This window comes from Microcebus murinus, chromosome 23 (assembly GCF_040939455.1).
Source record: "Microcebus murinus isolate Inina chromosome 23, M.murinus_Inina_mat1.0, whole genome shotgun sequence".
NCBI classification, from domain to species: Eukaryota; Metazoa; Chordata; class Mammalia; order Primates; family Cheirogaleidae; genus Microcebus; species Microcebus murinus.
This window is the reverse complement of record NC_134126.1, coordinates 8,845,452-8,917,540: the sequence shown is the minus strand read 5'-3', so window position 1 is coordinate 8,917,540 and position 72,089 is coordinate 8,845,452.

Genomic DNA, 72,089 nt, shown 5'->3' with positions numbered 1-72,089 from the left:
AGAGACCAGTCTCTACTAAAAATAGAAAAAATTAGCCGGGCATGGTGGCACATGTCTGTAGTCCCAGCTACTCAGGAGGCTGAGGCAGGAGGATCGCTTGAGCCCAGGAGTTTGAAGTTGCTGTGAGCCAGGCTGACACCACGGCACTCTAGCCAGGGCAACAGAGTGAGACTCTGTCTCAAAAAAAATTTTGAGAATTAAAAAATCTATTGATAGCACACTTTTTGTCACAGAAGTTTGCATATCATTGATACTTTGTTTATTTTTAATTATATTTCTTAAGAAAAATGAAAAGACATTATTTACTAAAACTGTATAGTAACTTCTAAATGTAATAACATGATATGAGCTCATTAATGATTAATGATATTTCAGTAAAACGATATAATATCATTTCATTTGTTTTTGTAGTATTCTTATTTAAAATGTTAATTTAAATATTTTCCATTTTACCAAGACTCTTGAATTAAAATGTTTGGATTGAATATCAGTGAAATATCTGCATTAACATTGTTAAATTGTTAAATTTGAAAAACATGAAAAATATAACACTGACCTCTTTGGAATTGTAAATTGCATACAGCAGATTCAATCTTTAACATTTAGTGTTTACTTTATTATATATTATGCAATTCTGTAACATGGATATATGCCATTTTAACATTAATCTTTATTTGCATAATTTAAATGCAATAGTGGTAAGAAATAACTTTTATGATTTTTGCCTTCTTCAGTCACTGGTTATCATGATTTTTTAATTTCTATTAACTTAAATCTCTTCTGTTCAAAATAAGTTAGTAAATAGAAATAATTTTATTAATGCTAGTTTGTTTTTCTACTGTAATATTTATTTTTCTATTCTGCCACATTTATGTTATAGCAAAAATAGTGAGAAAGAAATGAGTTTGACTATTACAAGGCTATTAATTTTATATTTGCTCTTTCCTTGCACTCTTCTACTCCACTTCCTTACCATGCATGACTCTTTTGAATTGCTTGCTTAAGTATTGAAATTACTTGTTTCTTAAAAATTAATTTATCATATTTAAGCTGATTTAATTCTATAAAGACATTGTTTGCAACTTTTTATCATTCATTTGGTAATATTTAAGTTTCTACCAAGAAAGTACAATGTAGTTAATACAATTATTTTATTAGCTACAAATATGAAATTCTCTCATATATCTGTTAAGTTCAAAAATACTTCAATAAAATTAGCTGGGCATGTGGCCATTTATGAACTGATCGATTTCTTCCTAACTTGCACTAAGGGAAGGTACAAAACCCAAGCTGTGATGTGTTCTTCAAATCTGGATAGCAGGGCATGAAAATTATTCTATGCCTTAAACTCTTTTATTTTTTCTACCTATTTTTAATAGTTCATTGAGAATGGTTTTTCTTTTACTAAAGAAGTGATAATTTTCACAAAAAATAAAAATACATAAGAGTTTGATAAATATATAAATAAATAAAAGTTTAAAAAAATAAAAATACTGGCACAAGAACAGGGACATTGGCCAGTGGAACAGAACAGAGAACCCAGATATAAAAACATCCTCGTATAGCCATCTAATCTTTGACAAAGCAGACAAAAACATACACTGGGGGAAAGAATCCTTATTCAATGAATGGTGCTGGGAAAACTGGATAGCCACATGTAGAAGACTAAAATAGGACCCACGCCTTTCACCTCACAAAAATCAACTCACGCTGGGTAACACACTTGAACATTTGGTGTGAAACTATTAGAATTTTAGAAGAAAACATTGGAAATACTCTTCTAGACATTGGCCTAGGCAAAGAATTTATGAAGAAAACCCTAAAGGCAATCACAGCAGCAACAAAAATAAACAAATGGGACCTGATCAAATTAAAAAGCTTCTGCACAGCCAAAGAGACTGTCAAGAGAGTGAATAGACAACCCACAGAATGGGAGAAAATTTTCACAAGCTACACATCCGATACAGGGCTGATAACTAGAATCGATTTAGAACTCGGGAAAATCAGGAAGAAAAAAAAAATAACTCTTTAAAAAAGTGGGCAAAGGGCATGAACAGAAACTTTCCAAAAGAAGACAGAATAATGGCCAACAAACATATAAAAAAATGCTCAACATCTGTAATCATCAGGGAAATGCAAATCAAAACCACAATGGGATATCACTTATCTCAAGTGAGAATGGCCCGTATTAACAAGTCCCAAAACAAAAACAATAAATGCTGGCGTGGATGTGGAGAGACAGGAACATTCCTACATTGCTGGTGGTACTGCAAACTAGTTCAGCCTCTGTGGAAAGCAATATGGAGATACCTTAAAGCAATACAAATTGATCTATCATTTGATCCAGCAATCCCATTACTGGGCATCTACCCAAAAGAACAAAAGTCACTCTATGAAAAAGACACCTACACTCAAATGTTTATAGCACCACAATTCACAATTGCAAAGATGTGGAAACAACGGAAGTGCCCATCAATACATGAGTGGATTAATAAAATGTGGTACATGTACACCATGGAGTACTATTCGGCTATAAGAAACAATGGTGATCTAGCACCTCTTGTATTTTCCTGGATAGAGCTGGAACCCATTCTACTAAGTGAAGTATCCCAAGAATGGAAAAACAAGCACCACATGTACTCACCAGCAAATTGGTATTAACTGATCAACACCTAAGTGAACATACGGGAATAACATTTATCAGGTGTCGGGCAGGTGGGAGGGGAGGGGAGGGGTATATACATAAATAATGAGTGTGATGTGCACAAACTGGGAGATGGACACGCTTGAAGCTTTGACTTGAGGGGGTGGGGGGCGAGGGCAATATACGTAATCTTAACATTTGTAACCCCACAATATGCTGGAAAATATTTTTTTAAAAATGTATTACTAATATTTTGACTCTCACCTATTTGAAGCATTTAAAAAGCTAAAAATGATATTTCTCAAACTCCCTTGAAGCTATAGTTTGGGATACAAATGGATACACAAGAGCAGGGGTGACAAATTAGATTTATGATCCAAAGCTGGCTCACCACTTAGTTTTAAAAACAAAGTGTCACTGGAATCTAGGCAAGCCCACTCATTTATGTATGGCTATGACAGATTTTCTACCACGCCAACTGTTGACAACTACACTAGTAGTTGTGACAAAGATCCTATGAAACTTAAACTAGTTACCATTTGTTTATTTACATATATATGCCTCTGCACAAGGACAAATTTTAAAAAACATAAATTAGGGGAATACCTTCTTTCTGGTTCTCCCATGGCAGGTGAGCAAGTTCAGACAGATTTCAGTAGCTGCACTGGCTAGAGATCACTCCATACTCCAATAGCTAGTCACCACTTTGATGCCTGCTTAGCTGTCGTGGAAGAAACAACAACATCATCCACATCTTTGAATTACAGGGAAGCTTGATATTAAGTTTTGTGGCTTCCATTAATTTTTACCCCTCCAATCCTGCCAAAATTGTGTAAACATCTATTTTCCTATGTAGAACCTATTTCTATTTGAAATACCTAGAGTGGTTTCTGTTTCCTACCCTAAACACTATCTGGTGCAAGGACCATCTTTTTGTTGTCCTTAGATGGTTATTTAAGACATGAAATAATGCAAATCTAATTTTGAACCATAGTTAAGTTTGGACACAAAGAGACTATACACTGAAAATTTATGTGTTGTTACAAGTATTACTCCACAGTAAAGTGTTTGATACTAAAATTTTGAGAGTTCTTCCTTTTATTTAATCATGTTATTAAAAATCTTTGACTGATAAATTGATACATCCAAGATGAATTTTTTCAATATACTTAATGGCTACTTATAAAAAATATCTTCAGTAATGTTTTTACTTCCAAATCAATTTAGCTCACAAATAAAGAGCTCTTGAAAATTTTTTTGTTTCTCAGTACAATTTAGTATTTCGGTAGAAAAATGATAAATTTCAAGGGTAAGCTTTCCGATTTTCATATCACATTCAGCTGTTTCACTCAGCAATGCAACTATTTTGCATAATACCAGGGGCCCTGCAGTATGTACATAGCACACTCTGTTTAGTAAAAGGACTATTTACAATGATTCAAGCAGGGTATAGGGAAAGCACCTGAGGAATAATGCAGTACATCGCATGTTCACGACAGGGATATTGCTGTACTCTTAAACCTGAAGGGACAAAGCGAGGATAGTAACAATACCCCAAAAGGTATGAAGAATGGGCAACTTGGGAAGCGCTGTCACCTTGGGTGGAGTGATACAGCCTGCGCATAATGGCCCGACAGGAGGGAGTTTATGGAATAACCACTTCAACCTCCCTCCCCTCTCGGTGTCAGAAGCTGCAGCTGGTGCTCTCCCAGTTCCTGAGCCTAAGGGAAGTTGAAGGGAGCCTGAGACGTTGATTGCTGGACAGAGCCTGGCAGGGCAAGAATGACACTGGTGAAGAGACAAGAGTTTATTGAATGTGAATGTGGACCATATTCGGCAAACCCTATGTATTTGCTTTCTATTCCTGCTGTAACAAATTACCACAAACTTAAGACTTAAGACAACACAAATTTATTGTCGGGCAGTTCTAAAAGTCAGAAGCCTAAAATGGTTTTCACTTTGCTCAAATCGAGATCTCGGCAGGATTGCATTTTTTTCTAAAGTCTCCAGAGAAAAATATGTTTCCTTGCCTTTTCCAGCTGCTAGGAGATGACTCTGTTCACTGGCTTGTGGTCTCATCCTCCAGCTTCATGCCAGCAGCACACATCTTCAAATCCCTCCCAGCCATTTGACACCTGCGCCCTCCTCGTATCTCCTGCTCTGAGTCCGATTCTCCTGCTCTCCTCGGTTCCTCACAAGGACCCTTATGACTTTGTTGGGTCCACCAGGATACAATTGCCGTCTCAGGAACCTCACTTATTTTAAGCACACCTGAAAAGTACCTTTTAATGTATAAAGTAACCTATTTACACGTTCTAGGAATTAGGACTCAGATATCTTTGGGAGGAGTTAAGATTCTGCCTAATGCACTGCACAGGCTTCTATAATAAGCAACACGTTTTAGGAGAAAAATAGGATGCTCTGCAGTCAAACATATCTTAATTCTCATCTGAAATAGATTTGCTTTGTAATTTGGGAATAAGTTACTTTACTTTTTAAATCTCTCTCTCTATATATATATATATATACATATTTGTATTTATGTTATATATACACACATTATAACATATACATATATTTATGTAAATATATGTGTGTATATATTGGTATACTGATAAATTTAGGTATAAACCAAGAAAGTAGTAATGATAATAATAATAGTTATAATGATAATTATCAAAGGAAAATTTGTGATATATGACATAAAATATATATATATTTGGGCTACATAAAATACATATGTATGTATACAAACACATATAGCTTTAACAATGCATTTTTTTGAGACAGGGTCTCACTCTGTTGGCATGGTCAGGGTTCAGTGGCATGATCATTGCTCACTACAGCCTCAATCACCTGGGCTCAAGTGATCCTCCTGACTCAGCCTCCCAAGTAGCTAGGATAACAGGTATGTGCCACCACACCTAGCCATAGTCTCACTATGTTGCCCAGGATGGTTTCAAATTCCTGGACCCAAGCGATCCTTCTACTTCAGCCTCCCAAAGTGCAAGGATTACCAGGGTTAGCCATCATGCGCGGCCTGCATGCTTTCTTTATCTTTCCATATATATGACTTTTCCATAGAATTTGGCATAAACTATGTGCTTATTATGAAATATAATTATTTAGTCTGCTTATATACTATAATAATTTATGAATGTAGACATATATTAGCTTTTATCATTCAATTTAGATTGTATATTTTAGACTATTACATTATTACTGTGTACTAAGTACGTATGTGGTAGATCAAAGACTGCTGATATTAAGAGGAAATAATTTTCTTACTGACAAGACATGCATACTGCAACTTCATTTTAAAAACTTTTGGCACCTGCCTTCTTGAGTGCCACAAATTTCATGGAAGGGATTAATATGTGTGTGTGTGTGGTATTCGTTCTGCTGGAAAAAAATTAAAAATGAAATTTCTACCAACCCAGAACACCTCTCCATAAATGTAGAGAAAGAGAGAAACCAGTATTATTTTTGAATAATCTCTTAACCAGACTGTTATGTTCATCACAGGCAATCTGCTAATGACATTACAAAGAAAGAATGAAACCCTACTCCTTATGTAACCAGAATATACCATTTATTACATGTATGTTCTTAAAGATAAATGATATCTATCCTCATGTGAAAGAACTTGACAGCACCATTTGCTATAGAAAGTTCATCTAAATTTCACCTGGTAATTAGGATGACCATCTGTGTTAGTTAATTGCCTTTAGACAAAGGAACATAAAACATCTCCCATCTTTATGACAAGCAGGTAGTTACTACATAGGGGTCCTATTTTTCTTGATGTTTGCATTTTTTTTACATTATAAAAAATTACCTAAATATCAAAGAAATGTACAAGTGATTTGCAATTATAAGTTGTTTCAAGCATATACTTGAAGAAAATAAAAGGAAAAAAGACCTCTTTCCCTTTAGAGATCATCAAGATTATTTTTTTTAATTTACTCTTACAATTTCAATACTAATATCATTGAATTAACTCTTCTTAAAACACCTTGCTAGCCTAACATACATTACAAGTTATACTCTATAATATAGTGAGTTCATGGTAGGCATTACCAATGTTCATGCTAATACTTACCACCATTTTTCTTCCAGAAGCACAGGGAGATTGCATCACTCCTCCCTGTTTAAATTAGGCACAGTCATGTCACTTGTTTTAGCCAATGTCCTATGACCAGAGACTGTATGTCCTGTTTCTTGATTTACAAGATTTTCTTCCCCTGCTTTATCAATAGCTGGTGTCCAGATGGTGGGGGCTTCTCTGAGATTTCATGAGTGGATAAAAGGGTCATTCTGATGACTGCAGAGGTCACAGCCCCCAGCAGACACAACATGGTCACAGAATATGGGAAGAAAATGACCTTCTGTTGTTGTAAGCCATTAATATATTAAGATGATTTGTTGGTATAATCTGTTATTCTGACTGATACAGGATCATTCAAGTTTATTTTCACATAAAATCACTTATCAAAACACCTTGGCAGCTTCTGCCAGTTGCTCTGACTGTGTATCAGTTTCGGTATTCTAATTAGCTGCAGGGCCATTATGAGGTAATAATGTAGAAAAATTTATCTTTATTTTGCACAGGCTACATCTCTGTGTGTATAATTTTCATCTATATTCTTTCTTAAAGTACTTCTTGGATAGCACTTTTGGCTTTGGGGAAAAAGATATATATATATATATATATGTGTGTGTGTGTACATATATATACACACGAATGTATACATAGAGGAGATGTCATAGCTCTCTTGACAGAGTACTGAGGGAAGAAACAAAGAGAGTCGATCCTCTTAGATTGTTTTTTTCTCTGTAATAACAGGAAAACTACAGGCTGTCTCTGATCCCCAGGAAGCCACTCCACTAATGCTATAAAACGTGATGGGTCGTGCTCTAGCATTGTTGAGAAGATTACTGTGGGCTGTCCTGTTTTTGGTCATTGGTTGACAATAAGAATTCTACTATGACTGGACTTTGACTAGGATGATGAAATTATAGGAAAGATGAATGTATTTATCATAATGGGCCACCAGGCCAGAATGGCAATCTAGTGTTGTTATAACCTATATATTGACCTATGTAACCAAAACAATCAAAATTTTGTGAACAGAAAGTCAGCACTAGCTTGCAAATCCTGCCATTTGAAACAACATGGCTGGAACTGGAGAAATAAGTGAAATAAACCAAGAATAGAAAGACAAATGTCATATATTCTCACTCATATGTGGGAGCTAAATGTTAAAAACAATTGATCTCAAGGAAATAGAGAATAGAATGACAGTTGCCAGAGGCTGGGTAGAGTAGCAGGAAGGTGGGAATAAAGTAGAAATGTTCAATGGGTACAAAATATAGTTATATAGTTAGAATGAACAATATTTGACAGCACAACAAAGTGACTGTAGTCAAGTTAAGTTAGGGTATACTTTAAAATAAAGAGTGGAATTAGCTTATTCCTAACACAAAGAAATGTTAAATGCCTAAGGTGATAGATAACAGAATTACCCTGATTTGATTAATTAACGTTGTATGCCTGCATCAAAGCATCACACGTGCTCTATAAATATATATAACTGATATGTACCCATAATAATTAAAAGGTTTTTAGAAAGTCAGCACTGGCTTAAAATATCACAATTCTTTGGCCAGTTTTTAGAATTAACCTTATTCTCCTACCCAGATCTCATCCATTGAAAAGGAAGTCAAATCCCCATAATTAAAGATTGCAATTGCGCCATATACAATAAATCTCCCTTCACTCCTACTGTAAAAAGATATATGGACATTTATCTGAGTATTAGATAAAATATTGCTTCAAGAGATATATAGTCTGAAGTGACATTTACTGCAAAACTATCAAATGGGGGAATGATAGTGTCTCCCTTCTTGTTGGATATCCTCTTGTTGGATATCTGATTGATATCCAAAAATCAGTTGGATATGTACAGATATCCTGTCAGAAGTCCATCTCATGAAAGTACATATACAACAATATTCATAGGAACTTTGTTTCTGGAAGAAAAAGCTTGTAATCAATCAAAAGTGCATTGACTGTACGATCATTTCATAAATTGTGGTGTTTTCATTCAATAGATCATTTTGTAGCTAATACAAAGAAAAACAATATGTATATTTAAGAAATATATTAATAACATTATTTTTGAGAAGCAAAATGAAAATTTATGCATGTGTATAAGCATTGGGAAATTATCAAGTGATACTTTAGGTTGTATAACTCAAAGTACTGTAGGGATTTTTTGGTGATTATTATTTTTTTAAAAGCTTGTTTATAATTTTATTTTTGAAATGAAAATTTAAAAATACATGTGTGAACTTAAAAACTGAAAGCTACCAAACAATATTTTAGTATACCAGCAAATTTTATCTTTTAAAAGCATAGGTGTGCACAAAAATGCTATTTGTCGTGAAATTTCAAAAGAGAGAATAATGACCATAAAAATAGTCATCCATACATTGAATTATCAAATTTCATCAAATAATTCGAAATTTCTTTTTAAAAATTTTCTAAATTCTAAAGATTTTATTTAAAAACTGTAAAAACTAATAAGTTCAGTAAAGTTGCAATTTATGAAGTCAACACAAAAAAAATCAGTTGTGTTTTCATACGCTAACAATGAACAATCAAAAAGGATAATAAGAAAATGATTAAAGTTTGATAGCATCAAAAAAATAAACACTTAACCAAGGAGGTAAACCACTTACACAATAAAATCTACAAACTGTTGCTGTAAGAAATTAGAGAAGACACAAATGAATGGAAAGACAACTCTTGCTCAAGGATTGGAAGAGTTAAGATTGTCAAAATGTCAATACCCAAAGTTGATTTACAGATTCAATACAAATTTAATTCCTATCAAAATCCAAATGGCATTTTTGACAAAAGCAGAAAAATATATCTTAAAATTCATATAGGTTCTCAAGGGACCCCAAATAGCCAAAACCATCGTTAAAATAAACAAAAAAGGAGGTTTCACATTTCTTCATTTTAAAACTTAATATAAAGCCACAGTAATAAAAACAGCATGGCACTAGCATAAAGGCAGACATATCAGTGGGATAGAATAAAGACCCCAGAAATAAAGTCTTGTATGTAAGGTCAAGTGATTTTTCAATAAGGTGGCCAAAGCCACTTAATGGGAAAAGGACAGTCATTTGGCGTTGGATTTGTCAATGATTTCTTGTAAATATCACCAAAAACATAGGCAAAACTAACTAAATAAATAATTAATACATACATTAAACTATATCATTACTTTTATTAAAAAGTCCACATCAAAGGACATAATAACAGACTGGAAATGCAACTTATGGATTGAGAGAAATATTTAGAAGTGATATATGTGATAAAGGGTTAATAACTATAATATAAAGAAGTCCTACAACTCAACAATAGAAAACAAATAGCCTAATTAAAAAATGGCTAACAGACTTGAAACTACCTGCACAGAAGATATTCAAATGGCTAACAAGCACAGGAAAAGATACTCAACATTACTAATCTTCAAAAAAAAATGTGAACCACAATGAGAACTACCCCACATCCATTGCTACTATCAATTAACAGAAAATATGTGTTGGTGAAGACGTGAAGAAATTAGAACCCTTGTGTACTGTAGGTGGGAATATAAAATGGTACAGCCACTGTGGAAAACATTATGGTGGTTCCTCAAAAAATTATATATGGAATTACCCTAAGATCCAACAACTTCACTTCTAGGTGTATATCCATACGAGTTGAAAGCAGTCTCAGAGATATTTGTACACCCATGCTAACAGCAACAGTAATCACAATGGCCAAAAGTTAGAAGAAACCACGTCTGTGTCCACCAATAAATGAATAGATAAACAAAATGTAGTATATACATACAATGGACCATTATTAAGCCTTAGAATGGGATGAAAATTCTGACATATGCTGCAATATGGAAGACAGTATATGAAGTGAAATGCACTATTCACAAAAAGGCACATATTGAATGATTTTACTTATAGGAGGTACCTAGAGTAGTCAAATCCATAGAGACCAAGGTTAGAAGGGTGGTTGCCAAGAGCTGAGGATAGGAGGGGAATGGACAGCTGTATAATGAGCTAAGAGTTCTAATTTTGCAAGATGAAGAGTTTTGGAGACTGGTACAAAACCATGTGAACAGACTTAACACTACTGAACTGTACACCTTAAAATGGTTAGAATGGTAAATTTGATTTTATGCATATTTTAAAATAGTTATACTAATAACTTAAAAAATACTTTTAAAAATCTCCCCAATGACTCTTATAAAAATTCTTTTAAGACGTCCTATGACCTGGATAGATTTCTTCCTTTAAATTAGATTTGTTGTAGCAAGATAAGTTTGAAAGTATAGGCCATATTTAAGGTATAAGGCAATATTTTGACTAGTAAATATGTATTTTAAAATACATTTAATATTACTTTATAATTGTTGTTCTATTTAATTTAAGTGCTTTGTATAATTTTTCCCCATGATTATTTTTAATTTGTATGATAAACAGAAAATAATTCTAATTCATTATTTAAATAAAGCATTGAAAAACTAGACAGATATGCAAAATTTTGTTTGTAATTTGAAATATCATTTCCTCCAAAAATATATTTTCTGTAGAGATATATTGAGTTCTTTTGCTTCTCACATAACAACATATTCTGTTTCTTTCACCCAGGCAAGAAGTGTCAGATTTGTGTGTCAGTCACAGGCTCTAAATTATCAGTTCATCCCATAAGACTTTATATAAAAGGATAATGTAGACGCATGCTAGAAAATGCATCTAGCACTTAGATTGAAGTGATAAGTAATACACTGCTAGAATGAATCTTCAATACTGGCAATACAGAAGAGTCTGCAAAGCTTTGCTAGATTCACGGATCTTGAAATATATTTAGCTAAGATATGTGTAGTGTAGCTGACAGCGGCTTTATTAAGTTGTGTCCACAGGAAAAAATGCAGTGGTACTTATGCTACCTTATGGTTTCATTTTTCTGGACATAGTGTCTCATCTGTGTCAACATGTAAGATCACTTAATGACACTATACCTGCTGGTCCAATAAAATTGCACATCATTGTCTTTCTTGCCATGAAAGTAAAATACTGTTGAATGTGGCCCAGAAATGTTAGCATCCCTTCTCCCCCAGCAGACTCTTGTTATGTACAAAGAAAATAAGAATACATAAAATCTTTTAATTTTCCTCTAATTTGGGGGGAATTAAAATTTGAAGGATAAATTTTAAACTGGATAATCCCTTAGCATCATATTGTTAAGTAAAGAGACATGGAGCTGGCTGGCAGTTTGCTTTATTTAGATAGTTTCTTGTTTTTCTTTATTAATTAGCTTTCATCATGAATAATTTCCATCCAAAGACATGTTCATGTGTTGTCTTTTAATTTTTAGGGTAAAAGTAAACACTGGAATTTTTATTATTGTAACTGGCAACATAAACAGGAAAATGTTTTTTGTTCAAACATTATTGAGAAATGAGTTTTCAGTGTTCACATACTGGCCTCCTACTTCAAATGAGTTTTCAGTGTTCACATTCTGGCTAGAACTGGCCTTGAATTGGCAGGACCATGACAGTGGGAGTTATTTCAGCACTGGTAGCTTGGCAGCTGTAGTCTCAGAGTAGGCAGAAAATAGAGAGTTCTCAGAATTGATGATCAGGTTGTTTCAAAACATACTCGATCACCAATTTTCTTTTAGTGCTGAGTAGTGCTCCATGGTATACATATACCACCACATGTACTCAGTACTAAATTGGAACTAATCAATCAACACTTATGTGAACATATAGAAGTAAAACTCAAGGGAAATCAAGTAGGTGGGAAGGGGAAGGTAGGGATGGGTAAATCCACACCTAACAGGTACAATGCACACTAACTGGCTGAAAAGCCCATTTATAGCTTTGACTCAAACTGTACAAAAGCACATTATGTACCCAAAACATGTGTACCCCCATATAATTCTGATATTAAAAAATCAAATTAAAAAGTTAAAAAAAATTAAATTTTAAAAAAGGTCGATGACCCAAACTTTGTAACTTTGTTGTACTAATGCATTACTTTGAGTTTTTCTCTGAGAAACAGCAGAACCTCCTTGCAGCCACAAAATGACTACAGAGTTTTACACCATCTGTTTGTTCAAAGAAGATAAGGCAAGCAACACTGCACCACAGAAAGTGCCCAAGGACCCACTGAGCCTCCACACAAGGCTGCAAGAATGACGAATGTTAACCCCTAGCTCATTATAATACTAAAATCTCCACCCTGGGAGGGACTTATCTGCCATTTTTTATTCATGGGATGTATGTACTAGCATGATTTCGCACTGGGTTTGTGTGCCCTGAACTCCACCCCAAACACATAATAATGTTCACTCCCCTCATGCACTATTCATTTCACCTCTAGAAAAACCCCTGACCCTATCTGTCAGGGAGGCAGATTTGAGGCAGTCCCTACCTCCCCCTCCCAGCTGATTCGTCTCCTGCAATAAATCCTTTCTTCCTTGACAATACTTGTTGTCTCAGGAATTGGCTATCTGTGCAGCTAGCAGCAGTGAACTGCCCTTGTGGGTTTGTTAACATTGTCCTCATTTGAAATGTTGAGCAAATTATTAATACATTTGAATTTTGTCCTTTCCCAGTCATACCTAGCCACAAAACAGAAACATATGTCATCTAAGTTATACCCTTTGGTGCCTTGATGTTGGGACACACATCCATTGGGAAATTATCCAATGCTAATGGGCTATAGTTACTCACAATGACTCTAAGAGTCTTCATGAAGATGGATATTTAATATAAATGTTTTTTAATAGAAAGTAAAACTCTATTCTAGGACCTCCATCTGTGGTCTCCTAAATGACTCCACTGTTGCTTATTATGTAATGTGAGTTTTTATGATAACCAGAGAGCCATAACTAGAAGGACTTTACAAAACATTTTTAGCATCAACAAGAGAAAGAAAAGAAATACATTAAAAGTTTGTCAAAATTTGCTCTACACATGGCTTGAAATTTTGTGTTTCATGATAACAGCAAACTTGGGGCTGCAGAATACTGGATTTTGTTGGTTTGTCTGTTTGTTCTTAAGTTTCTATAGTGCAGAATGACTTCTGTTCTTGTTTCATTAACCTCAGATTCTATGGAAGTAACAGCTAAATCAGGAGTCAGAGAGAAGGGAAAGAAGAAGGGAGGAGATCTTGGAAACAGTAACTCAGCTTATTTCTCAGATTAACTTGATTCTGCTCCTAACTGCAAACATGGCTGTCAGTACAAACAAAGAAAATTTCTGTAAGTTTGTTTTCGAGAAACAGCATAAAAGAAACAAAGACATATGTCTGAGTGCTAAAAATCTAATTCCTAGTTTAGCACAAATATCATTTCTCCCTATCATCTTTTTTCTCTCATATGAGTAAAATATTAATTTCATCTGTAGCAAAGGAGATACACTGCCAAACTTCCACAATAACTACTAGGTCATTTATTTTTATTAATATTTAGTTATTATCTCTTTGATACCTGAATAAAACTTTGCCTAAAGTTATAGTGTGTTGAGTCACTTAGGAATTACTCAAAGATCTTTCTGAACAAATACTGATGTTGCCAGATTGCCTATGCTCAAGGTTACCGGTTTTCCATTTGAAAGGCTCCACTGGTCACTAAAAATTGCCTTGTGACAGGAACCATATGTGTTGGCTGTCTAGAAGCAAAGATGGAGAGTGCCTGGCTGCTTCTGTAATCCTTCAGCTCCTGATGATACTCAAAACGTCACATCCTCACAACCTTGAACTACAGGCCCATGGGGAACTGGAGGCTGGCACTTGGACATGATGAATTATACATTTCAAGGTTGCAAATTGCTCAATGAGTTACTTCAAGAAGTTACACATAAAAAAAGTTTGTACTCACATGGGATTAATGTGTCAATCTTGAAGCTTTTGTAAAAAGAAGTATTTTAATTAATAATTTTTAAAATATCTATTATCAAGAAAACAAAACAAAAAGTAAACACAAACAATTTAAAAATTTCAATGAATTTAAAGTTTATAAAGTAGCAGCAATTTAAGGTCATGATATTCATGGGATTCACAAAGGATTTGGTTTGCCTTCTAGAGAAAAAATGATCTGCCATTCCATTATTTATTGAAACTTCCATGTCCCCTGTGTCTGTATATATGCATGTGTATGTGTCTTTTTGTGTTAACTATGTAATATAAAATGAACAGTTTTTACTTTGTTTTGCTTTTGGTTCTTTATTTTGAAACATGAGCACATAGATTAATCTCTATGGAAAGGATGGGTTACACTAAACTATGTAAAACCTTCTTCTTTAATTTCAAGAATTATGTTAAAATATTTATCTTGTAAAAGTATTCATTCAGTAAAACATTTATTTTTCTCCTGAGTAGCACCTGTGTTATATGCTTTCAAATATATTTTTGCCTTTGTACTCCTTAACATCCCTATAATTATTAATTATCATGGTAGAAACTGAAGTAACTTGCCTAGGGCCATACAAATAGTAATGGCAGTGTCTTCTAATCTAAGCTTCCTGACCATTCTAATTCACATCATTCCATGAATTAGATTGGTATATGTTTTTTTTTTAATCTATGGATATAATTAAAGGCTAAAAATCTCTTGACTACTAAGTCAAGGACAAGAAAATACTTATATAAAAATCAATGGATAGGTCTGAGAGGTAGAATTAACTCAATATTTCTTTTGTTAATTAAAGTAAAATATAGGGCAATGAAATCAAACTGTCAATAGTGCTAATTCTTACTTTTAATATTTGGGAGCTGATGGGACACTTGTGACATTTTTTTCTGTGGTAATTATAACTGACGGTGCATTAGTTCTTACTGATTGACATGCTTTATCCTTGACAGGTGAGCAACTTAAGGACAAAGTCTATCATTGATTAGCTGTCACCTCATCAGCTCGTCCTATCAAAGACTGAATCACGTTCACATTTCAAATAAGTTAATGCCGGCCAAAGTAATCACGTAATAAAAGAGCTTTTAACAAATATACTAAATGAAAAAGCATTAATAATGAAGTTCATTGAGAACAAGGAGAAAAAAATTCATGAAATTGTTCATTTAAACAAGCACCCTGAAGAGGACAAATAGCAAATGTGTGCACGCATAGAAATTTAAGGATGTCTGGGCAAATTAAGTCATTATCCTTATCAAATTATAGAACAAAGGGCTGAGAAGGGAAAATATTTTCCCATAGATTTAATATTTTATTATGAGATAAACTTCATATTTGCAAATAGAAAATACATTTTATATATTTTTAGAATAATTTGTTTCTTTTAAAATTATAAACAGTAATTACATAATACATAACTTGTCATGCATTTTGCAAGTAGGATTCACTAAAAATTGTTCTTTATTCAGACATTGTCAGTGTTGATATATTAAAGTATACTGGTATGTTTCATTAACTAATATATTATAATGAAAAAATATTTTTTAAAAATGCCATTGATATTTAAAACCTTTTATCTTCTGAGTTATATTTCATTCAGCTTTTTAAATGAACACAAAATATGTTCTTAAAAATGATAAAGATATGTTGCTTGTCATAATTCTTACACGTTAAAACAGTAGAATTCCATTAACCTTAGTTTAGTTCACATTTATTACAGTGGCCTGATTTAATGAGTTCTTTTTATTTTTTTGTTTCAGAATATTGTGGCGGTACAAACGTTTTGGTTACATGTAATGCCTTTGCCTTCCCCAAGCCAGGGCTACAAGTATGATCTTCCCCCATACAGAGCTCAACTACAAAAATCAGTGGTGATCTAGCACCTCTTATATTATCCTGGACAGAGCTTGAGCCCATCCTTTGAGGTGAGGTATCACTAGAATGGAAAAACAAGCACCTCATAGCTTCTTCTTTTAAAATGAGCATTCATTTTTTATTTGTCCATTCCATGATATCTTAAACTGGACTCACCAAAATCTAATCCAAAAGTTAGAATTCATGTACAAGTAATTTATTTATAAAGGATCTTTTCCATACTGAGTCTAGTTAGGGAGGGTGGAAAGCAGGACAGGGAAGAGTCCAAGCAAGAGTGCAAATTCAAGCTAAGTCCCATCTACAAACTGATAACGAGGAGAGATAATGATGCAGCTCTAGAGTATAAATTACATCTCAAACTTTGACTTGACTTAAGGCAGCTGAGTTTCCCTAGCCAATCAGTAATTGGATATGAGCAGAGACAGTGGAATGCAAAGTCTCAGGCAATTTGATTTCTCTGTGCATACAAGTGAAGCAGTTGCAGTAAGCAAAGGTAGTCTTCGACAGAATATTGTCAACGTGGGTTAGACACAAGCACAGCAAATGTAGGGGATCAGTACATAGAAACAGGAGAAGTGATGATCTGAGGAGATCTGGGTACAGCGTCAATAGTATCTACCACACATGGTATTACCCATTGTCAAGATTAATGCAAATTATTTGCAATATGTTTTTTTTTCTCAATAAGTGTTAGTAGTTATTATTATTTTTTTAGTTTTTTTTTTTATTGCGGCATATTATGGGGGAACAGATTTTAAGGTTTCAATAAATGCCCTCCCCCCCCAACAAGTCTGAGTTTCCAGCATGACCATCCCCCAGATGGTGCACATCTCACTCCTTGCAATATGTTTTAATATCAAAATCAGCTATATCAGTGATGATGAAAATATCATTAGCATTCTGGAACTCAGTCTCGGTATTGCCTGGACAGACTTTGGTATTTTTATTCTATGCTGAGACTGCTCTGTTGTTTCAGGTTTAATCAGCGATACTGAACAAAACTACCAGGCAATGATAGCTAGCTAGCTAGCTCGATGGTAGATATTTGTATGTAGGTATCTCTATAGTTATGTAGATTTATTAGAAAGATTGGATTTTATGCAATATGTGAACTATTTAAATAGTTTATATACAGCTATTACTTTTGCATTTCATACTAGCCCTCGATAAGCATGGTAGATAGTGGGGAGGGAAAAATTGGGCACTGGAGGGTGCAAAAACAAAAAACAAATTGGAATTGATAAAAATGAGCTGGGACTCATTTTGGCCACTTGCTGCCTCTAAGATTCCAACTTCAATGATGTATGTGACCTACAGGAGAACCCGGAATCAGGAAACTAAATATTCATCTGTTTGGGGAGTAGAAAAAGACTTTTAAAAACTTCCAAGGAGAGCTGGAGGGCCTGAAATTCTTGCTGTTGCCATGGCAGAAAGATAAGCCAGAAAATCAGGGAGAACAAGTGTGAACTGCACGGAGCATTCTAGTGTAAAAAGAATAGTCCTGATGTTTCAGTGCCACATTTCAAATCTTCTGCAAGTCATCTGGGGCAGAATTGGATTATGGGAAATGTAGTTCCAACATAGATAACTTGTCACAGTACAATCCCACTCATATTTTAAATAATGACAATCTGAACTTTAGAAAGAGAGTAATTTGCCAAATAATCTCTTATATTTTAGTGTTTTTTCTCCAATTGTACTATTAAAGAGAAAACCTATTCAACTTAATATTAAAATTATTTTATGAAAATATGAAAATACATTAACTAGCATAGGAAGAGAAGCTGGGACAGCTGAAAGGAAGGTCAGGTAAGCTCCAGGAATGACACTTTGTGATGCAATACTTGAAAGTTATATTTTCAAAATCATTATCACTATTTGCCTATGAGAAATTAATTCACATGGCCTTTCTTGATTCTTATTTGTAAATTTCTATGTATTTTCTTATTGTCTTGAATGTATTTGTCACATACATTTATGATCACATCTCACAGAGATGACAGCCATATGCCTCAAGTCTCCTGAGAACACAGGGAAGGCAACACTCAGAGGAGAGAGCTTGCAGGATTAATGAGGAAACATGGCTTTAAAAAGTGGAAATAGTAGTGCTTTAGAAGTCAGAAATATGTTAATAATATTTCCAATATCAATGAATAAATTTTTTAAATAGAAACATTTTATAGAATAAGAATATAAAGAAAGAAAGTATTTTTGCATAGCTGTGATCAATAGGGTTGACATGTGGCATTTTTTTTTTTTTTTTTTTTTGCCATAAATCTGAAGTGTTTCCAATCCTTAGTAGAGAAAAAAGAAAAAAAATGCCCTTGGAAGTGTAAAGTTCCTGATAATTTGCTTTATTTTCTAATAGCTAACATAGCAATACTTTCATATTTTAACCCTTGTGTGTGTGCATTGAATGTTTGTGTGTGTGCATGGATTGCACATTTGTGCTTCATGTGTCTGCCTCTTGGCTGCCACACTGCTTTCAGATGAAAAAGGGAAATGGAAGCTATTTATGCAACTTATATTACAAAATAAATATTAAAATAATAAAATAAGGAAATGCTTATAATTTTAGATATTTTACATGATACATGTAGATATTTTACATGATATATATAAGATAACAGACATTATTGCTGAACTTTCATGAGATACGTTTAAGAATTTGAAAAATAATATATCAATAAAGATACACCATGTATTGCATTGCATACACCATGTATTGCATTTATATACCGGAGGAACATTAAAGTAATTTTGCTGAATATTATGTTTTTATGGGAAGCAAAATAATTTTAAAATAATTTTAAAAGATGGTTTAACATTATATAAATAATTCACAACTTGTTTTTCATGGAATTTATTAAAGCCATTATTACTGATTTTTGATAGCTATGAAACAGAATTATCTCCAATGCCTCAGGATTTCTTTTTACTTAGTAATTTGGTTCCTATAAAAAGTATTTCATATTTCTGCCAGTATTTAAGCCCAAATGAATTTCACAATACTGTATACTAAAATGAACTCCTGGTGGATAATTAAAATATCTTTTAAAATTCTGTAAATACATAAAACTTAAAATGTGCAAAATTTTAAAAATTCTGTTGCAACATATAAAAGTTTTCAGAATTGTCTACTTGATCTTGTGGTTTTCCAGATGTAGCTGTTTAACAGGAAACAATTTGTAAGTCACTCAGACAAATTGGGTAGCTAAGTACCTAGAAAACTGGTGGCAAAATCAGTTGAAAATTGGTAAAAATCAGTTAAAATTGGTGAAAAATTTTTTATGCAGTTATGAGTTGAATAACAATGTTTCAGTCAACAATTAGATGATGGTCCCATAGAATTATAATGAAACTGAAAAATTCCTCTCACCTAATATTTATAACACCGTACTTTTTATCATTATTTTAGAGTGTACTCGTCTGCTTATAAAAAAAATTAACTATAAAACAGCCTCAGGCAGGTCCTTCAGGAAGTATTGCAGAAGGCATTGTTGCATTGCTGTGACAGGAGATGACAGCTCCATGCAAGTAATTGCCCCTGAAGACCTTCCAGTGGGACAAATGTGGAGGCGGAAGACAGAGATATTGATGATCCTGACCCTGGGTAGGCCTAAGATAATGTGCGTGTTTCTGTCTTTGTTTTTAACAAAAAAAATTGAAAAGTAAAATAATAAAAAATTTTTAAATATAAAAATATTATAGAATAAGATTATATAAAGTTAGAAAACATTTTTGCATAGCTGTAAAATATGTATGTGCTTTAAGCAAACTGCTATTACAAAACAGCCAAAAGTTAAAAAAATTATGTTTATAAAGTAAAAGAATTCCAGTAAGCTAAAGTTAATTTATTACTAAAAAAAAAAATTATAAATTTAGCATGGCCTAAATGTACAGTATTTATAAAGTCAATAATAAAGTATAGTAATGTCCTAGGCTTTTGCATTCACTCACCACTCCCTCACTGATTTACCCAGAGTAATTTATACTCTTATAAGCTCAGTTCCTGGTAAATGCCTTATATAGATATACCATTAAAAATATATTTTATATCATATTTTTACTGTACCTTTTCTATGTTTACATTTGTTGATGCAGAAATACCATTTTGTTATGACTGTCTGCAGTATTCCATACAGTAACGTGCTCTCCAGGTTTGTAGTGTACAAGCAGTAGGCTATACCGTGTATTCTAAATGTACAGTAGGCTATGCCGCCTAGGTTTGTGTAGGTACACTCCATGATGTTCACACACGGTGAAATCACCTAACAAAGCATTTCTCAAAATGTGTCCCCATCAGTAAATGACACATAACTCTCTCTCTATAAAATATATATAATATAAATATTTGTAAAATATATAAAAATTCTTGAGTCGAAAAGAATTCCTGTTACAACTGTCTTAGAGATGCTTGATGTATGACATGATCTAATAGGATCTAACATGATATGTGACGTGACATGTCATATGATATGGACATTTTCAAAGGCTTTCTCCTGCAAATTTAAAGGTGCAGAAGGGAGCTGGATTTTTATTGTGGGTTAATTGAGATAGCAAAGAAAATATTTTTGTACACATTTTTAAATTGGGAAAATATGAGATGCAACATTTCCCATACAAAACAAAAAATACAAAAAAAAAAACAAAACAAAAATACAAAGTAATAATATTCCTATTTCAAAATCCAATGTATTTTCCTAGAACACTACACACTCTGTCTGCTGTTACAGAGTACTTTTTGTATTTGCATATCAATACGTTTCAAAATACAAAACGAGGTTTGATCATAATTTCTGACCTACTCAAAACTTAATAGCCTGGGCATGAAGTTATTCACTAAGCCTACTGTGAATCAAATTTCTTTGTTATAAAATAAACAGATTGGATGGGATGATACTTTCTATTCATAATCTATTCCACATTTTACAAAGCAGATTTTAGAATGAAGAACAAGGGTTTTTGGTGATTCTGAAATCAGTGAAATGTGGCAAGCAATTTAAAGTTTCATGACATTTGATGCATAAATCCTAAAAAGGGAATGATCAAGGAGGTAATGCCATAATAAACATATGTTGAATTTATTTTTACTGAATTTTACATTTAGTCCTCATGGAAACCTTAAAGTAAGAATATTGTTAGCACAATTTTGAAACCATGACTTAAAAATAGTATCTACTTTTAAGTATCTAATTACCCTTCTTTCTGTCTTCAAAGTAATTCTTTTGCCAATACACAAGATTCATTACTTACCTAAAGGATCACATAAAGGGAAAACACTTTACAAATATAATCCCCTGTTCAAACATTAAAAAGATAATTTATACATATAAGGTTGAATTCATGCTACTAAGTCTATAGAAAATAATGTAGTATTTTCAATTTATAATTTTCTGATGAAATAGTGTCATGTTTACTAAATAAATAAAAGGTAATATACTTTATCAGGACTTGCCATGTCATCAAAGTAATACACCAAAAATCATACACCATGTGATAGTATCCCAATACTTTTAAACTTATCATGTTTGTGTGAGATTATACCTCACAAGTAAGATTAAAATATAGTAATTTAAAATTCAAAACATGGACCATATAAAGGCTTGTGTAAGACTTCCAAATGCTTCAATAAAGAATTATATTTTGAGAATTTTAAACTGTGTTCACATGACATGGTTTGTAAATGTCACATACTGTTAGAGATGTGACAGTGAATAAAATGATCAAGTAATATAAATGAAAAATATCAGCCTCAAATCAGCAGTAGTGAGTAACCAATCTGGAACACCAGATGGAGAATTAACTGCAATTCAATTATCTATATTAAAATGACTCCTAGGTGCAATTGAAAAATATACAACATAAAAAAAGAGAAATTGACCATATGTAGATGTTAAAAAAAAGATTTGTCAATGCAAAATGAATGATTGTTGCACATAAGGCATTTGTTTTGTCATAGGCAATATTTATGAGTGTGATTCTATTCACATTGTGTTGCTCTTGTGAAACAGACATTGTACTGTTTGGGTGAATTTGCAATTTGTTCTTTCCTAATTCAAACAGATTTTAGACAAGAAAAAAATACTCTTGTACAAAACAAATTTTGTTTCCATACATATTTCATTTTTTGTAGTGATTAAAGGAGATTGAAATAGAGTTCACAAAAAAGGGAATATAAACTATATAAATATGGCCCAGAACGTTTCAGATTACAGTAATCAGAAAATTCAGGTTGAAGCAGCAATGAGATGCTTTTATTGCCTATCATACAGATAAGAATTAATTGGATTTATAGTATTCAATTGTAGTATGAGGTGTGGGAAAACTGGTACTGGTACTATTATATAAAATTAATGGAAGTATGATTTTTAACAGCATATCTGAGGGCAGTGTGAAAGTAATGATCATATTTTAACATGTTCATTTACTTTGGATCAGCAATTCCAATTCCGGGAAGCTATCTGTCAGAAGTATGCTTAATTGCCCATGGTGATATATGCTCAGAGGTGTTCATTGTAACATTATTTATAGTGGGGGAAGATTAGAAAAATCTGGGCTATCTCCTGATAGTGGTGAATGTTTTAAAGTAAAAACTAACAGAAAATAACACTTCCCAAGGGTAATGCATATATAAATACAGCAAAGACATCCTTATAGTGACTATGACTTAAAATTTGTAACATTTATTACTCCCAAAATATGTTGAGGATATTTAATAAATATTTGAATTGTGAACTCATTAAATAATTAGTATAATTATGAATGCAGCATGCATATAAAAATGAAAGGAAAAGTTATAAACAAAAATGTAACCTACATTTAATTCACTGTTCTGATTATCAGGGAACTTATTTTTATAGGTAATTAAGTTTAAGATTATGTGCACGCATTTCATTTTTTTTCTGTTCTATATTTTCATATTTATTTTCAATAAATATTTATTTAAGTGTACAGCATGATACTTTGATATATACACACATATATCATAGTATCATATATCATAGTATCATATATCACTTTGATATATACATAGTGAAATTATTATTACAGTCAAGCCAATGAACATATGCATCTTCTAATATAGTTTAGGTGAGAACACCTGAAATCCACTCTCAGCAAATTTCCCGTATATAATGCAATATCATTAACTATAGTCATCATTCTGTACATTAGATCTCTAGACGTGCCTGGATCGCTGCCTTCTATGTCAGCAGTCCCCAGCCTTTTTGGGACCAGGGACCAGCTTCATGAAAGACAATCCTTCTACAGACTGCGGGAGGGGCGGGGGCTGGTCCAGGAGGCCCCAAGCGCACACATTATTTGTGCAGCCAAACCTCCCCGCCAGCGACAGTCTGCACTTGCAGCCACTCCCAGCGCCGGCACCAGCGCCCAGGCCCAGCCCAGGTGGTCAGGCACCAAACTGTCACAGTAGTGCACAGCCTAGATCCCTCCCACGCGCCGTTGGCAGGATTCGCACTCCTGGGAGAACCCAACACCGTGTTTCTAATTTAAATATATAAATTGTGATGACAGTGTACAAATATATATCTCTGTTCGCGTTTCTACTTGTTTTCTCATTTTGGTGTTTTAATGTAATTTATACATCAATATTTATTAACATATTTCAAGGTTCTTAAAGACTATCACCAGTGTGTCTTCTAAAAGGATTGGTACAATTTGCAGTATTTCCAGATGGTGTTTGGTGGTGGCTGCTCGTATTAAGCTGTGTGCTTTTCGCTTTTTTAAAAATTTTGATAGATGTGTAATAGCACCTATTTATATTTACCTTTATTCCCAATGGTGAGAATAAAGCAAATGCCAAACATTTGCAGGCCACCTTAATGTATGTATTTATGTGGCTATTAATTAATTGATTCATTCATTTAGCTGGTAATGAACCCTTACCTTTTTGCTCATTTTTCATGAAATTGGGTATTTGTAAGTGAATTTACATTTTAATTTAAAAAAAAGCTAAAATAAGGGGGGGAAAGCTGCAGCCAGTGGGATAAAAATTTAGATATTTGAAAAAACTAATATATTGATTAACTCATTACCATAATTCGAGATTTTGTTTACTCTAAGAAAACGAACATCATTGCATATAGTTCTGGGTATGCATTTATTTACCCAGAAACTTAAGTGAGCAATACTATAAACTAAGCATTGTCCATGGCACAGAAAATATAATAATAGACAAAACAAGCAAATTCTTTTTTACTGTTGTGGAGATTTCATTGTAGCAGGAAGGAACAAAAATAAAGAAATAGTTCAAATATATTCAAATTTAGATGAACAAATGGACTATGGAGAAAAATAAGACAAGGCATGAAGGATGTTTATGGTCAGAAAAGTACCACTTAGGTGATATTTAAATAAAAACTTGAAGCAGATGACAAAGAGAGACGTGTGGATATCCGTGGGAAGCTCATTCCAGGCACGGGAAACTGCAAGCCCAAAGCCTAGGTGGGTGCATGTTCTGCATTTATCAGAATAAACAGTGAGAGAGAAGAACTGGGTGGAGATAAAATCAGACCAAGCATGGCCTCACAGGTCATAGGAATTGGCCCTTATACTCTAAATGAGGTAAGAAGTTGTTTGAGAGTTTTCAATATAAGAATGTCATAATCTACCCAATGTCCTAAATGATTGATAGAATGTTGTGTGACAGGTTAGGTAGCAATATTGCAGGTGAAAATGGTGATTAGTGCAGGGTTGTATTTGTGGAGATTGTGAGGAATGTTTCAGAATACGTTTTGAAGACAGAGCTAAACATTTTCTGAAATATTGAACGTAGAAGTTATGCAGGACTAAAATATGACCACCATAGACCATTGAAAAACACTGGAGATTGTGCTTGTTTTCCACTTACTGCCTCCAGCTCCAAATATATTTTTCTTTTTTCTTTATTTTTTATTTTTTTGACTACTCTGTGAAAATGGATCTGGGTTCTTACTATAGTTTTTTCTTAGCCATTTGGCCCTAAAACTTTGACCCTACGGGATGCTAAAGTGACTTTCAAGGAGGTAAATGTTTTGCTTTCTGGTTCTGGTTTTCTGCATGCATGGTTTTTGTACCAGGTATCACTCCCAAGTTCTCTAGTGCTAACTCTGACAGTGCCCAGCAGCCAGCAGGACCAAGTGGCCAGCAGCGGCCCTCAGGACCTGCTCTCATCTCATAGCTATCCTCAGAAGGAGGTTTTATAGTAGAGTGTCTCCACCTTCCCATGGATGGCTTTCCCCAGTACCCTGCAGAGCAGACTTCCTGCAAATTCTCGAAGGTAGAATTCCAGCAAGTTCTGTCAATGTGGGACCACCGCAACTTTTCCGTCATCCAGTGAGCCAAGGTCCAAGAAGATAGGGAGCTCAGTCTTGGGTGTATGATAGTGAAGAGTCATTTTTGGCCCCTGTCTCAGCCCTAGAGGTATCACCTGCTCCTTATTTCTGTTATTCCTACATTCTTTAGAATTCTTTTTACTTGTTAATAGCCAGTATCTTGCTATTCCAATCCTCAGTTATAGTTAATATATATATATATATATATATATATATATATATATATATATATATACTTTTTACTTTAAACTTGTCCTGGTCACATTACAGTGTGTTTTCCATCTCTTCATTGGAGCCTGATTGATAAGAGAAGTTTGCTTGGGTGGGAGGAGAGAAAGCTTAATTGAAATGGCTTGAAGAAAGATTGGGACATGAGGAATTTAATAACTGAGCATAAGTAACTCTTCTAAGGAAAAATATTTTGATGTAAAAGGAGCAAAGAGATGGGGCATGAGACACAAGAGAATGACACCTCAAATGACAGAATATTTTTTAAGATGAGAGAAATTGCAGCGCTTACCATCCTGTACAGTAAAAACTCATAACCACTTCTCATATAATTTAAATATTTGCATTAGGATATTAATGTAACAGGTGAAATAAAATTATATTTGTTAAAATTGAATACCAAGGATATTACTGTCTATAGAAGTTCCCTTCTATTCCTCCCTGGCTGAGAGTTTTTAAATCATAAAAGCTGGTTAAAGTTTATATTACCTGACTTTTCTTCACCTATTGAGATAATGCTTGTTTTATTTTAATTCATTTTGTTTGTGTGGTGAGTTGCATATATTAAACTTTCATGTCTGGAATAAATCTATATGAAAGATTCAGTTGGAAAATATAGTTTTAGGATTTTTCCTCTAAATTTAGACTGATATTTCTCTATAAGTTTCCAGTTTTGCAATGTTCATGTCATGTTTTGGAAATTATTTTATGTTAATCTCTTAAAACCAGTTGAAATATGTTTCTTTCTTCTTTTTTAATCTTTTTTCTGATTTTCTGGAATAATGCACTACACTGGTATTATGTATAACATAAAAATTTGCAGGATGTATTCCCTTTCTAATGTAAGTATTTAATGCTACCAATTTTCCTATTTATACTGTTTTAGTTGTATTCCACAAGTTTTGATATGTGATGCTTTGTTCCTTTTTTCATAAGATGTTTTCTAACTGCCCTGTGACTTCACTTTTGACCTATGAGTTAATTATGATTTTCCAAATATTTGGGAATTTTCTAGGTATTTTTCTATTATGGATGTTAGTTCAATTCCACTGTGTTAAAGAACATACTTTGTTAGGTATATATTCTCTTATGTTTATGGAAATGAGTTTTATATTTAAGAATATTATTTATCTTGGTGAATCTTCCATTTGAAAATATAAACAATGTACATTCTGCTGTTTTTAGGTACAATGTCCTAGATATGTCTATTAGGTCACATGGGTTGATAAACATTTCATTGCTATTCTTCTTTAGTTCTTTGAATTTATTTTTCTGATTTTTTTTTCATATTTTTACTTCATATATATGGGGTTTTCAATTATCTTTTTATTTATTTTTTTCATTGTTGGAAACAGAGTCTCACTCTGTTGTCCTGGCTACAGTGCAGTGGCATTATCATAGCTCACTGCAGCCTCAAACTCCTGGGCTCAAGCAATCTTCCTACCTCGGCCTCCCAAGTAGCTGGGACTACAGGCATGTGCTACCACGCCTGGCTAATTTTTCTATTTTTTTTTATAGAGACGGGGTCTCACTCTTGCTCAAGCTGGTCTCAAACTCCTGATCTCAAACAATCCTTCTGCCTCAGCCTCCCAGAGTACTAGGATTACAGGCATGAGCCACCATGCCCAGCTTATTTTTTTATTTTTTATTTCTAAATTACTCGCATTGTTTTCAGATAACTTACTCTATGCAATTTCAACCTTTAAAATATATTCAGACTTTTAAGCACATCAAATGTTCATTTATTGATTAATAATCTGTGTATACTTCAAAGGACATATGATATACATGTACATATATGAGTGCCATTTAGTCAGGGTTATGCAGAGAAACAGAACCAATAAGATATAGATAGACAGAAGATATTTATTATGGGTACTGGGTTACACAGTCATGGAGGCCAAGAAGTACCACAATATACTGTTTGCAAATTAGAGACCCAGGAAAGCATGTGGTACAATATAGTCACAGTCCAAAGGCCCAAGAACCAGAAATTCCAATATCAAGAGGTAGGAGAATATGAATATTCCAGCTTAAAAAAGAGAGAGAAAATTCACCCCTTCTCAACAGCCTTTTTTCTTCTCTATTCTGTGAGGGTGAATCTTCCTTATTCAATCTACTGGTCTAAATGCGAATCTCTTCAAGAAACCCCCAAAAGACAAACCCAGAAAGAATGTTACACCAGCTATCTTGGTATCACTTAACACAGTCAATCTGTCATGTAAAATTAACCATTTTAAAATATACTATGACATACCAATATATATCAAATTAATCAAGATATTAAGTTGTTCAAATATTCTCTATCCTTAGAGTTTTTTTCTGTTTTCTCTATCACTTTTAAAGAAGAATGTATTCAAATTCTTCAATGTAATTGTAGATGTGTACATATTTTACTTTATTTAATTTATGCTTTTACTATCTTGAATTTCATAATATGCTACAAAATGTCTCATATCTCTGGTGACTTAAAATTTGTATTAATGTGAGAGTCACTCTTTCTTATGAGTAATGATTTTAACTGTAAGTGTATTGGCTTTTCATAAATGGCATTTACTTTTTGAGATAAATTGCTTCTACATTTAGTTTTGAGAGTTTGAATTTTGCCAAATGCTTTTTCTTCATCAGCTGAGATAATCATGTGATTTTTATCCTTCATCGTTTTAATATTTATATGTTGAACTACCTTTAGAATCCCAGAATCCCACTTGCTCACAGTAAATAATCTTTTTACTGTGTTGTTGAATTCAGCTTGCTAGTGTTTTGCTGAGTATTTTTAAATCTGTTCATCAGGGATAATTTTCTTTTCTTATAGTATGTGTGTTTGGCTTTGCTATTAGGGTAATACTGGCTTTGCTAACTATGTTTAAATGTGTTCTCTCTTCTTCGGTTTTTCGGAAGAGTTTGAGAATGATGGATGTTAATTCTTTAAATGTTTACTAGAATTCACCAGTGAAGTCATTTGATCTTGAGCTTTTTTCTTCGTTGAAAGGTGTGTGTTTACTGATTCAATATCATAACTCATTAATGGTTTGTTAATTTCTTTTAATTTGAAAAAAAAATTTATTTGGAAATAATTTGAAAATCACAGAAGAGTTTGACAAGGATAGTGTCAAAGAACACAATAAACAGAGTGAAAATACAACCTATGGAATGGGAGAAAATATTTGGAAATAATGTGTGTGATATAAATAATCCCTAAACTTAAAGATAAAAACACCTCAAGTAATCCAATTAAAAATAGGCAAAGGACCTGAATAGACAATTCTCCAAGGAAGACATGCAAATGGCTCACAGATATATGAAAAAGTGCTCAACATTACTAACCATCAGGGAAATGCAAATCCAAACTACCATGCCATACCACCTCATGTCAGTTAGGATAGCGATTATTTAAAAAAAAAAATAAAAAATAAAAAAACATAAAAACCCCAAAATAAATATTGTTAAGGATGTGGAGAAATAGCAACCCTTGCACATTGTTGTCAGGAATGTAAGATGGTGTAGCTGCTATGGAGAGCAATATGACAGGTACTAAATATATTTTTTAAATTAAAATTACCATATGATCCAGCAGTTATAATTCTGGGTATATATCCAAAAGAATTGAAATCAGAATTTCAAAGAGATATGTGCTTTCCCATGTGCATTGCTGTATTAGTCACAATAGCCAAGATATAGAAAAAGTGTAAATGTTTACAGATGGATAAAAAAAATCTGCTGTACGCATGCAATGGAATATTATTTAGCCTTAAAAATGAAGGAAATCCTACTGTAAGCAGTGACATGGATAAATCTGAAGGAAATTAAGCTAAGTGAAACAAGCCCACTACAGGACAAATACTACATGATCCCACTTATATGAAGAATTCAAGGTAGTAAAACTCATAGAAGCAGAAAGTTGAAGGTGGTTAACAGAGGCTAGGGACAGTGGGGAACGGGGAGTTGTCACACCTCGGGTCTAGTTTCAGGTATGCAGAGTGAGTAAGTTCTAGAGATCTGTTGTACAACATAGTGCCTATCGCTAACTATACTGAGGTGTACATAGAAAAATTTGTTAACAGGGTAAATCACAAGTAGTGTTCTTTTCATAAAGAAGTGGCAGGAGGGAATTATTGAGCCAAAGAATATGTTTAATTATCTTCATGAGCTATGTTCAAACCTGTCAAATTACATACATAAGATATGTACAGTTTTTTGTATACCAATTATACCTCAATAAAGCTGTTTTAAAATGTTTCAGTACTCTACTTATTACCTCTTTGGCTTTATGCAAATTACTAAAGTGCTTAATAATAATTTTAGAGTGACAGGCTTGATGTAATGATTAAAGTATTAAAATATATGTAAATTTCTTAGAATAGTATTTGGCTAGTTGGTAGTGCACTAAATATTGGTTAATATTTATATGTATCAAGATTAGCCTTAATTCTATGCATGTTTATCATTAACTTGATAAGCTAGTTTAAGATTTACCTGTTTTTTCCCCTATCCTATAACAAATCTTCATCAATAAGTTTTTTCTTAGTTAGAATAGATATACGAAGATGGCGGACGAGAAACACCAATAGACAGAGTGTCTCTGCAGAAAAGACAGATTCTAGCAGAAATTAGAAAAAAAGAAGCAAGAAGGCGAGCATACAGCAGACAAGGGCCGGAAGGAGGGGTACCTGAGACCCCGGGAGACTCCACGGGAGGAGGCTGCAGAGGAGAACTGGAGGCTGAGACCGCTGGAGCAGCCCGGAGAACAGCGGCAAGGGTAGGTGGATAAGTCATCTTTCCCTTCCCCTGCATCTGGGACTGCTGGTGGGCTCCCCAGCGGGTGGAGAGACCTGCGGACACCAGCTGAGAGACGGCCGCCGCCAGCTAGCGGTGAGCCTGTAGTGGACGAGGCACCAGGCTACCAAATCCCGTGGGCACCTCCATGTGCACATACCTGAGCCGGGCGGCAGGCGCCATATTGCCTCCTCCTGCCTTCCGCAGACCCTACCTGCGGCTGCCCAGAGAGACAATATAGCCACCAGCCGGAGGCACCTCCAGGGAACGGGACCTTCCCTTTTGGGACCCTACAGCTGACTAAGGGGAACTCAGACTGTGAGCTCTGTACCCGCCCGCCCTCCCAGGTGCTGCTGGCATGGTGATCCCAGGAGAACGGGGCAGACTGTGAGGCTGAGAGACATAGACCCAGCTTGGGCTCCCTGTGGGTGAATTGGGACCAGAACTCCTCTCCCTGGTGGAGATACAGTTTAAACTCTGGGACCCAGAGGTCGGACCTGCAGACCAGATCCCGTGCACCGAGGTCTAGCATTGCCCAGGGCACAGGAGGGATAAACATGAACAGCCTGCCAAGGTGTGTGTGCCTTCAGGGGCAGATCAGCCTCCTAGAGGGCAACCCTCCTCCCAAAAGGAGGCCGTAAGCCCAGCCCAGGTGGCGTTCCTGTGCAGAGAACCTCCCCACCAGCATCACAGTCCAGGGAGGCCTGGTGGCATGTGGTCTGGCCTGCTGGCAGAGGCCCAGGAGTAGCTGTGGAGTTGGGGAGCCAAGCCCACTCCAGATTGTGGGTCTCAGACAGCCTTACCCCCACACGCAGACTTTCTGGCTGAGCGGGACCATTCCAGACCCGCCCTGACAGCTTTTCCTGGAAGCAGAGAACAGAACTTTGACCCCTGCTAATGGCATTGGTGGTGCCTGAGGGCAGGCTTTCCCAACCCAGCTCAGCACAGAACAAGAGCTGATAACAGGACACAAAATCAACAGCATAGCCTGATCCTCCAAGCAAGCGCCACCTACTGACAGGGACAGCATCCTGCACAGCTTTTGGCATCCACTGACTCATTATACAGGGAGTGGTCAAATCTCACCGACAGACACCACCTAACAGCTCAGAAACTAAACAAGGTGTGTGAATACCCAAACAAAAACCTAAAGGAAAGAAACAACAACTGATCGACATGGGAAGAAATCAGCAAAGGAACTCAGAAAATATGAAGAACCAAACGGAAAACGCACCCCCAAAGAGGAGTACCTGCCCCCTAGAAATGGACACCAACCAAAATCAGGCAACCAAAATGACAGAAGAAAAATTTCGTATGTGGATCATAAGAACACTCACCGAGCTGCAAAAACAACTCAATAACCAACACAAAGAAAACACAAAAAGCCTCCAGGATCTACAACAAAAGTTCACTAAAGAAAGAGACACAATGAGGAAAAGTTTAACCAAACTCCTGGAAATGAAGAATCAATTCAAGGAACTACAAAATACAGTGGAAAGTCTCAAGAACAGGGTAGATCAAACAGAAGAAAGAATCTCAGAGATTGAAGATAACATACTCCAACTAAACAAAACCGTCACAGAGATAGAGCAGAGAAACAAGAGAGAAGAGCAAAGCCTACAAGAGATGTGGGATTATGTGAAGAAACCTAATGTGAGGGTCATAGAGTTACCAGAAGGGGAAGAAGACAACACTCAAGGGTTGGACAAGCTGTTTGAAGATATAATAGAGGAAAATTTCCCAGGCCTTGCTCAGAATCTTGATATACAAGTTCAAGAAGCTCAGAGGACCCCTGGGAGATTCAATGCAAACAGGAAGACGTCACGACATGCAGTCATCAGACTGATCAAAATATCAACTAAAGAGGCCCTTATAAGAGCTGTAAGACGAAAGAAGCAAGTGACATACAAGTGAAAGCCAATTCGAATAACACCAGACTTCTCTAATGAGACTTTACAAGCAAGGAGAGACTGGGGCCCCATTCTCACTCTTCTGAAACAAGACAATGCCCAGCCTAGAATCTTATACCCTGCAAAACTAAGCTTCATATTTGAAGGAGAAATTAAGTCATTCTCAGACAAGCAAAGTCTCAGAGAATTCACCAAGACAAGACCAGCCCTACAAGAAGTACTCAAAACAGTGTTATGCACGGAACACCATAATAAAAACTCACAAATATAAAAACAACCAAAACCCAAAGATTAAAGGCCAGATAATACAATGGCTCAAGAGAGAAATCAAAGCAACAACATCCAACCCAAGAGAACGAACAGTAATCTACCTTACCTATCAGTTCTCTCAATAAATGTGAATGGCTTAAACTCTCCACTCAAGAGACATAGGCTGGCTGAATGGATAAGAAAATACAGGCCAACTATATGCCGTCTTCAGGAAACACATCTAACCTGCAAGGATGCATATAGACTAAAAGTAAAAGGGTGGAGATCAGTATTCCAGGCAAGTGGAAGCCAAAAGAAGGCTGGTGTGGCTGTTCTAATTTCAGACGATTTAGTTTTTAAACCAACAAAAGTAGTGAAAGACAAAGAGGGTCATTACATAATGGTGAAGGGCACAGTTCAACAAGAAGAGATAACAATTTTAAATATTTATGCACCCAACTTAGGTGCACCCAGTTTCATAAAGCAAACCTTACTGGATTTAAGCAAATGGATTAATAGCAACTCCATAATCACCGGAGATTTCAACACCCCACTGACGGAACAAGACAGATCCTCCAAACAGAAAATTAATAAAGAAATAATGGGTTTAAATAAAATCCTGGAACAATTGGGTCTGACTGACATCTACAGGATATTCTACCCAAAATCCTCTGAATATATGTTCTTCTCATCAGCTCATGGGACATTCTCTAAGATTGACCATATCCTAGGACAGAAAGTAAATCTCAAGAAATTTAAAAAAATAGAAATCATACCATTTACCTTCTCAGATCACAGTGGAATAAAAGTAGAAATCAACCCTAACAGAAACTCACATCTCTACACAAAAACGTGGAAATTAAACAACCTCCTACTAAATGATTACTTCATAAATGAAGAAATCAAGATGGAAATAAAAAAATTCTATGAAGAAAACGACAATGGAGAGACAAGTTATCAAGTCCTCTGGGACACAGCTAAAGCAGTTCTGAGAGGAAAGTTTATCTCCATAAATGCCTATAACCAAAAGACAAAAAGATCACAAATAGACAATCTAACGAAATGACTCAAAGAGCTGGAAAAAGAAGAACAGACCAACCCCAAACCCAGCAGAAGAAGTGAAATCAACAAGATCAAATCAGAACTAAATAAAATTGAAAATAGGGAAGCTATTCAGAAGATTAATAAAACAAAAAGTTGGTTCTTTGTAAAAATAAAAAAAATGGACACACCATTGGCTAAGCTAACAAAAAGCAGAAAAAAGAAATCTCTAATAAGCTCCATCAGGAACAAAAAAGGAGATATCACAACTGATCCCAAAGAGATACAAGATATAATTTATGAATACTACAAAAATATTTATGCACACAAACTGGAAAATGTGGAGGAAATGGACAAATTTCTAGAAACACACAGCCTCCCTAGGCTCAACCAGGAAGAAATAGATTCCCTGAACAGACCAATCTCAACAGCTGAAATAGAAACAGCAATTAAAAATCTCCCTAAAAAGAAAAGTCCCGGTCCAGATGGCTTCACACCTGAATTTTACCATACTTACAAAGAAGAACTAGTACCTATCTTGCAGAAACTATTCCACAACATCGAGAAGAAAGGAAACCTCCCGGACACCTTTTATGAAGCGAATATTACTCTGATAAAAAAACCAGGAAAGGATGCAACAAAAAAAGAAAACTACAGACCGATATCCCTAATGAATATAGATGCAAAAATTTTCAACAAAATCTTAGCTAACCGAATCCAGACGCTTATCAAAAAAATAATCCATCATGACCAAGTGGCCTTCATCCCAGGGATGCAGGGATGGTTCAACATACGTAAATCTATAAATGCAATTCACCACATAAACAGAAGCAAAAACAAAGACCACATGATTCTTTCAATAGATGCAGAAAAAGCTTTTGACAAAATTCAACACCCTTTCATGATACGAACACTTAAGAAAATAGGCATAGAAGGGACATACCTAAAAGTGATACAAGCCATATATGACAGACCCATAGCCAACATCATACTGAATGGGGAAAGATTGAAATCATTCCCACTTAGAACTGGAACCAGACAAGGCTGCCCACTATCTCCACTTCTGTTCAACATAGTGCTGGAAGTCTTGGCTACAGCAATCAGACAGGAAAATGGAATTAAAGGTATCCAAATAGGGGCAGAAGAGATCAAACTTTCACTGTTTGCTGATGATATGATATTATATCTAGAAAACACCAAAGATTCAACCAAGAAACTCCTAGAACTGATCAATGAATTTAGTAAAGTCTCAGGATACAAAATCAATACACAGAAATCAGAGGCATTCATATACGCCAACAACAATCTAATTGAGGACCAAATCAAAGACTCAATTCCCTTCACAATAGCAACAAAGAAATTAAAGTACCTAGGAATATACTTAACCAAGGAGGTGAAAGACCTCTACAGGGAGAACTATGAAACACTGAGGAAGGAAATAGCAGAGGATGTTAACAGATGGAAATCCATACCATGCTCGTGGATCGGCAGACTCAATATCATCAAAATGTCTATACTACCCAAACTGATCTACAGATTCAATGCAATACCTATTAAAATCCCATCAGCATTCTTCACAGATATAGAAAAATTAATTTTATGCTTTATATGGAACCAAAGAAGACCCCAAATATCAAAAGCAATTTTAGGCAACAAAAACAAAACGGGAGGCATTAATTTGCCAGATATTAAATTATACTACAAAGCTGTAGTAATTAAAACAATCTGGTATTGGCACAAAAATAGGAATATGGTCCAGTGGAACAGATGTGAGAATCCTGATATAAAATCATCCTCATATAGCCATCTAATCTTTGACAAAGCAGACAAAAACATATGCTGGGGAAAAGAATCCCTCTTCAATAAATGGTGCTGGGAAAACTGGATAGCCACCTGTAGAAGGCTAAAACAGGACCCACACCTTTCACCTCTCACAAAAATCAACTCACGCTGGATAATAGACTTAAACCTAAGGTATGAAACTATTAGAACTCTAGAGGAAAATGTTGGAAACACTCTCCTAGACATCGGCCTAGGCAAAGAGTTTATGAAGAAGTCCCCAAAGGCAATCACAGCAACAACAAAATTAAATAAATGGGACATGATCAAACTACAAAGCTTCTGCACAGCCAAAGAAATAGTCATGAAAGTAAACAGACAACCTACAGAATGGGAGAAAATTTTTGCATCCTATGCATCTGATAAGGGACTGATAACTAGAATATACTTAGAACTCACGAAAATCAGGAAGAATAAATAAAATAACCTTATTAAATAGTGGGCAAAGGACTTGAACAGAAATTTTTCTAAAGAAGACAGAAGAATGGCCGACAAACTTATGAAAAAATGCTCATCATCGCTAATCATCAGGGAAATGCAAATCAAAACTACAATGAGATATCACTTAACTCCAGTGAGAATGGCCTTTATCAAAAAGTCTCCAAATAACAAATGCTGGTGTGGATGCGGAGAGATAGGAACACTCCTACACTGCTGGTGGGACTGCAAACTAGTTCAACTTCTGTGGAAAGCAATATGGAGATACCTTAAAGCGATACAAGTGAATCTACCATTTGATCCAGCAATCCCATTGCTGTGCTTCTACCCAAAAGTTCCAATGACACTCTACAAAAAAGACACCTGCACTCGAATGTTTATAGCAGCACAATTCATAATAGCAAGGCTGTGGAAACAGCCCAAGTGCCCATCAATCCAAGAATGGATTAACAAAATGTGGTATATGTATACCATGGAGTACTATTCAGCTCTAAGAAACAATGGTGACATAGCACATCTTATATTTTCCTGGTTAGAGCTGGAACCCATACTATTAAGTGAAGTTTCCCAAGAATGGAAAAACAAGCACCACATATACTCACCAGCAAATTAGTATAAACTGAACAGCACCTAAGTGGTCACATAGGTACTACAGTAATAGGGTATTTGGCAGGGGGGAGGTGGAGGGGGGCTGGTATATACATACATAATGAGTGAGATGTGCACCATCTGGGGGATGGTCATGCTGGAGACTCAGACTTGGGGGGGAGGGAGGGAGGAATGGGCATTTATTGAAACCTTAAAATCTGTACCCCCATAATATGCTGAAATAAAAAAAAAAGTATAGATATACAACATATCACAACTAGAAAAAAATTAACAACTTTGTTTTAGAACTTGTCAATATTAAGATATTACCATTACCATAACTACAAATAGATAAAATAATTCTCATTAAATGTATTTAAATTGATTATATAAATCACATTATGCAAATAATGATGTTTATTATGCTCAGGGATAAAAGGTCTAGTAGTATCTCTAAGTTTTAATTTTTAGAGCAGTCCTGACTGACATGATTTGTGGTAGCAAAGGCAGCATACAATGATGCCAATATTTTTTGGACTTTTTGTTGTAAGGTAAGCAAATACCACCTTGGATTAGTTCAATCTTCAAAGTTTAATATATTTTTACATATTTCAAGAATATAATTATCATCCTTTAAATACCTAATATCAGGAATCTAAGAAGAAACAATGATTAATCAGACTGCCATAATCTGCATGTTCATATTTAAATCATAATAAGTATTGATGAATGTCAAAAAGTGGAATATTCTTAGAGAGTAAAAGGTTGAATTTATTAACAGTAAATATGCATTATTAATGGTCTCATTATGCAATTATCAGAATTCTCAAATATGTCATTGTAAGCAAGGGATAATGTTTAAAAATGGCTGCTTTGGATTATGATATTTCTATCATAAACATTAAATAGCAGTGAAATTTGAAGAACTCCAAATTCTCCAAAATGCTTAATTTTCTGACCCTTTGAGCCCATTGATGCATATAATTTTATTGGATCTTAAATGTAAATGCTCAGTAATTTAAGAAAATCAATCATGTCTGCCAATTTTTTAAAGAATATTTCTGCTAATTATTAATTTGGACACTCTAATTTTACTTTTAGTATTATTATGACTGCAACACTGCCATAAAATATACTGTATGGCATTTAAGTTAGACAGAAGTTAGTCAATGTGTTAAAAATAGCCAACACATTAGCTTTTTGCTATATGTAATTTAGCAAAAAATATTTTTAAATGATTTTTATTATTGGGACTTCAACTACTTGAATTGTGAACAAGATTTATATCTAAAAGCAAGATTGGATGCATTGAGGTTGAGAGAGTATAAATACAGTGTTAATTAATTTTAATGGTAGAGATTAACCCATTCAAAATAAATCATTCTAATATAGTCAATCACCACATAAAGTAGTGTAGTCAACAGTGGATTGCGTATTATGAAGGTAATCCCATAAGATTATAAAGAATCTGAAATATTCCTCTCTCCTAGTGATGTCATAGGGCAATGAATTATTTTTCTACGTTTAGATACACGAATATCTACCATTATGTTACAATTGCCTACAGTATTCTGTACAGTAACATGCTGTGCAGGCTCGTAGCCTGGGAGCATCAGGCTATACCATATAGTGTAGGTGTGTGGTAGGCTATACCATCTAGGTTTCAGTACACTCTATGTTGTTTGCACAATGACAAAATTGCCTAAAAATTCATTTCTCAGAATATATCCCTGTTGTTAAGCAACACATGACTGACTATACATTATGTTGAAGTTTTATAAAAGAGAAGGTAATTTTAAGATAAGTGATTATTTTAGAAAAGAATTCCTATTAAGTTATTATTTGTTTATTGATTCTTTTTTGTGTGTGCCATTTATTTGGTTATTTATTTCTTGTTACCCATGGAGCAAAGTTTCCTACCCTTTAACTCTGATTGCTTGGGTCTAACCTCATATGTGAATATCTCTCTTGAACCAAAAAGGAGCCAATCCAGCTATATAACATTGCCTTTTCCCTTTCAAACTTGTTCCATTTGTTAATTCCAACCTCATTCATTTCAGTACCAGAATGTGCTTATTTATATAGAAAAAAGCAACATTAAGATAACGTTGTGATTGTCCTTCAAATTATTTGAGGACACTAGGATGGACGGTGACAAAAGGGATCAAAAGTGACCAAATTCAAGAAACCAAAAGGATATTTTTTTTTTTTTTTTGAGACAGAGTCTCGCTTTGTTGCACAGGCTAGAGTGAGTGCCGTGGCGTCAGCCTAGCTCACAGCAACCTCAAACTCCTGGGCTCGAGTGATCCTTCTGCCTCAGCCTCCCGAGTAGCTGGGAGTACAGACATGCGCCACCATGCCTGGCTAATTTTTTATATATATATATATCAGTTGGCCAATTAATTTCTTTCTATTTATAGTAGAGACGGGGTCTCGCTCTTGCTCAGGCTGGTTTCGAACTCCTGACCTTGAGCAATTCGCCCGCCTCGGCCTCCCAAGAGCTAGGATTACAGGCGTGAGCCACAGCGCCCGGCCTCAAAAGGATATATTTTATTTGCTGATAGTATTAATTGTCTAAAGATAAAAAACAAACACACAAACAAAATACCAAAACAAAACACGAGGAAACAGGATAATAGTATCTCTGTGGACAGCTTGAAAATGATATTGTTCATTTGTATGTTTTAATTGGTATAGTAGATGTTTTTCCAGTTTAAACTTATTTTTACGTATAAATTAATGGGGTTCAAGTGAAATTTTTTTACATGCATAAGCTGAGCAGTGGTCAAGTAAGGGCTTTTAGTGTATCCATCACCCAAATAAAGTGCCCCTTAAATAGTATTTCATGTGACATTAGATTATATTCATTTTGTAAATAATGATCCCTGAATTTCAGCTTTACTTTTTAATCTACAAACATAAATACCCAGCAAAATGTATCACTATTAATCCTGAACTTGTTATTTAAACATGTCCCCTTGCCATTGCCAAAAACATATTTGGGAATAGTACATATATTATAGCATTTTTCAATCCGCCATCCTAGTCTGGGCCAATAAAGTAACTTACTTGGACTCTTTCTTAGCCTTCTAATTAGTCTGTTTTCCCTTTTGTCTCCTACTTTTTATTCTTCCTACATCAGTGTAAATTTACTATTATTTAATAATATAGAATTCAAATAACATCAAGTCTCTATTCAAACAGGTTCCAATCTCACTTAGAATTAAATCTATAAAAGACTCTTTGAGATTATATTTCTACAATCTCTTTTCCCTTATCTTTTACCAACCTTCTCTTTATAAGTATGGATCTCTTTCCAATTCCAAAAACACAAAATTATCTCTTTTGAAATTATTTTAATCATTACATAATAATTAATATACTTATGGGACCTAGAGTGATATTTCAATGCATGTACACAATGTGTACTGACTAAGTCAGGATAGCTAGCATATCCATCACCTCATTCATCATTTCTTGTTTTGGGAACATTCAAAATCCTTCCTTAGAGCTATTTAAAAATATATAATAAACTATTGTTAACTATAGTCACCCTACAGTGCTATAGAACACCAGGACGTATTTCTCCTAGATAGCTGTAATTTTGTGTCTATTAACCAACCTTTCCCTATCCCTCCCTGCCTCATACCCCTCCCAGCCTCTAGTAACATCTATTGTACTTTCTACTTCTATGAGATCAATTGTTTTAGCTTCCACATTATGAGCGATAACATGCAGTATTTATTTTTCTTTGCCTGCCTTATTTCATTTAACATAATGTCCTCCAAGCTCATTCGTGTTCTCATGAATGACAGGGTTTCATATTTGGTTGACTAGTTCCCCGAATAGCATTCCTTTGTGTATATACCACCCTATCTTTATCCATTCATCCATTTAGAAACACTTAGATTGATTTCATGTCTTGGCGAACAACAAAAATCATTCCTGTGCCTCAGAGCAATAGAACTTTCTGTACATTCAGCCTGCAAAACACCTTCACAAGCATCATCATAATCTGCCCATTCACTCTAATCAAACCTCACCTCAAAAATTGTCCTGTCAGAGAAGTCTCCCCTCAATGGTTAACTGAAATAGAAATCCCACCCTTTCTTTATTCACATCACTCCTTCTCTTCTTGCAATCCTTTATTTTATTTTATGGTCTTTATTACTCTTACCACATTACTTTTCATGTTTGTTTTTATGTTGCTATTTCATTTTATTTTTAGGTATTGATATATTCTTATTAAAATTAAAGTTTCATGAGGCCAGAGACTATTTACAGTACACAGAATTTGGTCTATCAAATAATATATGCCTGTATATATTATATGAGTTAGTTAAGTAAGTCAACTATTTTCCTATTTCCAATACCTTGGAAGTTACTTCACTAAGAGATACATTGAGATATTTACACATATAATGTATTGTCATAAACTCAGGACTTCAAATAAATTATAGCAAGTTAAAGGGATTTAAGTAGTAGACCTAAAGAAATGAGACTATTCAATATGGGATAATAGAAACTTTATAATTTTAACTTTTAGAATTAGTTCTGTGATTCATTTAGTATTAATTTTTTTGTATAGCATGTGGTACGGATTGAGACAGATTTTTTCCTTTATGGATATGCAATTATTCTAATACCAGTTGTCAGAAAATCATCCCTTACCCTTTTATTTTATTTGGCTCATTTGTCAAACATAAATTTACCTTAAACAAGTGGACCTATTCTATGATAATTTTTTGTTCATAGCAAATTTATTTTCTCTATAACTTGAGCTTAATAATTATGACAATTTATTAAATAATCTAACATATGATCTACCTTGCATTTTCATGCATGTGCACTTATAAAGAATGTGAATTCTGCTGTTGTTGGCTGTAGTATATATGTTAAGTAAACCAATTTGGATGACAGTGCTTAGATTTTACATATCTTTACTGATAAGTTGTTCAATTTTTCTATGAGTTGTTCAATTTTTCTTATTAAGAGAGAGGTACTATTATTTTCAACTCTGATTGTAGGCTTGGCTATTCTTCCCATTAGGCCTGACGTATTTAAGTTGTATATTCTGAAGTTCTGCTATTACAAGTATTTAAGATTATGTCTTCTTAATTAATTAAATTCTTTATATCATTATAAATCTTTATCCTATAAAGTTTATAAAAGCCTTTGTTTTGAAGTCTTTTCTGTCTGTTATTAATAAAGTCCTTTCAGATTTCTTATGGTCATAATTGGCATGATGTATCTTTTCAGATCTTTTCTTTCAACCTACCTGTACCTTTATTTTTGAAGTGCATTCCTTGTGGCCAGCATATAGTTGTATCTACCTTTTTTTTTCTTTTCTGATTTTTCTTTATAATTGTCCATAACTTTTCATTTATTCTTCATATATTTGGTAATTTTATGATATACTCATAACTTTGAATGTCATATTATTTGGTATATAAATATTATTATCTTTCTTCTGAAAGCCTTGAATTTAGTACTACTAGGCAATTATTATAATTTATGGGCTGTATTCTTTGACATTTTCCAAACTTTTTTGAACTTTACTAGAGCGAATTGAGAGAAATGCTAACTCTTAAGCTATAATATAGTTCTTCACATATGTCTGGCCTTTCTGGTGTGTCAATGACATTCCAGGGAGGTTCTGTGTAGTCTCTCCACACTGATTCTTGTATCATCAAGTGTTGTACAAGTTCTAGAATCTCATTTCTGTTTATACATCCAGGGCCCATAAATAACTAACCTGTCTGGACTAAATTAAAGGAACAGAGAGTGAACAAAATAAGCATTTTGATTTATTTTTTAATTGAAGCCCTATGTCATAATTTTGTAATACCCAGATAAAAATGTTGAGAAGACAATTGGTTATATGAATCTGGATTACAGGGATTTATTCTGGTCTAACATATAAATCTTAATCTTTAAGCTTATAGATAGCATTTAAATATCTATATAGGCAATATTCTCTGCAGATGTAGGCAATCATTTTCTGTAAAAGACCACACAATAAATATTTTATGATGTATGGGAGGGTCACATATAGCCATAGTTGCATATTCTTTTTTAGAAAAATATCTCCTAACCAATTAAAAAAAAGTGTAGCTCTCAGGCCATACAAAAGATACAAAAAGGCTATGGGTCAGATTTGGTCAATAGACCATAGTTTACTGTTCCTTGTTTTATAACATCTAACCTTCAAGTGGAAAAGATGGACTTAGACTGTGTATAATACAGTTTATCAACTATAATATCAGGGAATATTATATCACTGCGTGTAAACAGACTGATGTACACTAGTAGATAGGGTGGTAGGAGCTGGTGAAAGTTCTTTACTGAAATTTTCTCAGTGGGAGTCATTAAGAGGGAGGGGAAGTTTATATTCCAGGAAAGCATAAAAGGCATAAAATAACCACCATAAAATAACCATGAAAGAAGAAAATGGTGTAAGGGAGAATAACATGATTATCCATATATCTTAAGTGATCTACCTACTATTAGTGCTCATGAATTTTGATTTTATATAATTTAGAACATGAGTTAGTTGATAGATAGCAAAAATGTAGTACAAAAATAACAGCAAGTAAATGTGAGTGGAAAAAATTATTGGAGGGGTGGTGGTTGTTGAAAGATGATGCTTAATATTAAAATTTTAGAGAAGAGTAGATATTGGTAATAAATTCCTGAGCATGACCATAGTAATGGATTGCTGTGGTAGGCAGAAGCTAGGAAACTAAGGGGAAGAAATTGTAAGAATCAATAATAGGGGTATTAATATCAAAAAGAATTATGAGAACAGTTGCAGTGTAGTAACAATGAGCTAGCTTCTAAAATCTTACAGGGAATCCTATAGATAGATGACTGCTACAAAAAAGAGTATGGATGGAATTTCAAAGGACTTATGGGTGTGGATTTTATATATTTTAGAGTATAAAATCAATTAATATTTGGCTCTACTCTAAGTTATTCTGGGTTATGGAGAGTAAGGAGAGACAATTGCTATTATTCTCATAGACAAATAGGTTAGCATTTGGAAATTAGTCCTGAAAGCCTTACAGAGAGCCTTAAGCAGTCTCCCCACTATGCTACTTCTTCCACATTCCTCACGTTCACCGTGTCCAAGCACCCTTACTTGCCAAATTTCAGTGGAGACCTTCTAAAAGCTGCGATGCAAACTGTTATTGTTAATTAAAGGCAACATTACTAATAACATTATAGTTATGATTTACTAGACTCCAAAGAAAGAATCTAGTTAGGAATCTATTTATAGTAATAATAGCATTAAAATAACAAGAAGTGTTTTGGACAGGTCACCAAAGTTTTCCATATCACTCTGTGATTCTTCATCGAGATGTAAAGATTTACTTTCTTTCTGACAAAGAAAATAGTGAAGTTTATTTGTTTAAAATCCACCAACCTCACTATTCAATTTGCTCTGCCTCACAACACTCCAGAAGCTTCATCCCCACGCGTTTCAAAAATGTCTTCACCGATACATAGAACAGGAGAGGGTAAAAGTTGAATTCCATGGTAAGTATTTCGGGGCCACTGTTTTTAGAGAAAGTGTCCATGAACAGTGCAATTTATGGTAAACTTTGTTGCCCAGAGCAGTCTTCTTAGTTGAGATAACACATGTGACTCATGGACACATGAGCTTGACGCTGCTATTTGGAATCTGCTCTCTGCATGTGTAGTAATGAACTTACCACTTGCATAAACACCTCTTGCAAAATGTCAACTCTGTGTATAAATCCATTTAGGATTCAGTTCATACCAAATTGTAATAAATATTGAACTAATTTCTATTACTTTTATGCCAACTCCTAAAGTCGGCATCCACACTGGGGTACTGGGCAGCAGCAGCCAAAGGATATGCACCTTTGAAGAGCCTTCAGATACAACTGACATAGTCAAGCTCAGTTTGAGTCATGGGGGTAAGAGATGAGATGATATTAGGTGCCATTTGATTAGAAAAATATCTCAATTCATACTCTGTCAATCACATCTGCCCCAAGTGAATTTACAAAGAAAGAAATGCCTATATGGAATAAGATAAGATAAGGGTCAATATCTATTCTATTGTTAATTTAACTCAAACATAGTGCCACAACATAAACCTATGAAAAATTTGGAGGAGATGATTTTTATACCCTTACCAGAGTTAAAAAGGAGTTGATATTTTCCATTAAGCATGCATCTAAATATTTTGATTTTACTCAGTTTTTTTTTGTTGTTGTTGTTGTTTTTGCTGTTGCATAGTATACAATTTTGAAGCAATGCTTGAAATTTCTGGGTGCACATGGTGGTAGGACAGACACATAAGGTTGAGTTGGGAGAAATGGAATAAATAAAGAAAGGTGAGAGGAGTTAAAACCAATTTGATGGTGCGTACACATGGTGCTTGTTTTTCCATTCTTGTGATACTTCTCTTAGTAGAATGGGCTCCAGCTCTATCCAGGATAATATAAGAGGTGCTAGATGGATAAAAAGATTAAAAAGAGAGTTAGGGAGAAGGAGAGAGAGCCAGCTTCAACATATAGAGAAAGAAAAATAAATGATTTTAGCTTAGATAATGGTCCCCTTAAAGATAAAGCGCACAGTGAAATTGCAGAAAGGAGAAGAGACAATTTGATACTTTGTCTGCACTTGTCTGTAAGTTTACTGAGTGTTTTCACAATGTAATTAATATACTGCCTAAGTTTTACTCAATCAAAAACTACTTTTTAAATGAATGAATATATGTGTTTAGCTGTATTTCTACTTTATACAGTGCATAATTGGCCAGGCGTGGTGGGTCACGCCTGTAATCCTAGCACTCTGGGAGGCCAAGGCGGGAGGATCACCCAAAGTCAGGAGTTCAAAACCAACTTGAGCAAGAGCGAGACTCTGTCTCTATTAAAAATAGAAAGAAACTAATTGACCAACTAAAAAATATATATAGAAAAAATTAGCCAGGCATGGTGGCACATGCCTGTAGTCCCAACTACACGAGAGGTTGAGGCAGAATTACTTGAGCCCAGGAGGTTGAGGTTGCTGTGAGCTAGGCTGATGCCATGGCACTCTAGCCTGGGCAACAGAGTGAGACTCTGTCTCAAAAAGAAAAAAAAAAAAAAAATATATATATATATATATACACACAGTGCATAATTTAATGTCTTAATAACTCAAAAAGGGAGGCTTTACTATCTCTTGTTTTACATAGGAATAATTGGAAATTCATACATAAAATATCATAATGGTCCGCTCAACGGTAGATGTAAACTTCGGACTCAAGTCTATTCAATTCCAAATCTGGTAGCCTTTTTATTTCCTATTACTATTCACTTTGCTATTACTATGAATACTTGAATTCATTGTTTTCTGGCTATGAATCATTTTCTGACTTCTGCTTGTGTCATTTTATAACTATTTTTAATTTTGTTACATACATAATCCACTAAATAATAGGTATATTAGAAAATACAGATAATTAAAAATAAATATAAAATAAAAATTCCAGACATTCCTCATTTCAGAATCAACCAGGTAGTTATGTAGAAGGTGCAAGGATAAATTAAATAGAGGGTAACTTAACTGATCAACACCTAAGTGGACATATAGGAATAACATTTATCGGGCGTTGGGCGGGGGAGGGGGCAGGGGATGGGTCTATATATATACATAATGAGTGAGATGTGCACTGTTTGTGGGATGGTCATGTTTGAAGCTCTGACTCTAGAGGGGAGGGGAGACAAGTGGAATATACGTAACCTTAACATTTGTACCCCCATAATATGCTGGAAAAAATAAATGACATTAAATAATTAAAGATGAAAGGATCTTATCTATGCATAGAGTTGTAGAGGGTGGGGGCAATGTGAAATAGCTATATGTAAGGGAAAGTCTGGGTATTATCTTTGACTCAAGAGAAAGCAAGATAAATGCAAAAAAACCAAAAACAAAAACAAAAAACCCCCGATATGCCATCAGTTAGAAAAAATGGCTAGTGATTAAGTCCAAGTATGTAGTCAGATACATTTTAAACTGAGAATTCAAGGAATTTCAGATGTACTTGAAGATTTTATAAAAAATGAATGACTTAATCAGTTTTGAATTTGGAAAAATTACCGATATTTTAATGTGGACACTGAATTGAAGAAGAACGAATCCATTCAAGGAGACTAATTAGAAATTATGATGATCTATCCAAGAAATTATATTATATTAAATTAGAGGGGTTGAAAAAGTGGGATATACTGAACGAATAGATTGGTACATGAGATTGCCATGAAAGTGAAAAATGAAGAAGAGTCAAAGTTTCTGATACTATATAATCTTAAATCTTTCTATTGACTGGTGGCCTAATAATAAATTTTATGAATTAAATAGTATTGAATACACTATTTTTGAATTTTTTGTATTTTCCACTTTGTCATTAGTGTAATGAGCAAAATAAGTATTAACATTTGCCAACATTTACATGTATAATTTATTTTCTACAACTTTTACCATCTGCCTTTAATGATTTATAGACCACTTCAGATTTAAAATTAAATTGAAATACCTGAACAATTTTCAACTTTTTATATTAATAAAAATCATACGTGTAAATTATTTTTCTTATATAATTTTCCATTTGTGTTATTCTGATTCCATTCCTACTCCTTGCTTGTGGTAATATTGCTTTAACCATTTAACTTGCAGATAATTTTTTTAAAAATCCCTTCCTACAAAATAGCTGCATTCAAATAAAGTTATGGGAGTTCAGAATAAAGAAAAAATGAATAATATTCTATGGGTATTTTAATTTTATACTTCACAGTTGACATTATGAAATAATAATGTGCAAAAGTGTTCAAAATTAAACTATTCTAATTATTTACATTTTTACTATGTTGTATCACATTTTTACTTTTGATTTGGTCAAAAATAAAAAAAATTATAAAAGACAGGAAACATTATTCAAATATAAATGTTGAATAGAAAACAATTGTGCATTAGTAGTAAAAGTAAAGATAATGCAAATTTATATGTACATCAATATTTAAAAATAATCACTTTAATATAGAGAGAATACTTTTCTTGTTTTTTTTACACTTTCTCATATATGTTACATAATATTATTATGTAATGACACATATTGATAATTGTCATACAAATCCTTTCACTAATGATTCTATTTGGAAGATAATGTATAATATACCTGCAATGCTTTTGAAAGAAATATTTTGGCCTGGAAATGGATGGCAGTGGAATTATGGATATTGTCAATTTTTTTATCTTTCATTAAATATTAATTATAGCTTGTAATAAGGAAGTAAAACTGGCAAATAAGACTGTATTTTTCCATAGCAAACCTTAATGGGTAGTATAAAAAACACTAGATATAATTTTTATAAAAATTCAATTTTTTCTATGAATTTAATAGTAGATTATTATATTAATGGAAAACAATTAGTATACTTAGTCTTATTAAACAAATTGACAGTCTTTTTAGAGCACTAGCATATTTCATACACAGTGCCTTTGTAAAGGGAACTATAAAGAATGCAAATAGGTTTTAAAAGCACAGCTCGTCTTCCAAATGCTTCAAATTAAATGTGTTCATTTTGAGAAGGATCATATACAATATTTTACAAGTATAGTTACAACAGAGAAACAAGGATTATTCATGCATTTTTCTGGGACACATATATTAATTTATAATACCAAATCATCCAAATAGAAATATTATTCTTCTATCTGTCTTAATCAAAAATGGCCCATCACAGTGAATGGGAATAAAATTTACCTAGTCATTTAGTTCAAAACTCTTGAGTAATTTTTTGATTAGTTTCTGTAAAACACTCTACATATATGCTAGCTCAGTAATTCTTATTGATGATTTTTGCAATACATCCCAAACTCAACCACTTCTAGTCATATCTGCCTTATAATACTGCAACAGGTTTCTAATTGATCTTTCTGTTCCCTTCACATACTAATGCCATAAAGCCAATTCTAACCCAAGCTTGATTCTTTCTTTTTTAAATGTACATCTTAAATATATGCACTTTTATGCAATTATATATCAATAAATCTGGAAAAAGTATAACATAAATTAAAAAATACAATGTAAATCTTGTTTCCATAATGCATTAAAAATCCAGTTGGTTTTTCCATACTGTTAAAGTAAAATGCAGCACCCTAAATATTGCATGAAGACATGTCTGGTTCTTGTCTTCTATCCCTGATCTGATCTTTTATCATCTCTCCATTTCTTACTCCTCCTATCTCCAGAAATACAGTATTTCTGTCGTTTCCTTTATTAGAACAAAGTCAATTCCAATGCAAACACTTGTCACTTGCTATTTCTTGTTTCTGAAATGTTCTCTCAAACTTTTCAGTATATTTATAATTCTGCTTAGTTATTACTAGTAATATTTCAGACTCTCCTGCACACCCTATCAAGAGTTGTGTCCCTACTTTTAAGCTCTGTCCTTAAACCATGAGGTGGTTTCCTCTAGAGCAAGCATCACCACCTGAATTTATATTACAGGACATTTCCACCTGTTATCTACTAGAAAGTAAGTTCCATGAAGCTAAGAGCTAGTCGTTCATGAAGAAGAATTTAGAAAAGTGCTCAATAAATGCTCGTTGCATGATTTAATAAATGAATAAAACCTGCTGACAACCAATCATTCAAGTGGATTAGGTCAATTAACATAAAAATTATATTGACCAAATAGTTTCCTTTTACATAAATTCAGACAAACTACTTCACTGGAAAAAAATAAAAATAGTGACACTGATTTTATGTAAAAGTTAATAAAAACAAAGAAAGGTTTTTAAGTTATTTTAAAATTGTAATTTTAACTATATTCATAATATATTATAACTTAAAACTATGTTCTGGATTTTGTTGTTCTTATTGCTTAGGTAAAATATAGATTGGTGAGATTTTGTGGAATTTTTCACAGTGGTAATCTATGTATGTTTAGAACTCCTCTGCTCCATGCAATTTTATGGAGCTAAGCATGAAAAATTGAAGTAAAAGTTAAATATTTTGAAAGAACATCTCTCTTTAGCAGAAAATACTACCACAGTGGGAAGAAATTTAAAGTTACCTATCTGAAAAAGCAATGTGAAATTATTTTAATGCCATTTCAATTTATGAATTTTAAATGATCAAATTTCTTTGTTTAAATTCAATTCACTTGCAAAAATTGTTGAACAGCCATGTATTGAACTATCCCTGAAAAAAATTGTTTTTATTTAAAAACAACTCAGGAGCAAAAGCTCTATAATGACTCAAATGAATAAACACTGAGCCCTACTAAACCTACTGTCTTCATTGGATCAGAGAGGAAAGAAACATATTTCACAAATCCTATTTTATATAGATCTGTTTTATATAGGTTATGTTAATGTGTTGTTGCCTTTCTCCTTCAAAGGGAGTTTGAGGCAAGAATGAGATCTCAAGAGGCCCCGATTGATGGCATCTGCAGCGGTTTTTGAAATCGTTGTCAGCAGCACAAGGCAATAGATCAGCTGTCTTTGAATAAAACCACACTATACTTTGAGAAATGACTAGCACCTCCACTGCACTGCTATATATATTTTTTGACCCTGACTTTTCCAACCATTTAAATGTACTCACTTGTCCTTAGTTCACTATGCTGTTCTTTGAGATTCAAGACAATGCAGCACAGCCTGCTTAAGTTTTCAGGCACTCAGTATGATGGTAATGGTCAGGATGATAACAACATGGTTACCATCATAATCACTGCAAATACAATAGACACTCCACCTCTAAGGTTTTTTTCAGTGATGCCAGGAGCTAATAAAGGTGCTAAATTGTTTGTAATAAAACTTTGAAAGTAGCTTCGTTTCATCTCTGCAGTAAAATCTTGACATAATGTTTATCTGCTAATTTGTATATGATTTTAAACATTCCATAATACATAAGGATTTTGAAGATTGCAGCAGTAAATTTACAAGGTTTTATCCTGACAATGTGCATTTCTGCATATTTTGATATGTTTTTCAATTTATAGCATTATAACATTTTTGTAGTATGCAGGTGGCTATGCTCAATTCCATGCTTAAATTAAACACAATAAAATGATAACATGCTTTTCTAAACATGTTTTTTATTATTTTGATGGCTTTGTAGCTCATGAATATTTCTCATTTCCTAATGTGCATTTTTTTGCAAGGCAATTATCTTGGAATTTTCTTATCAGAATATTTTAAAGCTATATTGAAACACTAAAAACTGTTTATTAATATCCATTAATTCTAAAGCTTTATTGAGTTCCAATTATATCTTGATAAAATTGGCAAAAGGGAAGGTACAAATATGAGTAAGATATTTTTCCTTGTGAAACACAGAAAAAGCTTTATACATTTATGTTGTTTTTGAAAGATATTTACAAATACATTGAATCTTCAATATAAACCAGAATATGAGGTTTTCTGTTGTATGGCTAAAGAGACAAGAGTCTGAAGCAGACTGCCTAGGTTCAAATCCTCACTCTACTACTTGCTATCTGTGAGGCTTTCAATATACTTCTTAACTTCTCCGTACCACATATTCTTTATCCTAAATTAAAAAAAGGAAAATAATAATTTTTGCCTAATAGAGATACTATGAAAACAAAATGAATTGTACTTAGAACTATGCTGGTACAAAGTATACAATATATAAATGTATTCCTTTGTTATTAATATTATTACTGCTCTCATAAGACAGAGATTACATCATATTTTATAAATAAGCAATTTTATGATCATAGAATTTGGCTTATTCAAAGTCCTTTGCTAAGAAAATATTAAAATCCGCACTTCATTTTATTAATGTAAAATCAGTTTTATGTGAGAAATTTTTCTTTATATTTAATGAGATACTGACATTAGCAATTAATTTTTATGAATTATATTAGTAACTTCTACATATTGCTGACCTTTTTCTTTTAAAATAATATCATAAAATATGGTAAGTATCATTATATACAATTACTATTGGGGCACAGGGAAAAAGTTGAGAAGATTTCATAAAATTTTAGCATCAGGTTTATGTGGAACTACAAACTGCTAAAAATTGGGATTTTTAAATCAAATATTTTTAAATCAAATATTTTTTCCATGTCATGCATTGCCATTTTCTAATAGATGAATTTGGGCAAGATATTTAACTTCCCTAATTTGTAGTTCTCTCACCCCAAAATGAGAATAACTAAAATATATTCCTTGTAGTTTATTAATTAACCAGTGTATTTCCCAAAAAAGCATTTATAATTGGGTACATAAACATGCATGAGAATATTTATGGCAGTATAATTTATAATAGTGAAAAGCATTGAATAAATGGATATATTTTCTTCAATAGGGAAATAAATATGTTACTTTACTATGAAAGAAAAAGAACTCTTCTAGAAAATCAGTAAGAACTTGATTTATCTTAGAAATAAAAGCAAATGAATATTTTAAAAATTGACTTAATTATTCATTTTAAATAAGAGACAGAAAATAATGCCCAGTCTCATCAACATCATATGAACTTACACTGAGAACCCTCAGGTTATTAACAAATGTAGCATGATATAAGTAGACATATTAAGGAGATGATCAATAGATGATAGAAACATAAAGATATATGTATCAGAAAATTTTTAAAAATTTATTATCTAATTATTTTTCAAATATTTGTGGTTTTCATATAGAGACCTTCCTGAATAGGATGTCAACATTTTATTATAATTAATAATATAAGTTGCTATTTACCAAATATATGTAAAAACAAATAACATTTATTAAAATCAATAATGAATACATAAATAAATAAAAAAGAAAATATATTTATTACAGCACAGAAATATAAGTACCAGAAATAAATCTAATTAAAAGATTCAATATTAAGCACTTAGGAAAAAATCTGATAAAAATATAACTCTACATAGAAAATTGCAAAGCATGGAGCAGTTTGAAGTACTATTTTTTACATGAGTTGCCCAGAACTCATGCAGAATGAAGAGAAACATTAATTTCATGGGTAGGAATGATCAATATTGTAAGAATATAATTTTTACTAAATTAAGCTGCAAATTAAGTGTGTCCAGTATCTCCTACAATTGTTTTAGTCAAACTTGGTCAGATATGTGCAAAGGGTTAACAATTATTACAACTCTCCCAATTATTAAGACTTTCCTGAAGAACAGTTTCTATCTTTACACTGTAAACAATCCAGATATGTGACAATCTATGAAACCATTTCCTGTACTATTACATGAAAAATGTTTTATATTTTTATAATAAATTCATGTATTAGTGACATATTGCTGCATAACAATTGCTCTACAACTTATCAAGAAACACTTGCTATCTCAGTTTGTGTGAGTCAGGAATCCAGGAGTTCCTTAGCTGAGTGGCTCTGGCTCCGAGCTCCTCAGCTGGCTGAGGTCAAGCGGTTGTCTGGGGCTGCCAGCTGTGAAGTCTGTACCTGACCGTGAAGGATCTGCTTCCATGCTCACACATAATGAGTGGCAGGAGGCTTCAGTTCCTCACTGTGTGGCCTTTCCTAGGGCTACTTACAACACGACTTCTTCTATAGCAGTGATAAAAAAGAGATACAATGGGCAAGTGAGCGAGTTCCCAAGAAGGGACTACACAAGGAAAGGACAAAAGGGTGTGAATTTCAGGAAGGTGGGGGAGAAGGGGGCACCGGCAGCCATCTTGAAGGCTGGCTACCATACTGCTCCTCAAAATGAAATGTGAAGCAATTTTGTGTTTTCAAAAATTATCTAAACTATAGTTTTAGAGAGAAGATTATGTCTTATTATTTATTAATGTGTAATGAAAAAGCATCACCCAGAAATAGTTTCTTTGTTATATAACACTGGCCTTTCAATGTTAAAATTTATAGAAATTTCTTACAAAGAAACTCATTTTCATTTCTTTCTTTCATTCTATGTGTTTAAAACCAATTAGACAATAGTGATTGAAAATTTATGTGATGCATTTATTCATATTAATTAATGTTGGAATTTCACAAGCAATAAAAATAATTTTCTTCAAGTTTTAGCTTCTGAGACATTTAAAATAGATGGCAACAAATAACCAAAAACCCCAAAATATTATTCTATTTCTTGATTATACTAATATTAGAAAATCAGTACAGCCAAGTGGGTTTTTAATCTTCACACTGTACATAAACAAACTTGCCCATCAAGTGCATTCTTACACACATGAGGTAAGGTTTGAGATAGCCATCTGTTGACATAGAGTAACAAAGAAAACATGTACTTCCTCTGGATGACTTTTCCATGACAGAATGGGCCACTAAATATAGAATGGTAGACATTGTCCTATTAAGTAAATTATTTACCACTGTCTCGGGAAAGTCTATGTCCTACCATTTTGTTAGGGAATGCTCAGAGAATGTGAGCATGGGACAAAGGAATGGAGCCAGGGGATAAAGGTGAGACTAATGTACGAGTTCTACTATCCTACTCTTCAAAGATTGATTTCATGGGATGTTAAATCACTTGCCCTTCCAGAATGTGTATGTGTGACCCCTAAGTGTGAATGCAGTATCCCATGCCTAAGTGTCAACAGGAAAGGCCCAGGTAGGAAGCATGATACATGTTGGGCAGGTGGGACAAGCTAATTGCCCTTACTACCTATCTGTGATTTTTATCCTACTTTTGGTTAGCAACCCAGACCTTGAATTTATAATAACCATCCATTATATTCATGGTGAGCATCTTTTATAATTGGGCATATAAAACTGTTCTTTCCTTTTGGATTAATTTTCTAGATTCCTATTCTACTCTTTTTTTAATTTTAAGGTAATTAAATAATTCATGTCTTTCAAACATTGCATGATATCACTCCAAGGGCAAATCACAGTATTTTTCAAGTTTATTATATATTTTTGGTAATTTTTTTGCAGAAAGAAAGCATATATCATTATGGTTCTTATTAAAGAAATATCATATAGTCATTTACCTTAAATTAGATTATTTTTAGCATTTAATAACATTAAAATATAACCTGAAAAACATTATGATCATTTAGATTATGCCTAAGAAAATGTTTCAAAGGGTTAGTCTAAATATTGGAAAAAATATTATTCAGCTAAACGAATGTATTTAAGTTTTATTGGAGAAATTAAAAACTTTTTCAATTTAAAAAATTTTATATATATATAATCATTTATATATTTATGGAGTATATCTGATATTTTGATACAAACATACAATGTATAATGAGCAAATCAGGGTAATTGGGATGTCCATCACCTCAAACATTTATCATTTCTTTGTGTTAGAAATATTACAATTCCACTCTTTTAGTTATTTTTAAAATATACAAATAACTATTGACAACTATAGTTGTCCTATTGTGTACTGAACACTGGATATTATTACTTCTATAACTGTATTTTTCTACTCATTAATCAATCCCTCTATGCTTCCCTCTCTACTACTCTTCCCGTCCCCTGGTAACCATTATTCTACTCTCTATTGTGATTAGATCAATTTTTTTTTAGTTCCCGCATATTGTTGACAACATGCAATATTTGGCTTTCTGTGCCTGGCTTATTTCACTTAACATAATGACTATTCATGTTGCTGAAAATGACAGGATTTCATTATTTTTTATATCTGAATAATATTCCTTTGTGTGTCTGTACCATATTTTCTTTATTCATTCATGTCTTGATGGGCACAGGTTCATTCTATATCTTGGTTATAGTAAACAGTGCTGCAATAAAAGGAAGTGCAGCTATTTCTTCAATATACTGATCTCCTTTCTTTGGAATATATACTTATTTTACATATATATATATATATATATACATATATATATATATATATATATGGCATAGCAGTGGGATTGCTGAATAATATACTGGTTGCATTTTTATTTTATTGAGGAAATTCATACTGTTTCCATAGTGGCTATATCAATTTACATTCCCACCAACATTCCCACCAACAGTGTACAAACATTACATTCCCACCAACAGTGTACTAACATTTCCTTCTCCACATCCTTAAAAGTGTGTGTTATTTTTTTTTTTTATTTTTTTTTTTTTGCAATCACACAAGAGGAGGTTTATTTTCTGGCTAGCCAGGGTCCAAGCCCCAGAGCACCAACACAGTGGCCACTCTCGCAGGCAAGGACCCCGACCGGAACAACGGCATGCCTTTTATCCCCATGGTGCACAAGCTGCGCACAAGCCGACTACGCATGGATCATTGACCTTTAAAATGATTGGTTGCCCACTATTGCCTTTTGAAATAATTGGCGGGTTGGTTGCCCTCTATTGCCTGATGGGCCAGTCGCCCGTGCTTCAATGACCTCATCCCATAATTCCCCCTACAGCGGTGTAGCGAGCAAGCAATGACCAGAAGCAAAGGTTTGTGGTTAGCTCAAACCTTACTTAGGTGGGGTTACTTGCCCCACCCAAGTAAACTCCTCTGCCCTTCCTCTGTCCTACAAATTTCTCTGCCCTACATTCCCCCCTTTCTCTAGGTAGCAGACGAGCACTCTTGCTCGTCCTCAAGGTCTCTTAGGTGCTCTAGTTCTATAGCACTTGACCATAGCTGCTGATATTGTTGTTGCCATACTAGTAGCTGGACAGTGTTTATCCGTTTTTTTACAAAAGCTACTAGTCTATTAATTACACATGGCGCAAAAGTAAGGACTAAGATTAGCATAATGAGTGGGCCTAGTAGGGTGGATAGTAGCATTGTTAACCAGGGGGAACTGTTAAACCAAAGACTCAAACCAACCTGCTTGCTGTTCATATTCTCGTTTGCGCCGGGCAAGCCCTTCCCTGACCTTAGCTATAGATTCTCTAACAACTCCCGTATGGTCTGCATAGAAACGACATTCTTCTTTGAGGGCAGCACACAGTCCTCCTTGCTGGAGGAATACTAGATTTTTTTTTGTCTTTTGGATAAGAACCATATTTAACTGGGGTGAAATTATATTTCATTATATTTTTGACTTTCATTTCTCTGATGACTAGTGATGTTTAGCATTTTTTATATACCTGTTGGCCACTTGTATGTCTTCTTTTGATAAATGTCTATTCGAACCTTTGTTCATTTTTAAGTCAGATTATTTATTATTTTGCTAGTAGTTGTTTGAGTTCTTTATATAGTCTATTTATTAATACCTTTTCAGCTGAAGAGTTTATAAATATTTTTTCTCATTATGTTGGTTGTCCCTTCACTTTGTTAATTGTTTCCTTTGCTATGTAAAATCTTTTTAGCTTGATGTGCTTTCATTTGTCCATTCTTGCCTCTGTTGCCTGTGCTTTTGAGATCGTATTCAAGAAATCTGTGCCTAGGCCAATGCCCTGGAGTGTTCCCCAATCTTTTCTTGTAGTGGTTTTATATATTCGGGTCTCATATTTAAGTCTTTAATTTATTTTGATTTGATTTTTATATGATGAGAGGGGTCTACTTTTAATCTTCTGCATATGGATACTCACTTTTCCTAATAACATGTTTTAAAGAGAATGTTCTTTCTCCAATGTATGATCTTTGTGTCTTTGTCAAAAAAGGGTTGACCATAAATGTGAGGACTTATTTCTGGGTCTCTCATTGATTGATGTGTCTGTTTCTATATCAATATCATGCTGTTTTGATTACTATAGCTTTGTGGTATAACTTGGAGGATTTTTTTTTTATTTCTGTGGAGAAGGTCCTTATTATTTTGATAGGATTGCATTGAATCTGTAGATTGCTTTGGTAGTATGGATATGTTAACAATATTAATTCTTCTAATCCATGAACATGGGATGTTGTTGCATTTTTATGTGTTCTTGTCATTTTTTAAAATTTTTCATAGTTTTCATTATAGAGATATTTCACTTCTTTAGTTAAATTTATTCCTAGATATTTTATTTCATTTGTAGCTATTGTAAGTGGAATTATTTTCCTGGTTTCATTTTGAGATTGTTTGTTATTTGCATATAGAAATGCCACTGGATTTTGTACATTGATTTTGTATCCCGCAATTTTCTGAATTTGTTTTTCAGTTCTAATAATTTTTTGGTGGAGGTTTTAGATTTCCTAAATATAAGATCATATCATCTGCAAACAAGGAAAATTTGACTTTTTTCTTTGTGATTTGGATGCCCTTTATTTCTTTCTCTTGTGTAGTTGTTGAGGATAGGACTTCCAGTGATATGATGAATAAAAGTGGTGAAATTGGGCATCCTTATTTTGTTCCAGATTATAGAAGAAAGGCTTTCTATGTTTGGAGAAACATTCAGTATACCAGTTGTGGGTTTGTTGTTTATAGCCTTTATTTTTATTGTATCAAGGTAAATTTCTACTATATCCAGTTAAGAGTGTTTTCATGCAGGCATGTTGGATTTTATTGAATGCTTTCTGTCATCTATTGAAATGATCATATGCGTTTTGTCCTTCATTCTGTTGATGTAACGTACTACATTAATTGAGTTGCATATGTTGAACAATACTTCCATCCTTGTTATGAATCCCACTTCATCATGATGATCTTTTTAATGTTATGTTAAAAATGGTTTGCTAGTATTTTTTGATGATTTTTGCATTTGTCTTCATCAGTGATATCAACCTACAGTTTTCTCTTTTTTTGTTGTTGTGTCTTTGTCTGGCTTTGATATCAGTGTAATACTGGCCTCATAGAATAAGTTTGGAATTATTTCTGGCTCCTTGATTTTTTTTTTTTTTTTTGGAAGCATTGCAGTAGGGTTGCCATTCTTCCTTAAATGTTTGTGTGTGTGTGTGTGTGTGTGTTTGTCAAATTGAATCTCTTTATTATCATCTCAGAGTAGAATTGGCACCACAATAGGCTATATAGCAGGTCCTTGAATAATATCATTTCATTCAATGTTGTTTCATTATAACATTGATGAGAAAAATATAGATTCCAAACTGGGGCCCCCATCTGTGTGGCATTCACATTCTCCCCATTTCTGTGTGGGTTTCCTCTGGGTACTCCAGTTTCCTCACACTTCCCCCAAACTGTGCCTGTTAGGTGAATTGGTGTGTCCAAGCAGTCCCACTCTGAGTAAGTGTGGGTGTGTCTGAGTACTCTCTGTGATGGAAAGACATCCTGCCTAGGGTGGGTTCTCACCTGACACTCTGAGCTGCTGAGATAGGCTCCAGCCATCCTTGACCCTGAACTGGAATAATTGGGTCAATAATTATCTTGCTTGTTTTTATTAATCTTTCTTAGATGTATTTGTTTCGATTAATATTAGAAGTGTTTTGGTCTTTATTTAGAAGTGTGGGGAAATTTTTGTGAACAAAAATCTGCTGTAGGAAATTAATTCTTATTTATATCAATTAGCCTGTGGTCAAATTGGTTTTGTTATATGTAGTTTCATTAAAGTCACAGTTTTCCAAGAACCTATCCACTATATCAAGTGAAGACTTCCTGTATCTACCCATGGATATGTTTATAAGTTTGTTTCATCAGTTTTCATCTTCTTTATTTGGTCTTTAGTGTCTGTCTTTTCTGGCTCTTCCTACTGCCTTCCCTTGAATATTCTTTCTCTTTTTTCTTTTTCTTTTTTTTTTTTTTAATTTCAGGATATTATGGGGGTACAAACATTTTGGTTACATTTTCCAAGTTTGCCATACCCACACCATGATTTGAGGCATACCCTTTCCCTCCTAAAATGCTCACTGCATCCATTAATTATGAGTTGACCATCCCCCAACCCCCCAATCCCTGAACAATATTAGTACTGTGTGAGTACCTTAGTGTTGATCAGTTAGTGCCAATTTGATGGCAAGTACATGTGGTGCCTATTCCATTTTTGTGATACCTCACTTTAGAGAATGGGCTCAAGCTCTATCCAGAAAAATATACGATATTAAATGTTTGATTGAATTCAGCAGTGAAGGCATCAGTCCTGGGCTTTGTTTTGGTGTGAGACATTTTTACTACAGCTTTATCTCATTACCTGTTATTGGCTTATTCAGGTTTTGGAATTTGTCATGGTTCAATCTTGGTAGATTTTATATGTCTATCCATTTCTTCTAGGTTTCCCAATATATTGGCATATATTTCAATATATTACAACATATTGGCTCATAATGATCTCTAATGATCCACTGAATTTCTGTGATATCAGTTATAATGCCTCTTTTTTCATCTCTGATTTTATTTATTTGAATCTTCTTTCTTTTCTTCTTAGTTTGGCTAATGGCTTGTAATTTTTATCTTTTAAAACAGCCACTATCTATTTTGTTGATCTATGTATTTTATAGCCTCAATTTTATTTATTTGTGCTATGGTATGTATTATTTCCTTTCTTTCACTGCTTTTGAGTTTTGATTTGCAATTCCTTATCTAGTTCTTTAGAATGCATCATTAGGTTGTTTATTTTTAGTCTTCCTATGAGTTTATGTAGGCATTTATTACTATAAACTTCCCTCTTAGTATGCTGTTTCTGTCTCCCATAGGTTTTGGCATGTTGTGTTTCCATTTTAATTTGTTTTAAGAATTTTTTAAATTCCTTTTTAATTTACTCACTAATCCGTTGGTCCTTCAGGAGTATATTCTTTAATTTCCATGTATTTGTATAGTTTCCAAAGTTCCTTTTGGCTTTGATCTCTAGTATTATTCAATTCTAGTAAAAAAAATATTTGATATGATTTAATTTTTTTTTTTAATTTTTTGAGACTTGTTTTGGGACATAACATATGATCTGGCCTTGAAATTGTTCCAAGCACTGAGAAGTATGTGTATTTTGTAGATGTTGGATGAAATATCTATACATGTATATTTAACCCATTTGGTCTTTAGTGCAGATTAAGTCCATCCAATGTTTCTTTCTTGATATTCAATTTAAATGATTTGTCCAATGCTGACAGTGAGAAGCTAACATCACCAGATATTGGGTCTATCTATTTCTTTAGCTTTAATAATATGTGTTTCTTATATTTAGGTGCTTCAGCATTAGGGGCATACATATTTATAATTGTTATATCCTTTTGTTGAATCAATACCTTTATTATTATATACAGACCTTTGACTATCTTTTTAGATTTTATTTTGCAATCTATTTTATCTGATATACTTAGATACAGTCCTACTATTTTTCGACTTCCATTTTCACAGAATGTCTTCTTCCATCCTTTAATTTTCAATCCAAGTGTTTTTGTTGGTGAAGTAACTTTCTTATAGGCAGCATTTAGTTATGTCTTGTTTGCTCATCCATTCAGCCACTGTATAATTTTTGATTGGAGAATTTAGTCCATTTTCATTCAATGTTATTATTGATAGACAAAGACTTACCACTTCCATTTGTTATTTGTTTTAGGGTTGTTGTATTAATTCTTTCTTCCTTTCTTCCTGTGTTCCTTTGTGTATAAGTGATTTTCTCTGGTAGTCAGCTATAATTTCTTGCTTTCTGTTGTATATAGCTATTGTAATTTATTTTTGCTATTATAAATTTTGCATTGTGGTTGCCGTGAAGCTTGCAGATACCATCATATAACCAATTATTTTAAACAGATGAAAACTTAACTCTAAGCACAAGAAAGAAAAAAAAACAAGCAAAGAGAAAGATAAAAACTTCTACAATTTAACTACATGCCTCCTATTTTTTGACATTTTATTATCTCAAATTTTTATCCTTTTATGTTGTTTATCTCTTAACATATTGTTGTAATTATTATTTTTGATAGTTTTTTTTAGTCTTAATATTAAAGACATGAGTTGTTTATACACTACAATTACAGTATTGGAATATTCTGTATTTGTCTGTGTATTTACTGTTACCAATGAGTTTTATACTTTCAAATGATTTCTTTCTGGTCATTAGTGCCCTTTTCTTTAAGATTAAGGAATTCCCTTGAACATTTCTTGTAAGGCAGGTTTGCTATTGATGAAATAAAAATTCTTCAGCTTTTGTTTGTCTGCGAAAGTCTTTATTTCTCATTTATTTTTGAAGGATAACTTTGTTGGATATAATAGCCTATATTTGAAGTTTGTATTTCTTTTCATTCTGCACTTTGAATATGCCATCATATTCCCTCCTCACCTGTAAATTTTCTGCTGAGAAATCTGCTGACAGATATATCTGAGCTCCTATATATGTAATTTACTTCTTTTCTCTTGTGTCTTTGGGGATCCTTTCTTTATCCTTGACTTTTGAGAATTTAATTATTTTAAGCCTTGAGAATCTAATTATTTTAAGCCTAGATTTGGTCTTATTTGGGTTGAAACTTCTTGATGTTCTTTGACTTGTTTGTGCCTGGATATTCCTATCTTTCTCTAGGTTTGAAAAGTTTTTTGTTATTATTTGTTTGAATAAAACTTCTACCCTGATCCATTTCTCTACATCTCTTTTAAAGCTAATAAGTATTATATTTGCCCCTTTGAGGCTCTTTTCTAGGTCTTATAGGCATATTTCATTATTTTTATTCCTTTTTTTCTCCTCTATATATTTTCATATAGCCCATTTTGAGCTCACTAATTCTTTCTTCTGCTTAATTAATTGTGCTGTTGAGACACTCCAAGGAATTTTTCAGTTTGTCAGTTAAATTTTTCAGCTCCAGAATTTCTTCTCAGTTTTTTAAATCTCTTTTTTGAATTTCACTGATTTAATTCTGAATTCCTTCTCTGTGTTATCCTGAAGTTCATTGAGCTCCCTCAAGACAGCTATTTTGAATCCCCTGTCTGAGAGGTCACATATCTTTGTCACTTTAGGATTGAATCTGATTTGTGAGGCCATATTTTCCTGAATGTTCTTAATGCTTGTGGACATTTGTCAATGCATAGGCATCTAAGAGTCAGGTATCTATTCCAATCTTCCCAAATTGAGCATATTTGTATCTGTAAAGGAGATTGAAAGTTGTTACAAAAGCCTATGGTCATAGTATCCATTTCAGCAGTAGGGGGCACACTAAACCCAGGACTGCTGTAACTTTTGCAGATCCCCAGATCCCCAGCTGTGTTGAACTTGGAAAAGATAAATGAGAATTCCCTAGGTTGCCAGACGAAGTCTGTCATTCTCTTCTCTCTCTTTCCTCCAGGTGGAATGAGTCTTTCTCTATGATGAGCTGCCTCATTGCCACCATAGCTAGCAACACACTGGGTATACCTTAAACCCATGACCTTCCATACCAGCCCAGTACTGGAGCTCACCTAAGGCCTGTGGCTGCTATTGCCTGGCTGGCACTGATATTTATTCAAGGTCCAGGGCCACTTTAGTATACATATGCTAAATTTTGGCAGGACTACATCTGTCCCACCATGCCCATGAGATCCCTTCTGGCACTGGAGTCTAGAAACACTGTCCAGGAACAATGACCTGGAATTGGGGGCTTCAGAAATCCGCCTAGTGCCTTATTTTACTGTGGCTGAACTAAGTTTCAAGACAAAGTCCTTTGTACTCCTCTCTTTCCTTCTCCCAAGTAGAAGAAGTCTCTCCCCCACTGCACTGCCTGGGTTGACGATGGACGACATGGGCACTCCCACAACGCCCACAGCTGGTGTCACATTAGGTTTTACCCCAAGCCCACTGCCTTTGAGACCAGCTTAGCACCAGGACTTGCCCAAGGACTACAGTCACTGGGGTATGACTGCTACTCAAATTTATTAATATTTTGGGTCTTAGGCAACTTTAGTCAGCTAGTTTTGAAGCCAACCAGGACTCAGGTTCCTCTCACTGGGGTGGAGGATTTCATTCTGACCCAGGGCTAGTCTAAATAATATCTCCATGGGCATTGACACAAATATGCCTGCTATTGTGTACTGCTTTGACAGGTTGGCACTAAGTTGCAATGTAAAGTCCCACATTGACTTTGCTTTCTTCCCTCAAGCACACAGATTCTCTCTTCATGCTGCACTTCCTGAGGTTGGGAGAGGCATGGTATAGGCAGTGTAGTGATCACTTTTCTTATATTTTGGCTTTTATGAAGGTGCTTTCTTGCATAGATAATTGTTCTTTTTTTAAAATTAATGTTTCATTGAAGGCAAATATAAACTATTAAAATTACGCTAAAATAATTGGAAGCTTCCTCCTTTTCCTTTCCTTGACCCAGTACATTCACTACATTATGGGACCCGATTCCTATTTTGTGGCTCTAACATATACCTGTTTCTCTTTTCTAAATTTTATTATTGTTTTTTAGTCATTTGCAATAAGAAGGAGCATTGGGAAATCAGTGTTAGTTCCTTATAAAGATTGAGATTTCAAGGGATTTTTATGTATAACTGTATTCTGCTACATGCACTGCCTTATCTGTTTCTGTTCTTATAATTTAATCTCTTGCATTGCATTCTGAAATGTTAAATAAATGTTTACCAAATTCTTAAGATGTGTGTAGCACACAAAGGAAAATAAGCTACCATCACTGACATAAACGAATTTCCCAACTATTGGTGAAACACATATAGCGAAATAAAACACATGTGAACACTCAGTGTCATAATTGAAATCACAGGGATATCTACACAATAGTAGGCAGCAAGATTTAAACTCATCTTTGGAATGCAGTTAATAAGGCAATTGGGAACATTCATGGATTTCTTTCTGCTTTATTTTTTATTTCAAAATATTCAGGAGGTACAAATATTTTACCTATTGGGTACAATGAACACTATTCAGGTGACAGGCACCAATAGCCCTGACTTAAGCATGGTACAAGGTATCCATTGATTTCTTTATAAAAGAAAAATATGACTTTTCTTTTTGAAAGTTGAGTAAGAATTCACAAATCAGAAAACTATAGAAAGTCTAATTATGGCAAAGAAAAATAATAGTTTTATTCAGGAACATTCATTCCATTTTATGTTGTTGGAAAGTAAAATTTAGTGGTTTTCAATTCTCATATTCTGTAAATATTATCTCTAATTATTATCTGCAAATTAGATGCCATTATGATACTATTAAAAATGTGAATCACAGATATGACTAGAAAAGCTGCAGGTGTAGTAGAACCTACAGTAATAGCTTGAATAAAATTAGCCTACATGTCGTAGATTCAAAGCAAAATATAATTCTCATTTTTACCTCTTTTCTTAAATGTTAATAGCATCTAAATGTTTCAAAATTACCTTTATCTCTAAAAGTTCTAAAAATATAAATAATTAGTAACATGTATTTCTATTTCCTACTTCATTCTACAAATGATTTTAAGAGATTCTCAGTAAGTCTCATAATTATCAGCAGTTTAGTCCAAGCCTAATTACAACATCCAATCTTTTCATCTTTCATCTTTCCACTCCACTTGTGCTTTAATTTCACTTTTTTAAAAAAATTCAACTTTTTACTTTCTGTCAAGTTGTCAATCAATTTTCACTTCCAGCCCACCCAACAGTGTCCTAATGATTCAAAATTCTAATTACTCTCTTGTCAGTATCCTCTATGACTTGCCTCCTTATTTTTGTGCAGAAATGATCTGTGGCACATAAATCATGGAGCATTTCGGTGTTCTTTCCTTTCTATTCCAGAAAGGATACTGAGGACTTCTGAGAATGTACCTCAAATGCACAAACCAGTGCCACCACAAACTTATTCTCTTTAATTTAAAATAAACTTGCTGGCCTTCTCCATACTAATAGTATGAAGCAACATGGTTTGCTATCTCAATGTAAGTTTTTAAGTAAGAACATAAGATTTGGAGTCATAAGTGCATGCAGTAGAAACTCACTTCCTTTACTTAACAATGGTATTATCTGTGGACCTCAGTCTTTATCCGTGAATAAAAAATAAAATAATACTGTGAAGTGGATTAAATAAGATAGTGAAGGTTATTTATAACATTCAAATTATATTAAACAATATTACTCAGTAATATTTCCCACAGTGTTCCAAAATTTTCTCACTCTTCGAATGTGCTTTGCTTCATCAATTCCACATTTACTCTTGCTGCATGAATTTACATGATACTTCAGTGAGAAAATAGAAGGCATCATAAGGGGATTCTGTCTACTTTCTTCCCCTTTCTTTACCCGACCTGTGCCCAGACTTACCCTTTTTCTATTCAAATGAATAAAAACTTGTGATTCTCTCTGGCTAACATTAACTCGTGCTTTCCATCTCATTGCCTAATCCATCTTTAGGGAATTGCTCCTTTACATCCTCACTACTTTTATTTGCAGGAGGTGGGAGCTGGTATTTTCATAGCTTTTAAACATGATCAAATCTATTTAAAGGTTTATGCTTTTTTAATTAAAAATAACCGAAACCTTTCCATATTACTAGATGTCCCCTGTACTCATTTTCTCCCTTCACACACTGTCTGCACATATCATTTTTCTTCATTCTCATGCACTCCTCCTCCACTGAGTTCAGGTTTCTACTCTCCTTACCCTTTTAAAACTGTTTAAATTAATAATATGGTTGATCCTCATGCTGCTAAATCTAATGGAATTTTAAATAGCTACCTTTATTAAAGTTCTTTTATTTACCATATACTAAGTTGCAGTGCTTTATTCTTCAGAGAAACCATGGGTGCCCACTAAGAGCTGATTTATTCTTTCTTTTTAGGCACATTGTTAATTTTGACTGCGCCATTATTAAGCTCAGTGCACATGACATAGCTCAGTGCAATTATATAGGTAAAGAGGTAAAAAAGGTAAAAAAGAGGTAAAAAGAGGTAACAGAGGTAAAAAAAAGGGGGAGGGATTATTTTAAGTAATGTTAATGAACTCACAAGGGGGATTCACCATTGTTGTCCACACAGAAAGCCAATTACTGAGACAAGGAGGATTGTCAAAGAAGAAAGGATTTATTGCAGGAGATGTGTCAACCTGGAGGTGGGAGGTATCTTCCTCAAATCCACCTCCCCAGCCAACAGGGTCGGGGGTTTTTATGGAGGCAAAATGAATAGTGTGTGAGAGGAGTAATCTTTTCCTGTTTGGGGTGGAGTGCAGGGTTCACAGGTGCAGTGAGAAATCAAGCTAGTACATACATCCCATGGACAAAACAATTGCAGATAAGTCCCCACCAGGACAGGAATTTTAGTGGTATAATGGTTAGGGGTTAACATTGGTCATTCTTTCATTCATTCATTCTTGTGCACGGGTGCGATGTGGGAAGCAGGTTGCTTGGCGGGTCCCTGGGCGCAATCTGTGACGGGGTGTTGCTTATGTTGTCTTCTCCCAGCAAACATGGTGTGAGTCTTTGTAGTTAACTCATGGCTGCAAGAAGGCTGTGCTGTTTCTGAGAAAGAAACTCAAAAGGGAATGCATCAGTGCAACAGAAAGGTGCAAAGTTCTGATCTGCAAATCTTGCTGGCCTGAGAACTTGAAACATAAGAGAACTACAAAAAAAAAAAAAAGAAAAAAGAAAGAAAGACAACTATTAAAAAAATGTTTTCTTGCTTATGGAGCCGCTTACGTTACTATAACAGCACTGTCAGACAGCTCACACTAGGAGACAAAATCAATCTAATAATTAGTATTCTTACGTTTCAATCATAATAAAAATTACAAACATGTACAATGCACATTCGGAGAAAATGTGATATTTTTTTACCAGTCCGTGATTGAGGATGTAATCATCAGCTTTCCCTCACCATCCTTGAAACCACTATATTTTTCTCATGTTATAGACAATAACTTCATTTAATTTCCTTTTTCAGCTCTAACACTTCTCTGAGAGACCTTCTTTCAGAAACTCCTTCTCTACATTAAATATTATTTCTGAAAGTCAGAAATTTATATCTAATTGCCTAATGCAAATCAACTAAGGAAACTCAAGAAGCTTTCTCAAACTCAGTATGTATCAGCTAAACATTATTTTGTCCTTTACATAATGCTACATAAATACACTCAGCTCATTCCTTGTCTAAGACCTTTTTGCTTCACCTTTCCCATTTAGCTGGTGAAATTCTCTTACCTCTGTAGGGTACGTTGTACTTTTGTTCAATACACACTCTGCCCATTATTTTATCTGGCCTATCCATATAGGACTTTTCCCTTGTGCCTTTCCCTGTGGGAGGAAAATTATCTTCACCGTATTCATATTAGTCTAGACTGCTATTTTCTTTACCAAATGAAATTACACAGGCCAAATCTGAGCAGATTCTGTAAGAATGATTATATGCCTCTGTCACTTTTGATTTTTTTCTGACTGCCATGAGAATGATTGTCCCAGTTGGAAAAAATATGTTCATGCTTAGTACTAGAGAGAAAAAACATGAAGTTGAGTTCCTAAAACCATGCCTGTCATACAGTAACTGTTCTATATTTTTGTTCTTAATTATTGACAAACCATTTTTTTCTTTTATGTCTAGTTCTCATTTCTGTGAATAACACCAGCACATACTCAGTTACTTAAACCTGAAATATAAAAATCGTCTTTCACGTCTCCGTTCTGTACCTGCATATGCAGTTAATGCTGTTAATAAGGAACAGTGGTTATGAATGAGGATGGTGGAGGTGGCCTACCTAGGCTCAAATCACAGCTCTCCCATTCACTGTGTGACCTTGCGAAAGTTAACTTGAACCCCGTGTTTCAATTTCCACATTTGTAAAACAGTATGCAAATGTTTTTTTATTATCCATAGTGACTCTATCTAATATGATTTTGATGCATCCATTTCTCTGTCATCATCACTCTGTATTAGTTTAGATTTTTATCATTTCTGATTTAAATATTGAATCAATTCTTGGCATATACACTCAGCTTCTTTGTTAGTCCTTTTCAATCCAGTACTTCACTGTAACAAAAATAATACTTCTAAAATGTAATATTGTTACACTTTCTCTTTAAAAATGTGAGGAAAGAGTACATAATCATCATAAGTAAAAGACCTGGATGAAGTTCTGGCTGCTTTTATGTAAAGACATTTTTCTCATTACACAATTTGTGATTGTAGGCTAACTTAAAGTACGGTGTCAGGATGCAAATTGAGCACTACTTAATCCAGAACCAGTATTTTTTGCCAGTTTGACTGAATTTGTTATTAAGTCTAATGTAATGTGTCTTTAGTACAGCAACTGTAGGCTCTTTTTCAGAGAAATTTAAAGAATATTTACTGTTTAGTAGTAGGTTTGACATGTTTGGCAACCATGTATTTCTCCTTTTTTCCCTTGTAATAAGTTAAATAAATAATTATTAGAAATAAAATTTTCACAATATACTTAATGCTCAACTACAGTAATAAATATAAATCCATAGAATCGAATATGCCATAAGACTTACCTACAATTTACCTTAGGACAAACATTGTGCATTTATATATTTATGTTTTATGTTTGAGTTCAGAGATGATATTTTGCTTTTATTTTAATATTAGCATGAAGCTTGGCCTCTTTGCCTATTCAAAACAATCTATCTTTACCCTTTAAAAAATTGTTTCAATCATATTGGATTGAATTAGATAGAAAAAATACATGAATTAATTGATTATTAGAAATTAAATTGATGTGGTTAAATTGGATCTCTTAGCTTAGTAGTAAGCTTTGAGTAAACAACTTAAGTAAATGATATAGTACTTTTCCTTATATGAATCTGATAATATTATTTGAAAACATATTTATTGAGTTTCCATTGGATCACACCATAAAACTAAAAAAGAAAGAAATGATCCATAAACATCAAGGGGACTCAATTTTATAATTTTTAATTATCATTAAAATGATCATTTAATTATCATAGTTTTTTATTTTTAAAATTATAATGTTTATAAAAATTATAATTTCTTTATAATTTTTCTGCTATGATTTGCCTTCCTACTTTCCAAACTATAGGGGCAAAAGAATGCTTGTATGCTATTTATAATGGAAATTGCGATGGATTTACTTCCTGCTGTTCATTGTCAGTATCTCACCCAAAAACAGTGGGAAGAAATCTGTCTTCTACTAATATTAAATATGTGAATTTCCATATTTTTATTTCAGCAGGAACACTCACTCTGTCAACTACAAAAACAGATGAATATCACCAGTCAAAGAGAGGTTTACTCATTTTTAAGATGCTGTGAGAAGGTAGTTTTCTATCAGTTAAGCATGTCATCTTTACCCCAACATCAAAATTTATATCATTACACAAAATCTTTATCTTAATAAATGAATTGTATAATATTTGAAAATCAGGAGTGAACTAGTAACCTTGCAATTAGATAAACAAAGAAAAAAATTACATATGGAAAGAAGAATGTGACCTTAGAAGGAAATTCATAGGTAAGATAATATAATGATATCCAGCTTGTTTTTTCATGGAATCATTCAATATTAGAATTGAAAGAAGTCATTCAAGACATTTTATCTAATACCCAATATTGATGCTTCTTCAACAGCAATGCTAACAGAAATTAATATAAGTAATTGAGTAATGTCTGCTCATTCCTATTGGTTTTCACTTTAGTTATTAAAATGGAATTCAATCTAGCAATATCCTATTATTATATTTTAATCCCTCTAAATATCAGAGTAGAACAGAGAGCCCACCTTTTCAGATTATTGTTGTCTTCTAATTTTAGAAGTCATCTTCTACAGATTTCTAATTTTAGAAGTCATCTACAGAATTTTAGAAGTCATCTTCTTCATGCATCTTGAATAGAGCATAAGGAAATTCTGAACTAGGCCTGTGTTTGTCACTGACTAATCCTTATGTATTTTATTTTTCTCATATTCTGAGTCATTTGTTTAGGCTTAGATATCTGTGCTACTTACTTTCCTAGTCTCAATTTCAATCAGTATAGTCATTAATGAATGCTCTGAGATAGTATTGCATTTCTATTTTCTGATAAAAGTCACTGAATTCCTAAGAATCAGTTAAATATAAAATATCCTGTAAATCTAAAAGTTTTCCTCCAAACATTTCTATATCATAGGAAAAATTATAGAAATCATTTATCTTCTTGTATTAAGAATTAATTCTTCAAAGAATTAAAATATTTTAGCCATTGGTTGCAATTTAAATTTAAATTTAAGTTGTCCCAGGAGATATTTGATTTATTTTATTCCCAGAATGCATAAGCTTATGCTAATTTGTATGACTGAATTAAATATATTACATATTTTCTTCCTTTTTTGAATGTTAGATGGAGCTGATGGTGTTTTAGCTGCCATACTTCTTATTTTTCCTTCAGGATAAATGTACATGCTAATTTATCCATTTAAAATATTTCTGTTTTAATAGATTTGTAAGCAAATTCTGGAGATATAATTCTAAGAAAGTTGGACAAAAGTAAAATTTTATTAACATTTCAGTGAATGACTTGGGTAAAGCTTATTTATAGGGATGTTGATGGATGAAAACTTTAATTTATTACAGAAGTTAGAATGGTTTGTACCAGAAGTAATACAGAGTAAGTCATGATTTTTTATATAACACTAAAGAATATGAGAAGGGACATTCATCTTGATTAATTCTGATGATCTCACTCCTCCCAGCAATGCTTTATAATTTCTGCCAGTTTTCCCTGAGCTCTACTAAGGTTTAGTGATGAGAAGTAAAACAATGTCAGTATATAATACATCAAAATCAGAAATAATGCATTTGTTTCTAATAATACAGCTGGTAATCACATTAATTTTATGATTTTTATGAATTCTGAAGTTGCCGATGGAATTTGTTTTTCACGTTTAAACTCATGTGAAGCCTGGCATTTTTCCAGAAATGACTTTTATTTAAAATGTGTCTTGTGATTTAAGTTTTTTCATATTTGCTTATTTCATCACATATTGATAAAAATATTCTAACACCAATCTAGACATTTTAAAAAATACTTTGCATAGCATTCATTGCACCCTCAGTGCAGTCATGTTGTGAACTGAAGAAACAGCCCAGGGCCTCAGCAACCTCCATTTCACTCTTATTTCTTGGAATATTACAAGTGTACTATCTTCTGATGTCTTATAACAGATGAAATGTCACTTCCTTAAGAGGAGATAATTCCAATTTTATATGTTACTTCAGTAAATTGAAAGTGAGGAATAGCCAAATAATTTGAAGAAATAAGAATTGCCATGATGACAAACCTAAGTAAGTTCAAGAAAAGTTTATTATAGGGTAATCTCTCATAGAAAAATAAATTCAAAATTCTGAATGAAATAACATCAAGTAGAATCCACTAATACATTGACCTTATACCTTACCTAAGAAAGTTTGTCTCAAATTTGCAAGAATAGTTAACATTTTAAAATTTTTATGCACAAAATGATAATTAAATGTGTCAATGGCATAAACAATATAAAGCAACGGTCAATTTAAGTAGTTATCCATTTGT